The sequence below is a fragment of the Rhinopithecus roxellana genome, chromosome 1, assembly GCF_007565055.1.
Source record: "Rhinopithecus roxellana isolate Shanxi Qingling chromosome 1, ASM756505v1, whole genome shotgun sequence".
Taxonomy (NCBI): Eukaryota; Metazoa; Chordata; class Mammalia; order Primates; family Cercopithecidae; genus Rhinopithecus; species Rhinopithecus roxellana.
This window is the reverse complement of record NC_044549.1, coordinates 151676687-151748775: the sequence shown is the minus strand read 5'-3', so window position 1 is coordinate 151748775 and position 72089 is coordinate 151676687. Positions and strand designations below refer to the sequence as shown.

General features: G+C 37.6%; 1 protein-coding gene and 1 long non-coding RNA gene across 2 annotated transcripts; both read left to right on the top strand.

Annotated features, from left to right (window-relative positions):
- Positions 1–13887: 13887 nt before the first annotated feature.
- Positions 13888–14307, top strand: PYDC2 (pyrin domain containing 2). The gene has a single exon (XM_010385836.1). It carries the CDS (start codon positions 13888–13890, stop codon positions 14305–14307), a length of 420 nt encoding a protein of 139 aa, XP_010384138.1.
- A 9647-nt stretch (positions 14308–23954) lies between these two features.
- LOC115898238 lies at positions 23955–57691 on the top strand. Its single transcript, XR_004057929.1, has 4 exons — positions 23955–24084; positions 25340–25398; positions 55980–56083; positions 57601–57691. It is a non-coding gene; the product is annotated as an uncharacterized LOC115898238 (long non-coding RNA).
- Positions 57692–72089: the final 14398 nt, after the last annotated feature.

The window sequence follows — 72089 nt, the reverse complement described above, 5'->3', positions numbered from 1 at the left end:
TTAAATCATAAAGTGATGTTTGAATTTTATTGAATGCTTTTTCAGCATCTTTGAAATTATCTTTTTTTTTTTTTTTTTTTGAGACGGAGTCTTGCTCTGTCGCCCAAGCTGGAATGCAGTGGCCAGATCTCAGCTCACTGCAAGCTCCGCCTCCCGGGTTCATGCCATTCTCCTGCCTCAGCCTCCCAAGTAACTGGGACTACAGGCGCCCGCCACCTCGCCTGGCTAGTTTTTTGTATTTTTTAGTAGCCAGGATGGTCTCGATCTCCTGACCTTGTGATCTGCCCGCCTCGGCCTCCCAAAGTGCTGGGATTACAAGCTTAAGCCACCGCGCCCGGCCGAAATTATCTTTTTTTTTTGTCCTTCATTCTGTTGATGCAATGTAACTCATTGATAGATTTGCATATGTTGAACCACTCTTACATTTCTGGGAAAAATCCCACTTGACTGTGGTGAATGATATTTTTAATGTGTTGTTAAATTTTATTTACTAGTGTTTTGTTGAGGATTTTTGTATCTATGCTAATCAGGGATACTGGTCTGTTGTTTTCTTTTTTGTTATTGTGTCTTTGTCTGGTTTTGGTGTCAAGGTAATGATGGCCTCATATAATGAGTTTGGAAGTATTCTCTCTTCTACAATGTTGAGAGATAGTTTGAATGGAATTGATATTAGTTCTTCTTCAAATGTTACTAAAATTCAGCAGTGAATTTATCAGGTCCTGTGCATTTCTTTGATGGGGTCATTTTTATTACTTCTTTAATCTTGTTGTTAATTATTGGCCTGTCCAGGTTCTCTGTTTCTTCCTGGTTCAATCTTGGTAGGTTGTATGTATTCGGGAATTTGTCAATTTCTTCTAGGGTTTCCAATTTGTTGGTGTAAAGTTGTTCATAGTAGTCTGTAATGATCCTTTGCATTTCTGTGGTAACAGTTTTAATGTTTTCTTTTTCACTTTTGATTTCATTTATTTATGTTTTCTAACTGTTTTCTGGTCTAACTAAAATTTTATCAATTTTGTTTATCTTTTCAAAAAACAACCTTTTGTTTTGTTGATCTTTTGTGTATTTTTTAGCCTCTTTTATTCATTTCTTTTCTTTTCTTTTTTTTTTTTTTTTTTTTTTTTTTTGAGACGGAGTCTCACTTTGTTGCCTAAGCTGGAGTGCAGTGGCACGTTCTCAGCTCACTGCTGCCTCCCAGGTTCAAGCAATTCTCCTACCTCAGCCTCCTGAGTAGCTGGAATTACAGGCGTGTGCCACCCCACCCAGCTAATTTTTGTATTTTTCAGTAGACACGGGGTTTCACCATGTTGGCCAGGCTGGTCTTGAACTCCTGGCCTCAAGTGATCTGCCTGCCTTGGCCTCCCAAAGTGCTGAGATTACAGGCGTGAGTCACTGTGGTCAACCCTGCTCTGATCTTTATTATTGCTTTTCTTCAATGAATTTTGGGTTTGGTTTGTTCTTGCTTTTATAGTTCCTTGAAGTTTACCAATTGGTTGTTTATTTAAAATTTTTCCATTTTCTTGATCTAACCATCTATTGCTAAAAACTTCCCTGTTAGTACTACTTTTATTTTATGCCACAGGTTTTAGTATGTTGTGTTTCCATTTTCACTTTTTTCAAAAACCTTTTTTTTATTTGAAAGTAAGTTTATTAATAAGGTAAAGGAGTAAAGAATGACTACTCCATAGGCCGAGCAGCCCTGAGTGCTGCTGGCTGGCCACTTTTATGGTCATTTCTTGATTATATGCTAAAAAGGGATGGATTATTCATGAGTTTTCCGGGAAACAGGTGGGCAATTCCTGGAAGTGAGGGTTCCTTCCCTTTTTAGACCATGTAAGGTAACTTTCTGATGTTGCCATGGCATTTGTAAACTGTCATGCTGCTGGTGGGAGTGTCTTTTAACATGCTAATACATTAAAATTAGCATATGACAAGCAGTGAGGACGACCAGAGGTCATTCTTATCACCATCTTGGTTTTGGTGGGTTTTGGCCACCTTCTTTACCACAACCTGTTTTATCAGCAAGGTCTTTGTGACCTGTACCTTGTGCTGACCTCCTATGGCATCCTGCGACTTGGAATGCCTAACCTCCTGGGAATGCAGCCCAGTAGGTCTCAGCTTTATTTTACACAGCGTCTGTTCGAGACGAAGTTGCTCTGGTTCCAATGCCTCTGACATTTCCTACCTCCCTTTTACAAGGGAACCCTTAATCCTAAGAGTTGTAGAAGTGTAGCAGGACAAGCTTCAGACAGAACTCCTCAGACACCGAGTTAAAGAAGGAAGGCGTTTATTAGGCCAGGGGCATCAGCAAGACTTCTGTCTCAAGAGCTGAGCCCCCCAAGTGGACAATTCCTGTCCCTTTTAAGGGCTCACAACTCTAAGGGGGTGCATGTGAGAGGGTCGTGATTGATTGAGCAAGCAGGGAGTACGTGACTGGGGACTGCATGCACCGGTAATTAGATCAGAACAAAACAAGATAGGGATTTTCACAGTGCATTTCTATACAATGTCTGTAATCTATAGATAACAGAACCGACTAGGTCAGGGGTTGATCTTTAACTACCAGGCCCAGGGTGCAGCGCCGGGCTGGGGCTGTCTGCCTGTGGATTTCATTTCTGCCTTTTAGTTTTTACTTCTTCTTTCTTTGGAGGCAGAAATTAGGCATAAGATGATATGAGGGGTGGGCTCCTCCCTTAGAAGGACAAAGATCCCTCTTCTGTAACTTCTTCAGGGTGAATAGGGGTGATGTTCCTGCCTAACTACCAGGATCTCTTGTATTCAGGGTAGAGAGGAGCTCAGTCAGAAAGCATCAGTATGTCGAGGGCCACTCATAATTCTTGAGTTCTGACAAAAGATGATATCTAGAAGATTAATAACTGTTTAAGAAAACATTGAGGCCAGGCACGGTGGCTCACACATGTAATCCCAGCACTTTAGGAGGCCAAGGCAGGTGGATCACGAGGTCAAGAGATCCAGACCATCCTGGCCAACATGGTGAAACCCCATTTCTACTAAATATACAAATATTAGGTGGGCATGGTGGCATGTGCCTATAGTCCCAACTATTCAGGAGGCTGAGGCAGGAGAATCCTTGAACCCGGGAGGTGGAGGTTGCAGTGAGCTGAGATCGCGCCACTGCACTCCATTCTGGCCAGAGAGCAAGACTCCATCTCAAAGAAAAAAAAAAAAAAAAAAAAGAAACATTTAGTAAGCATTTCCTGCATTTGTACACAAAGAGTACAACAGCAATATATTCCACAACATTAAAGCAAAATAATTAAAATTATCCCAAGTAAACTAAATAAGAAGGTTTTCTATGAACAGGGTAATTGTTGGAACCAAGCTAATATAGAGTTGCTAGCCAATTCCAATATGTGCCCAGAATTATAATATTGATCCAGATTTTTCACATTACCCATCTCTCTTATTTCTTCTGAGCTGCAATCAGAGATCACTGGTTGATTCACAAAAATAAGTAGTGCCAGCCTAATTTATGGAAAAAAACAAAAACGACTGATGAGGCTAGAATTTAATAACAGGCATACCACAGTTTTTGAAACAATTTTTCTCTCTCCAATCTTCTGTTTTTACTGAAGACAAATTATGGTAAGACCAATTCAATTCATTATGCTTGGTCTGATTATTTTTATAAAGTACAGAAGGAATAATTATTTTTCTAATAGGTTTTTTTTTTTTTTTTTTTTTTTTGTCTCACTCTGTCACCCAGGCTACAGTGCAGTGGCATGATGACAGCTCACCATAGCCTTGACCTCCCTGCCTCAAGCTGTCTTCCCTCCTCAGCCTCCTGAGTACTATTATTTTTTTTCTCTTCCGGTTGTATGTTTTCAATAGTCCATCTTGGAGCATGTTGATTCTTTCTTCTCTTTGATCAATTCTGCTGTTGATATCTATTGCAATTTTCGTTTCATTTATTATACTTTTAAGCACCAATATTTGTTCAACTTTTAAAATTACTATTTCAATTTCTGTTAAATTCCTCTGATAGATTTCTTAATTGATTCTGTGTTTTCTTGAAGTTTACTGAGCTTCCTGAAACAGCTATTTTGAATTATTTGCCTGAATAATCACATATCTCCATCACTTTAGGGTTAGTCTCTGGTACCTTCTTTTGTCCACTTTGTACTGTTATATTTTCCTTGAATGTTCCTGACACTTGCTGATGTCTGACAATGTCTTTACATTGAAGGATTAGGTATTTATTTTAGTCTTCACAGTCTGGCTTTGTTTGTACCTGCGCTTCCTCAGAAGGCCTTCCAGTAATTCTAGGCTGACTAACTTTGTGTTCCTTCAGACCGTGATCAGTACAGTCATCGCGGCACTAGAGGACGGTCTGAGCCCAGGCTTGCTGTGAGTCTTGCAAAAAGGTCTAAGATTAATGTGGCTTTTTGATCCAGATAGACTTGGGGAAGATCTAAGGAGGCTACTAAGGCTGTCTGGGAATGTTGGCCTGGAATTTGAGTTCAGAAGATTGTCCCCAGTGGCCCAGGTGAATGTTCTTCACAGCAGGCGGATGCACAAGTGGATGAGTCCCTGATTGCAGTGAAAGTGTCTAGAGTTGAGCTTGGGCTCCTTCAGGATCTGCAGGTGGGCCTGTCTCATTGGCCTAGACAGGTGAGTGTCACTCAGCAGGTCCTTGCCCAAGTAGGGGTAGGGGTAGTTCCTTGACTGCAACAGGAGGGACCGGAGATGAGATGGGGCCCCCTCAGGATCTGCTGTGGAATGAAGGGTAATATGCATGTTACATTGACTCAGATGGGCATGCATCTCCCAGCAGATCTCTGTACAGATGACATAGTTTCCTGAATGCAACAAGAGAGACTGAAGCTTACAGTGAGTCCCCTTGGTATTTGTTGTGGGACAGATGCTGGAGAGCCTAGTCTTGGCTCAGAGGAGTGTGTGTCACTCAGCAAGTTCTTGAATAGATAGGATAGTTCATTGACTTCTGCAAGAGGTGCTGGAGCTGAGACTGGACCGCCTTGGGATCTGCTGTGGGAAGGATGCTTAAAATCGTGGTCTCACTGGCTCAGTCAGGTAAGTTTCTCCCAGGAAGTCTCAGCACAGATGGGATAGTTCCCCAACTACAGTGAGAGAGGCCAAAGCTGAGACTGGGTCCCCTTGGGACCTGCTGTGGGACAGAGGTTGGCATGCCTATCTGTGAGGCTTAGACTCCCAGGCTGGAGGATATGGGTGAGTCTCCCTCTGGGTCCTTGTGTGAGCATCTCTGAGCTGTAAGGTCAGCTGAGGAAGGATGGAGCAGCACCACAGGATAACTTTCAGGTTCACTGCTGAGACCAGTGTCAGTGGGCAGGTGAGAGCCTTTTTACCAAGGCGCTAGTGTGCGAGATTCCTTCTGGACATCTTGGCAGATCGTTTTGGTTCCAGGCTCAAGAACAAATGGAGCTTTAGCCAAACTCCTTGAGAGACTTGGCAATGAACCCAGAAACAAGCTTGGTGGGGCAGATCAGCCACCTGTGTGTTGGTCTGCATACTCAAAAATAACCCTAATAAGTCTTAGGCTTCAATAAGATTTCACAAATTCCTACTTGGCCCCTGAAGAGAGACTGTTGACTATAAATAGATACAGAATTCTTGTTGCTTGTATTTTTCAGTAGACACGGGGTTTCACCATGTTGGCCAGGCTGGTCTTGAACTTGCTGTGGAGGCATATGAGTGGGTTACCTTCTACTCTGCCATCTTGGTGACATCACCTCAACATGTCCCAATTTTAGGAATGTTAAAGCTGTGGAGAAATACATGTCTTTGACTAGATGAAACTTCCTATTTTTGGTTCCATTCAGACCCCTGACAACATTTAAAGCTCGTTTACTGTATTTTATTTTTACTCCTAATTATACTGCTTAATATACTTACCTGGTTCTTAAAGCCATAACTCATCAAAAGGAAGAACTTTAGAACTGCAAAGATTTAAAATTATTTGTGTATTGCTTTACAATTTGAAAACTGCTTTCGCATGTCCAAACTAATTCAACAACCATTTTTTATTTTACCATAAATAGTACCATTTTGGGTACTATTATTATCTCCATACCCACTTTACAGATAAGGAAACTGAGATTCTAAGTGAGGTTAAATGATAAGATGGTGAACATTAATACCTGCATAAATCTGAATTCGAATGTAGCCTTCGTGATGCCAAAATGTATGCTCTTTCTGCTCACTTTTCTACCAATGAGGAGGGAGTGAACGCAAGAGAAGGCATTGCCGGCGTTAGAGAATGATGATCAAAGCTACACAACCTCACAAAAATGCAAATGAACAGACAATATGTGTATAAAAGAGCTCAAAAGACTACTTTATTAAAAATAAAGCAGTCTAAGGTCATTAAGTGTTGAAGTAAACAATGTTAGGCCCCTGGGTATCTATAGTAGATGTTCATGATGTTGATTGAGTAATTGAGATGAAGTTAACCGGTATTTATTTTTCCTGCTATTTCTTTTTCAATAAGGAAGGAGTTCAGTTTAGAAAGTTCAGCATCCCAAGTGGTTAATTTAATAATTATTATTTAGAAAATAATTTTCTTTGAATTTTTTTTATATTCAACATATGAATAAGTTATCACACGTTACATTGCACTGCAGTAATTGTGACTTTGACAATCTAATGTCTTCATTATTATTTTTCTGATTATAAATGCTTTGTATTTATATGCTTTATAGATTATTTAAAACATGGAGAAAGGTATAAATGAAGAGAAAGTAAACGTTAAATTAAAAACTAAAACCAAAATAAAATCTAAACATCTAAAGCTCACCATTGTTAAGATTTGCCATGTCCTTCCAGATTCTTTTTTCATGCATTCAAAAATATAACTGATATCATATTAAAAGTAGTATCATGCATTTCTCTACAGACATAATCATAACCTACATAGTATTCCACTGTAAATAATAATACCTGGTAGCATTTTTAATGGAATAAATTTTATAAAATAATTGTATAGATGATGTTTGACATCTAGAAAGCAGGAGTAAAGACTATTTCCTATTGTCTTTCTTAAATGAAAATGGAAAAAGTTTCATACACACTGGGAGCTGCCTGGGTGAACAGTCCCCTGGACGTTTGTTACTTCCTTGTGAAGGCACAGGCTGGAGTATGTGAGTGCTGCCCAGGGATTGTGTCCTATGGCATGGTGTCATATACCTCCCTGGTGGACATTCTAATTAGGGAACATGATCCTCCTTTGGTAGAAGGATGCTGTGCTTGTCATACGTTTAAAGCAGGAATAAAAGACTTCCTTTAGAACCAGCTTTATGCCAGCTCAGGGTTATAATTATTCAGCACTTTGGGGGAATCTCTTCAAAAGGTTGAATTTGAACAGGCATCACTTGCCTCATCATTTTTAGAGGTTTATCTTACATTTTTGAAGTTTTATTCTGTATATTTGAAATGATTTCAGTATAATTGGATTCAGTTGAGAGATTGATGTCTGTGAGTTTGATGTTTGAGGCCATGGTAGAACAATTTAGTATTTCACTATTACTTTTTTCTATCAAATTGACTTGAAAGCTTCTAAAGATCATATTTACTGCATAATTATAACAGTTAATCTGCACTACCCATGGAGTAGAGAGCTGAGGGAAGCGTGAGCCTATTGTGAAGGATTAGAATAATGGGGAGCTTGGAGTATGCCTTTTCTGCCTGATGTCTGGTTAAAATAGTCTTTCTCAAAAGCCATTATCTCCAACTCTCTCTGCTGCTGCTTCCATCAGAAGACACTTTCCTATTTAAAAAAGTAATATTCCTAATAAAAACCTTCATACTCCTTTGTATTTCCTCTAATGCATCTGGTAGATATGTGTAAGCTTAGACAATGTCAGAAGCTCTTTAACGTCTTTTCTATGTTTGAAGATTTCCCTCAATTTTATTGTGTCCCTATTCTCAATGCAGAATCCAGAAATTTGTCCTCCCAGCCTTTTTTGGAGCAGGGATAGAGGCATGCGACCTGGATATTCCCATCCAGAAACATCCTTAGAAAGCTTTGATTCACAAGAGAGAATTTGAGGAAGTAATCACCCTCATGCAAACTAGATCAGGTAAGCCTGATGACTGACGAAGATGGCTTTTGGGGAGAGCGATGTTAGAAATTTTGGCATCCAGCGCACAGTGCAGCTTCAGTACATGTCTCCATTGGCAGAAACAGTGTGGTCTGCATGAGTTGTCCCTGAATCTTAGTCTTGGTTGCACATCTTCCAGCCCTGACTCCCAGCTCAGATATGTTTTCAGCAAAGCTGATTTTTTTCTATTAAAAAAAAATGTGTGGTTTGCAATTCTAAGTCCTGAGAAATACACCATATCCCCCTACCCACTATGCTATCCCCCTTTTCCTCTCCAGTATAAGGTTCTGCCTTATTCTTGTTTATAACTTTCTTTATCTTTATCCAGCATAGTCTTGCATAATTTCTCAGGGTTTACAAGTACATCAACACTGCAATATTTTTTAGTCAAATCAAATTAAATTATTAAGCACCTCAGGCACTTCTGTAAGGGTTGTTTACTTATTTTTTATGAACAAAAAGTTTTCTCTTGTACTCTTTATAAATAATACTTTTTGAAAATTATGTTTTTAAATTCGTGAGCAAAAGCAGCATCTCTGTATAATGTGAGCACAGATTTTTCTGGACAGGACTGGTAGAGGGAAAGTGGAACAGAAAGATGAATGTAAAAGGGGAAATCCATATGATTTCATAAACTGAAGTGAAAATGAAAAGTTACGATTTAGATTAAATGCTTCAGTTTAGCAGTCACGTTTTGTTTGTCCTTATCTAAGTCAATGTGGCATAATGGAAACACACACAAAAAATGTGACATGATTGTATTCAATTCCTTCTTTCCTTAGCTCTGTGATTTTTGATAAATTACGGTTTTTGAAACTTCGCTTTGTTCATTTTCGAAATGAAATTATAACACACTGTCCACCTGAAAAGCTTGTTATGGGGGCAAGAGGGTGAAGGTAGCATTACGGTAGTGCTTTGTAACTTGTAGGAAGGATTATAAGCATTGTTATTTCCAGTGCTTACTTTTTTTTTCGTGTAGAATACTATTCATCTCTTGAAAAACTTCTAAGTGCTTCAGAGAATTTAGGATTAAAGTAGGGAACATACCATGCTAAACATCTGCTTACTTAATATAAACTTGCAATTTTCATGGATATTATATTGGATAGAATAAAAGATACACTATATAATTGGGAGAGCATTATAGATAAGAAAATATACCAACATCTCATAATTAATAATAAATCTAACCTAAATAGCTACAAAAAGAGAACACTATTTTTTTTTTCTTAGAACTGGGAACCAGGGGATGAAATTTTAGCTATAATTAGATTCAGGGACTTACACACTGTCTTTTACAGCCTTTCTCCTGAACTTTGATATCTGTTGATTTTCATTTGGTCTCTTTGGGTGTGGGAGCAGAGTTGACTACTGGAAGCTCTAGACTTATACTCATTCAATTTAGTAAACCCAACAGAAAGTGAGGCTTTTCCTGATAGTGCCAGCAAAGTTCCATGTGTTTTCATTGTCCCAGCCTGAGTTGTGTGCCTATCTCTGATCCAAACACTTTGATTAGGGGAGTATAATATTCTCTTTGGTCACATCTGAATCACATGCCCAAATACAATAGCTGGTGGAGTCTGCAAGTAATTTTTGAAACTTGGTGACTGAGAATGGGTGGGAGGGGAGATTCGTGAAGAGAGACTAGGCATAAAAATTATGCCATTTAATACATTTTGGGAAGGATCTATGGCCAATGTATTAAGAAACTTATGTAAAAAGTACTTTAACTTGCCTGAATGAAGTCTTGTTCTCTATAGTTATCTCGGATTTAGTAATCAGTAACTTAGACACCATCCCCATTATCTCTAGAGCAATAGGCTATTTTTGCAGGGTTATCATATAAATCACATTATAGTGCTCGTGGTACCATCAAGGTGGACAGATGCATAGAGAGTATTTCTAAAGAAATGCTCATAGAAGAGAGAAAAACATTAAAGTGATTGCAAGAAGAAAACATTGCAGAATGTGGACATGTGTGGCCTACTTTTGTGAATTTTTAATAAAGGGTTTCTGGCATGTAAAACTGCCATGTCTTCGTTAGGATAATGTGGAGGCTGCTACCAAGTAGGACACATATTCCATATGACCCAGGGCACCACTGGGAAGAAAGGACTCTGAGTATATTAGTTTTAAGCATGATGCTCCCTTCCCATAATACACAGTAAAAGCCAAATGCAGGATTTCCTAACATGAAAAGCAGATATGCAGAAGTGGGCAGAGACCCGATTTTGAATTGGAGCATGTGAATGTTTATCCCAATTTTGCCAAGAACTTGCCATGTATCCTGGGGCAAATCCTCTTTCCTGACTTGACCTTTGTTTCTCAATTCAAAGATTCATTTCAAAGATTTGAACCTGGCCAAGCATGGTGGCTCACGGCTGTAATCCCAGGACTTTGGGAGGCTGAGATGGGTGGATCACCTGAGGTCAGGAGTTTGAGACCATTCTAATCAACATGGTTAAACCCTATCTCTACTAAAAATGCAAAAAAAATAGCCAGGTGAGGTGGCAGTTGCCTGTAATCCCAGATACTTGGGAGGCCAAAGCAGGAGAATCGATTGAATCTGGGAGGCGGAGTTTGCAGTGAGCTGAGATGGAGCGACTGCACTCTAGCCTGGGCAACAGAGTGAGACTTGCTCGTCCACCAATAAAAGGTTTGAACTTGATGGTACCAAGAGCCACTTCCTGCCCAATGATTTTATCTTAGTAAAAATTCTATGTTTTGATTCTTTTTGAAATATGAATTAATTAATACAAGTAATACATTTGTGTTGTTCAAAATGTGTAACTATCAAAAAAGTACTGTGAATACCTCCCTTCCATTCCCATCTGTATCTACCATGTTCTGTACTAATTTCTACTTTTCTGATTTTTTAAAATATCTTTCCAGAGTTTCCTTATGAAAATTCAAGCAAATATAATTTATATCCCACCTCCCATTTCTGTCACAGGAGTTACATGTGCCTTGTATTTTTTTTTTTTTTCTTGAGATGGAGTTTTGCTCTTGTTGCCTAGGCTGGAGTGCGATCTCGGCTCACCGCTACCTCCATCTCCTGGGTCCAAACGATTCTCCTGCCGCAGTCTCCCAATTAGCAGGGATTACAGGCATGTGCCATATGCCCAGCTAATTTTGTATTTTTAGTAGAGATGGGGTTTCTGCATGTTGGTCAGGCTGGTCTCGAACTCCCGACCTCAGGTGATGTGCCTACCTTGGCCTCCCAAAGTGCTGGATTACAGGCAAGAGCCACCATGCCTGGCCTGCATGTGCCTTTTTTTTTTTAACTGGATATATCATGGACGTTTTTACATATCACTATGTAAGCCACCCTTCATCCTCTATTTAGCCTCTTGCTAAATACAACAGATACAACAGATCCTCAAATAACATTTTTTTCAACATCATTTTGTTTAACATTGGTGAGAAAAAAAAATATTCCAAACAGTGGCCACTGTCTGTCTGGAGTTTGCATGCTGGCATGCTCTACTCATGTCTGCATGGATTTTCTCTGTACTCTACTTTCCTCCCACATCCCAAAGATGTTAGGTTAATTAGTGTGTCTAAATACTCACAGTCTGGGTGAGTGTACCCTGTGATAGGATGGCGTCCTGTCCAAGATTTGTTTCCACCTGGCACCCTGAGCTGCCATATAATAAGCTTAGGCCACTCACAACCCTGAATTGGAATAAGTGGATAAAAAATTATCTTACTTGTTTTTATTAATCTCTTAAAAATACATGTAGAGCTCACATTTATTTCTATGTTTAATATTAGAAGTGTTTGCATTTTTGTTTAGAACTTTGGTGATGTTTTTGTGACCAGTATGCCATAGGAATTTAACTCTTGCTTGTATGAGTTAGCCTATGATAAAATTATTTTTGTTATACATCATTTCATTCAAAGTTGCAGTTTCCAAGAATCTATTGAGGACATTAAGTGAGTATTTTGTTCTTAGAAATAATGCTATGCAAGCAGACATACCTGTAAGACAAATACTAGAGGTGGAAAAGCCAGGTCAAAGACCAAATGCTCTTGTAGTTTACATTTTTCAGGACTGCCTTCTCTAGGGTTCATACAAATTTATACTCAACCTGAAACATGCACTCCAAAAAATACAAGCAAATTGAATATAGTGACCTATAGAAAGAATTGTACACAGCAGTGACCAAGTGGGATTTATCTCAGGATGGCAAGGTTGGTTTGAACATATGAAAATCAATTAATATAATTCATCATATCAATAGAATAAAAACAAAAATTACATGATTATCTCAATAAATACAGAAAAAGCATTTGACAAAACCCAACTTCCTTTCATGATAAAGATACTACCAACTGGAAAATAGAAGGGAGCTTCCTCAATCAGATAAAAGTCATCTATGAAAACTCATAGCCAAAATTATATTTAATGGCAAAATGAATGCTTTGTCCTAAAATCAGGACCACCTCAATGCTATCTGCTCTTAGCATGACCATACAGCATTACATTAGTGGTGCTATCCTTAGCAACTAGACAAGACAAGAAAGGCAACTGGATTGTAATGGAAGTGAAACTATCTGTATTAGCAGATAACAAAATTTTGTATATAGGAAATCCTAAAAAATTCACTTGAAACCTGTTAGAACTACTAAATTAATTCATCCAGTTTTCAGGATACAAGATCATATATAAAAATCAATTTTACTTCTACACACTTGTAATGAACAATCCAAAACTGAAATTAAAACAATTCCTTTTAGAATCATATCAAAAAGAATGAAATACCTAGAAATAAATTTTAACAAAGAAGTAAACCTTAGATTCTGAAAATTACAAGACATTATTGAGAGAAATTAAAGATCTAAACAAGTGGAAAGCATCTCATGTTTATAGATTGGAAGACTTAATTTACATTGTTAAGATGGCACTACTCCCCAAACTGATCTACATATTCAATACAATCCCTGTCAGAATCTCAGCTTACTTTACGTAGAAATGGGCAAACTAGTTAGAAAATTCAGGTCGTGTCGCATAGACCCAGTACAGCCAAGATGATCTTGAAAACTAAGAGCAAACAATGACAATTCACCTTTCCTTATTTCATGACTTAATACAAAGCAATGGTAATTAAGATAGTGTGGTACTGGCACAAGGACAGACACATCGCTCAATAAAACAGAACTGAGAGTCCAAAAGTAAGCCTGTATATGTGTGGTCAACTGACTTTCAACAAGGGTTTCAAGACCATGCAATGGGATAAGAATAGACTTTTCAACAAGTGGTGCTTAGACAAGTAGATTTGTACATGCAGAAGAATAAATTTGGACCTTTACTTCATGCCATATACAAAAATTAACTCAAAATATATCAAAGACCCAAATGTAAGAGTTAAAGTTGTAATATTCTTACAGTAAATGCTAGGGGTAATCTTTATGACCTGAGACTTAGCAAAAGATTCTTAGACATGACATCAAAAGCATAAGCAACAAGAAAAAAGTAGATAAATTTGGTTTCATTAAAATGAAAAACATTTGTGCCTTAAAGGACACTATCATTAAACTGATAAGACAACTCACAGAATGGGAGCAAAGATTTGCATATCGCATATCTAATGAAGGACCTGTCCCTAGACTATATAAAGAACTCTTACAACTCAACAATAAAAAGACAATTAACTCAATTTTAAAATGAGAAAAAATCTGAATTGCTATTTCTCCTAAAAAGATATAAAAATATATGCTTATTAGTATATGAAAAGATGTAAGAACCAGTGGGTAGGGCCAGGCATTGGGAGAGCTCCCCACGCAGGACAAGATGGCATCTCCTGCACAGCTGGACTTCAACCTGCAGGCTCTTCTGGAGCAGCTCAGCCAGGATGAGTTGAGCAAGTTCAAGTCTCTGATCAGAACAATCTCCCTGGGAAAGGAGCTACAGACAGTCCCCCAGATGGAGGTAGACAAGGCTAATGGGAAGCAACTGGTAGAAATCTTCACCAGCCACTCCTACAGCTACTGGGCAGGGATGGCAGCCATCCAGGGCTTTGAAAAGGTGAACGAAACGCATCTGTCTGGGAGAGCTGATGAACGTCGTGTGATGCCCCCACTTTCACCCCTCAGGGATAGTGAGTTGATGGCTGAGCTAGATGTTGCTTTAGCCTTGGTTCTGCCTCCATTTTACGTGCACATGTCACTTAACCTTGTTATATATGAAATATCTATATCACCAGTATATTGAGAGAAATAAAGGTGAAATAATTCACAAACAAAAAAAGAAAAGATGCCTGACAACTTTAGTATTCAAGGAAATGCAAATCAAAACCATAATGAGATAACACTTCATATCCACTAGGCTGGCTAGAATAGAAAGTTAGATAATAACAAGTATTGGCACAGAATGTGGAGAAACTAGAGTCCTCATAGACTGCTTATGGGAATGTGAAATTGTGCAGCCACTTTGGAAAACAGGATGGCAATTTCTCAAATGATAAAAAGTTCTCATATGATCTAATATTCTACTTATAAGTACATAATCAAGAGAAATAAAAACATATAAACACAAATGTTTATAGTGTCATTGTATACAATAGCCAAAAGCTGGAAACAACCTAATGTCTATGAATGGACAAATGAATAAACAAATTGTGGTATATGCAGTTAATGAAATATTATTTGACAAAAATGAAGTATTGATCACATGCTTAAACATGAATGAACCTTGAAAACACTATGCTAAATGAAAGAAGCCTGTCATAAAAGACAAAATATTATATGATCACATCAAATATGACATGATTCCATTCATAGGAAAGTTCAGAATGGCCAAATTTATACAGTCAGAAAGTAGATAAGAGATTGCTTAGGACTGGGAAGGAGAGTTGGTGAGTAGAGGGGAATAGAGAGTAATTGCTGAAACATTTAAGATTGCTTTTCGAGGTGATGAGAATATTCTGAAACCAACTATGGTGATGATGGTGCATATCTGTGAATAAGCTAAAAACATTTAATTGTATTCTTTAAATGTCTGAGTTGTGTGATATGTGAATTATATCTCAATAAATCTATTAAAAATGCCAAAAATGAGACAATGAGTGTTTATCATCTTTTCATATGTTTAGAGACCATTATATTTCCATTCAATGAACGATTCATTCATACTCTTGACAATTTTTCTTTTTTATGGCATTTTTGTTTTGTTTTGTCTTTTTCTCATTGATTCTAGGAACTCCTTTTATGTCTGAGAGATAAGTACTATCTTGATATGAGTTGCAATTTTTTTCTTTTTGACTTTGCTTATGATTTTCCCCACAGCAGAAGACTATAATTTTATGTATGTGCATTAATCTATCACTGCTTTTATGGCTTCCAGATTAGAGTCATAGAAAGACCTTTCCTAGTCCAAGGGAATAAAATAATTCTCCTGTCTTTACTCCTGATTCATACATGGTTACATTTTAATATTTGCCTTTAAATCTTTAATCTATTTAGCCACTTTTTCCTAACAAAGGTATGAAGTACGTTTCAAGTATTCTTCTATTTAGGCAGCCAGCCAGTGATACCAGAACCTTTATTGCAATCTCATCTTTTCCCTACAGATTTGAAATGTAGATAGTAAACTGCCTAATATATCTGGCTTTCTCTCCTTCCTGCCTTTTTCTCTCTCTTTCTCTCTTTCTTCTTTCTTCTTTCTTCTTTTCTCTTTCCTCCTTCTCTTCTCTTCTCTTCTCTTCTCTTCTCTTCTCTTCTCTTCTCTTCTCTCTTCTCTTCTTCTCTTTGTTCTTTATTTTCTTGACGGAGTCTTGCTCTGTTGCCCAGGCTGGAATGCAGTGGCATGATCTTGGTTCTCTGCAAACTCCCCCACTCAGTTTCAAGTGATTCTCCTACCTCAGCTTTCCAAGTAGCTGGGATTACGGGCATGCACAACCACACCTGGCTAATTATTTCTTGACTTTCTATCATGTATCATTGGTCTGTCTCTTCATTAACCAATATCAAGATGCTTTAAATATAGAAGCTATATACAGATGTTTCCTGACTTAAATATGGTTCAACTTATGATTTATTTTACAATGGGCTTATTGAGGTATTAAACACATTTTATACTAACGGTATCTTTGACTTTTGATGGATTCATCAGGACATAACCCTATTGTAAGTTGAGGAGCATCATAATATGTTTTAATATCTGTCTGCAAAGAGGCCCTTTACTTTATTGCTTTTCTTTTTAAGAGATTTTTCTGCCTAGCCTTGCTGGTTTAGTTTTATTTATGAACTTCAAAATTAGCTTTCTAGTTTCGTTGCACAAACAAAAATACACAAACAACAAAATAAGAAACCATCATCACATAAATGCAAAAACAAAGGCATGTTAGTCTTTTTTTAAAATATCACCTTACATTATTAAAACTGGATGGAAATTGACACCCTTCTAATGTTGATTTTTTTCTATTCAATAAGAAGGGATGTCTTAATTTGTTCAGTTCTTCTTTTGAGACATCGGCAGTGTTCTAAAACTTCCATTATATAAAATGTAAACACTTAAGTTTTTCCAAAAATGTTTTATCTTATTTTTGCTGCTGTCTTAAATGTATTTTTCCCTCACTTTATCCTCTAGTTTATTTTCTGTATATATGCATTATTTTGATTTTTTTTTTTTTTTTTTTTTTGAGATGAAGTCTCACTCTGTTGCCCAGGCTGGAGTGCAGTGGCATGATCACAGCTCACTGCAACCGTCACCTCTCAGATTCAAGTGATTCTCGTGCCTCAGCCTCCTGAGTAGCTGGGACTGTGGGCATGTGCCGCCATGCCTGGCTAATTTTTGTATTTTTGGAAGAGATAGGGTTTCACTATACTGGCCAGGTTTGTCTCGAACTTCTGACCTCACGTGATCTATCCGCCTTGACTTCCCAAAGTGCTGAGATTACAGGTGTAAGCCACCTCGCCCAGCCTGATTTTTGATTTATAATTTGATACCCTGCTATATTGCTAAATCCTCTGACTTAAGTTGCTTAAATTTTCAAGGAATATCGTTATCCCATTTACAAATTTCATCAATGTCCTCATTTTCAAATTTTAGGCTTATAATTCCTTTTTCTTCTTAGTGTTGGTTAGTATAATATTAAGTAAAAATGGCTCTAGCAAGTATTTACTTTGTCCTGAGTTTAGTGCAAATTCCTAATGCGTCACTTTAAAACATTATGCTTTGTGCTGAAATATGTCTCGTGATTACGGTTGTACATTTACTTACATTATTTATATTATTATCCATCAGTTCATCTTTTATTTAGTATTTTTATGAACAGATTTTAAATTAGTTTCAATAATATTTCTCCTTAGGTTTATTAATATAATATTATAATCACTGAGAATTAAGCATCTTTGCAATTTGGGAATAAACCCTGTGTTAAGTTTTTGATATGCTGGTTGTGTTAGTCTGCTCTCATGTTGCTATAAGTACATGTTTGAGAATGGGTAATTTATAAAGGAAAGAGGTTTAATTGACTCACAGTTCCACACCTGGGGAGGCCTCAGGAAGCTTACAATCATGGAGGAAGGGGAAGCAAACATGTCCTTCTTCACAGGGAAGCAGGAGAGAGAAGTGCAGCATGAAGCAGGAGGAAAGCACTTATAAAATCATCAGATCTTGTGAGAACTCACTCACTATCATGAGAACAGCATTTGGAAACCATCCCCATTATTTAATCAGCTTCCACAAGGTCCCTCCCCCAACACGTAGAGATTATAATTCGGATTGCAATTCAAGATAAGTTTTGGGTGGGGATACAAAACCAGACCGTATCGCTGGTGTTTTAGTCCATTCTCATGCAGCTATGAAGAAATACCTGAGACTGGGTAATTTATAAGGACGAGAGGTTTAACTGACTCACAGTTCCTCATGTCTGGGGAGGCCTCAGGAAACTTACAATCATGGAAGAAGGCTCTTCTTCACAGGGCAGCAGGAGAGAGAATTAGTGCCAGCAGGGGAAATGCCACACACTTACAGAACCATCAGATCTCCTGAGAACTCACTATCATGAGAACAGCATGAAGGAAACCACCCCCATGATTCAATTACCTCCCACTGTGTCCCGCCCATGAAGGATTATGGGGATTACAATTCAAGATGAGGTTTGATTACCAAACCGTATCAGCTGATGATTTAAAGAAGAATTATTTTGTTTCTTGTTACTTTCCAGTATTATTATACTGATATTAGAAAATATGTTCTGTATTGTTTTCATTTTAGAGAATTTGTCGACTTTTTTTTTTTTTTTTTTTTTTTTGGTCTCATCAGTTTTCTTGAATCTGACCTGAAAAACTAAGGATAACTAAGGATTTATTGTTTATCATCAAGGCACAGAATTTAAGATATATCAATCAGATGTCTTTTTTATTATGTTATTTAGGTTTTCAGTATTGATGTCTTTTGTACTGAAAGAAGTAAATGAAAGTCTTCTATTTTAGTGTGTTTTGATCCAATTCTTAAAAGTTCTTAAATTTTAATAGTTCTCTAAGTCTCCACAAAGTATCTGCTAAAGTTTGTGTGGTTTCTCCTCTCACCCAATTTCAGTCAATACAATTAACTTTCTTAATATTTATCTTTATAGTGTAAAATATGCCTATTCTATTACTTTACTTGAGCCTTAGATATTATGTTTTGAGTCCCAGTTACTACTGGCCATCTTCCAGCTTTATTCTAACTTCTAGCTTCATTTCCACCTTCCTCCTCTCATTTATATTAATTGTATTTCTTCTAGATCATCAGCATTTATGTTATTTATATTCTATCTTGCCATCTAATAATATTTTCAAAATGTCTTTGTTCTACAGTCAAATACCTTCTTTAACTGCCACTCATTTTACATTGCCCTAGTTATCTATTTATTGGCTAAAGTTGGTCTTCCAGTTGCTTTGTTTGTTTTCCATCAGAAAGGCTCCTGGGATCAGCTATTAATATGTCTCCTTTATACTTGGAATTCAGGTTGGCTTGATGGAAATTCCTTAGGTTACAATTTATTTCCTTAAATAAGAGATTTTTTAATCATCTTCAGCCATTGAATGTTGCCGTGGAGGAATCTGAGGCTAACGTGTTTTTTCACTTTATTATGGCTTGAACTTTTTCCTGACTGCCCAAAAATGATAATTTGTTTAAAGTCTAGTAACTTTTTTGAAAAATAGCTCTATGTTGACTGATCTGACTTTTCCCTGCCACATGATGTTCTCTTTCAAAATGTAAATTTAAGTCTTCTTATATCAGAAAAATTTCCTTCAGTTATTTTTAAATATTTTCTCTCTTTTTATCACTTTTTTCTTCAGAAATTATGTTTATATTTGATCTGCTTTGTCAAACTTCTATAGCTGTCATTTTCACTCTACTTTGTTTCTTTATTCGATTTTCATCCCATACCATGTTTATCATTTTTCACTAATTATTTTAATTCAGTGTCTTTATTTAAATTTATTTGTATTCTGAATTTTGTTTTTACTAAATTTTACAATATCCATTCTCCTTTGTGCTTCTTGTGTCTTGTCAGCTCATATTTTACCTCCACCTGCATGTCACCTCTTTCCCTGAATTTCTGTATTTCAATTTTGTGATTTTTTTTTGGAGCCATGATTGGTTTATTAAATTTTAAACTGAATGTTACATTTTTGGTGATGATTTTCATGTATTACATGACAATATGCTATCTGGTACATCTCCTTTTTCTGACAGGAAGTTATGTTTCTCTGTTTTCACTTTCCTTTCTTATAGTTTCTTTTTTTTTCCTCTTCAAATTTCTTTTTACCATCTTATAGTTTCTTTTATCAAGGCTGTATCAGATCATCTTATGATATTTGGTTGAATGAGTTAAATATTCCTTTTGTGTTTCCTGCAAAGATCTGGGAAGGGGTAATTGAGAAGCAAGTATATTGTAGTCTTCCAGGACTTTTCTCTGAAACAGTCTCTCCTCTGCTGCAACCAATACCACCTGTTTTCTTCAAATAGAGCCCCACTATTTGTTTCTTTGTGAGGATATACCTCCTCAATTTCTCTCAACCAGTCTGGGCTTAGGAGGACTTCTTCCTGTTCCAGGTTCCCCAGCTCTCTTGTTGGTTAATTCAACAAAGGAAAACAGTTCTTGTCGAAGGGACGCAGCTGATCCTCCCACCAGCAGAAGCTGTATTTTTGTGGATCCTTCTGAATTTATAGAGGCTGCACTCACATTTTGACTTTTTCCCCCCATTTTACCACACGTGTAGGTTTTTTCCAATCTTAGGCTGTTTCATCTTATCCCTTCTCAAAACACTTAGCTTTCCAAATTTCCTTTCACAAAGGCTCTTGACCTCCAGGGAAGGCACGTTTTGTTCTGACTTGCTGCTACTTTTCATTCTTCTGGAAACTTTCCTTCTCTATAATGCACCACTGTTCCCTATGCCACTGTGTCCCATGGGGCTAAAGTCAGTTTTAGCAGCTTTAGACTATACATCTGAATTTGTGGATTTTTAAATCTCCAAGTTAAACAAAAAATGGAATTTGCTTATTGCTCACTTTCTTTCTTGTATTCTTCTTTCCTTCCTTTCTTCTTCTTCTTCTATTTTTTTTTTGGAATAGGGGTTCCAGAAAGAAAAAAAGGGGAATGTTCATATTGTACCTAGCTCCATATTCGTACTCTCATTTCCAATGTTTCCATATAAACAGAAAATTAAATCTTAAAACTTTGTCTTTTTGCTATTCAGTGCATGCAAATGTAGCCTTTCCATCAATGCAATAAATTTGTTAGTATTTTTAGTGTGGTTTCATGGGCCTGCAACCACTGCAGTTGCACAAAGCCCTATACTCAGGAGACCCTGCACTTGGGTTTAATGTCCTACACTGTTTGCTGTCTTGAAAGTCTTAATAATTTTCTATTTGAATTTGTGTTTTGTAAGTTAAGTCCTATAGGACAGCGGAGCGTGTGTGTGAGATTAGACCCTGGGCACATGTACTGTCCTGCTTCCCATGACCTCACCTCCCTGAGACAGGTTCTGGGTGCCCTGCCTTTTCCTTTAGGACCACTGCCACCTTTTGTCCAGGGAGGTAGCCTGGTTGCTTAGAAGCCCACATTCTACCATTACCCTCTGCCCATAGAGCATTGGGCAGATAACTTAGTAAGAGCTTCTCACCCTCCTCTAATCCAGATGCAAAATTCATTCCAGTGTCTTAATTCTTTTAGGATGCAGTCCTTCACCCACTCATAATGGGTTGACTGGAAAGCCTTTAGGAAGAGGGGACTGACCAGTCCTTCCTTTATTCCCGGGCCCTGTATTTGCATTTTCCACCAGCTCCGCAGATTATGTAGCCAGCTTTGACTGTGACAGTCCTTTCTGGGTACCCACAAGGGTTCCCAGGAGCCCCCACAAATACCAAAATCCACAATACTCAAGTCATTTCTATAAAATAGTATAACGTTTGTATATAACTTACACACATTCTCTGTGTACTTTAAATAGTCTGTAGATTACTTACAATATCTAATACGATATAAATACTATATAAATGATTTGTATATGGTATTGTTTGAGCAATAACAACAAGAAAAAAGTCTGTATATGTTCAGGACAGATGCAGTCCTTCTTTTTATTTCAAATATGTTTTATCTGTCACTGATTGAATCTACAAATGTGGAACCCATGAATATGGAGGGCTGACTGTATTTACATTCTGCTATTTAGAATATTGAAACTAAGATATAACTATACATCTAAGAAGGGTCTGGGTCAGAATACTGGAGTCCCTGTGCTTTATCACTACTTTTGCCAAATAATACCAGATGACACCATCATGATAGAGCAATTAAAAAGTCAACTCTGGAAGTCCATTGAATTTGATCTCTACAATTGGGGTGCTTTTTAAAACATTTAGTGATACGCCACTGTATGCTTGTTAGCGTATTAGGTAATATAAGAACTACAGAGATTAAATACACTCGGTTTTTGCCCTCAGAGAGGCTGGATATTGTGTGTGTGTTTGTAGGATTTGGAGAGGTGAAGGCGTGGCCCGGGGTTAGGGAAGAAGAGTTGGTGGTGATAGTAGAGGTGAAGTTAGCTCTATTGTTGGGGAAATAAGTCATACAAAGTGCTAATCGAAGTTCAAAGAAGGGTAAAATGAAATCCTACTATTTAGGGATGGCATCTTGAGGAGCATTTAGTCTGGCTTTTTAAGGATGGCTACGATATGAACATGCAAAGAAGGAAGGTGTGACAGCTAGCACAGAGATGAATATTTAGGTGAAAAGGACTCTGTCCACTGGGGACTGAATTTGCTTTAGAGATTGGGGACTGAAAACTAACAAGATTCAGTTGTTAATGTAATGAGTCCTTGGTTTTACTAGTAGCCTGAGACCATGGGTAGCATTTAAATATAATAATCTGTATCCACTCATGTAACGTTAACATTAATTATTACATATGAGTCCCTTGGGAAACACTGGGATGAGCACATCCCCCACTCAAAGGACTTTGATCCAAAAGGGCAGAGAAGAGTGGTAGATAAACAATAAGAGCACATGTGATAAGCGCCTTGAATGAGATATGGAAATAAGGCTAGGGGATTCCAGGGGATGGAAACATTCAAGCCTTCAAGAACGTCAAGCAATTCTGTATCAGTAGGTGGCATTTCAATAGACTTTGAAGGATGGAGAATTTGCCACTCTCGACTAGGGGAAAGGATGCCCAACGGGAGGAACAGCATGAGCAGAAGTAGGAGAGTAAAGGGCAAGACAGTGAATAGTGACAAATTCAGTTTGATAAGGGTAGCAGTAGAGATTGTAGGGAAGGATTTTGTGCAGCTAAAGGAATGACGGGAGATATCTTCACAAAGAATAGTCAGTCTAGAAGTCCTTTTAGGTAGTCCCAAATTTATAACATAAACAATGGAAGAAGGACAGTACAAAGAAGAGCACTAAATAAGAAAGCATGAAACTGCTTCAGAATTGCTGTGAGGTTTCTTTCCTCTGGAGATGAAATGTCACCGCATTTCTCAGATGACAATAGTATGATACTGCTCCAAAGGGAAAAGAAAAGGTACTGACTCTGACAACCATAATTGTATCTGGCCATTTTCTCTTTTTTTTTTTTTTTTTTTTTTTTTGAGACGGAGTCTCGCTTTGTCGCCCAGGCTGGAGTGCTGTGGCCAGATCTCAGCTCACTGCAAGTTCCGCCTCCCGGGTTCACGCCATTCTCCTGCCTCAGCCTCCCGAGTAGCTGGGACTACAGGCGCCCGCCGCCTCGCCCGGCTAATTTTTCATATTTTTTAGTAGAGACGGGGTTTCACCGTGTTAGCCAGGATGGTCTCGATCTCCTGACCTCGTGATCCGCCCGTCTCGGCCTCCCAAAGTGCTGGGATTACAGGCTTGAGCCACCGCGCCCGGCCCATTTTCTCTTTGTATCATTGGCTGTACTGCAGGCTTTCAATATAGACTTAGAGGATGACTGGTCCAAAGACTCACCTATTCATGCTCTTGTCCAGAAAAAAAAAGATAAGATGTCCATAGAGTGAATAAATAAGAAATAGCCCAACCAATTCAATCATATTAGGGTATAGCCAAATTTCTTAATTTACTATTTGGTTAGCATAAAATGATAAATATTTCAGAAAAATAGAGGCAATAGTCTTTCCCAATATATTATTGTTTTGAAATATATGAATAAATAAAACTAACATCTTAAAGTTGGTAGCTTTTTATTTTCAGAGTGGGTTCACATCTATATTCTCACAGCTTAAAAGATTATCAGAGCATGAAATTTTTGCCCTATTTTACAAATGGGGAGACTGAGAATAAGGTATTCATGACTTTCTGAGAAATAAAAGGCTTTTGAAGTGACCAAAGAGCTAGTGTTAACTTTCCTTTTACAGATGTGGGAGCAGAGGCCTATGGGAGTAGTTGACTTGTCCAAAGACTCTGAACTAGTGACTGATGAAGTTGGGACTCAAATCCTACATTCTACCTCTTAAACCAGGAAACTTCCCTCTACACCCCACTGTTTCTGAAGAGTAAGTAAGAGCTTTCCTTTTGATCATTGCCTCTATATGATTCAGCAAATACCCAATTTCTATTTCACAAGAATGTGGTCGAGTCTATTAAACATTCCGTAGACAGTGAGCATCCACACAGTTTCTTCCCTGCTGTACTCTCTCTCTTTTTTTTTTTTTTTTTTTTTTTTTGAGATGGAGTCTTGCTCTGTCGCCCAGGCTGGAGTGCGGTGGGCGGATCTCAGCTCACTGCAAGCTCTGCCTCCCAGGTTCACGCCATTCTCCTGCCTCAGCCTCCCGAGTAGCTGGGACTACAGGCGCCCGCCACCTCACCCAGCTAGTTTTTTTGTATTTTTTAGTAGAGACGGCGTTTCACCATGTTAGCCAGGTTGGTCTCGATCTCCTGACCTCGTGATCCGCCCGTCTCAGCCTCCCAAAGTGCTGGGATTACAGGCTTGAGCCACCACACCCGGCTGCACACTCTTAAATGATACATTCCTCACCTGCACAGGGGTGACATTTAAAATAAAGCTAAATAATTTTCTGTTTTTGAAAATGTCAAAGATGATCAGGGATCACGTCCAGGCTTGGAGCTACAGTACTTTTGTTTTTTTTGACTGCGGAGTTTAAACACATATGGGTAGATATAATCTCTGGGTTTCTTCTGGTGAGCTGAAGTTTTGAAATTCACTTAATCCCTTGCTATCTTAGAATCAGTATCATGCACGATATAGGCCAACCAAAATTTAGTGTTTATGGTTATATAAAAAAAATCATGGCAGGCTGTAAGTCAACGAAGGACAAGAACAGTTTGCTACTTCATAAGCTTTAGATGATGCAGATAATTTAGAAAATTCTTTCCTCAAGGAAAAATAACATTCATTACAGACTGAAAAAAACAGCTGATGACAGTATTTGTGATACACAAAATATCCTATTTTTAATAGTCATCACATATGGATTGTAATTTGGATACAGAAAAAATATTTTTATAGTTCTACCTTCAAAGAGGATGGTAAAAGTTTTATGCGCAAGTGACTCATAGCTTTTTTTTCCATCCTCATTTTGTGTGATCTTAGGAAAAAAACCCTTCATCTCTATGGTGATTCAGTTGACCATTTTTGATCATGTATTTATAGTTTCTCTGTCAACAAATGCTTTTTTTTAGGGCTTCCTAGATGTTATGATATAAAAATTGCAGTTAACAAACACTTGCCTTATAATTTTGGAAGAAAGCAAATTTTCTTTTGTATACTTTTTATTAACATGAATATAGTGGCTCCAAAGGGCTGGACTGATGCATGGCATTCCCCCAAGTGATGAAGCAGTGCATGGGTAAGTTGTCAGACGGCGCAGTCACCAGTCACCAGAAAAGGACTGAAAGCAGCACTCTTTCTTCATATGGGGATTTCCATGTTTCTTCATCAAGCTTGTGTCATGTTTCTACTTAGCTGCATTACTAAATTTTCTTTTGTGGAGAGCATGGGATTTAGCTATGCATTTTATGAAAGCATGTTTACAATTAACTGAGTAACTGTACTGCTTGGGGATCACAAGAGGCCATCACTGGACCTGCTTTTGGGCTCTGGCAAATAGCATAGGTAATGAAGCAGAGGAGGTGACGGTAGAGAAGTCAGGGTAAGATAAGGGTTTATCCTGGGCACAGTGGCTCAATGCCTGTAATCCCAGCACTTTGGGAGATAGTGGATCACCTGAGGTCAGGAGTTCAAGACCAGCCTGACCAACATGGTGAAACCCTGTCTCTACTAAAAATGCAAAAATTAGCTGGATGTGGTGGTGGGCGCCTATGATCCCAGCTACTCAGGAGGCTAAGGCAGGAAAATCGCTTGAACCTGGGAGGTGGAAGTTGCAGTGAGGTGAGATTGTGCCGCTGCACTCCAGCCTGGGCGAGAGGGTGAGACTCAGTCTCAAAAAAAAAAAAAAAAAAAAAAAAAAGAAAGGATTAGTTTCTGATCTTTAGGCATCATCATGGCAACAAGTGACTGATCTTTCTTGCTTTCTTGCCTGTCAGAGACACGGAGTGAGAGAAACTTCTGGGGATCCCTGCTGTGTGTTACAACAGGCTGTTGCGCCTTAACCTGTAGTTCAAGGGTATCACTAGAATAGGTGAATTCCATAAGAAAATGAAAACGAAGTTTATTAAAGCCTATTAAAGCAAACCCAAGGGCTTAGTCCCTAAAATATTCTCATAAGATGGCAGGCAGAGCATAAAATCAAAAGTAAGTCTCCCATTCCACCTCCTCATTGCAGATTCACTGCCAGAAGTGACTTACTTTACCTTCTCTGATGTGCGTTTTTCTGGTGGGTACCTACAACTACTCACTCCATTGCCCATAAGTGTGAGAAATAAACATCATTTTCTCAATTTCTTGATCCATCAGTGTTCAGCAGTAGTAGGTGATTCCAAAAGCAAAAGATGTAGTGTTTGCTCTTGCATAATACAACCTTACTCCCATCTCTACTTCTCTCCTGTCTCCTAGTTCATAAGAGTTTTATCATTTTAAACATTTTAACATTTCCATGGTTTATAGATTTGAGACCTTTTTTTTGAAAGGTAGAGTCTCGCTCTGTTGCTTAGGCTGGAGTGCAATGGCGTGATCTAGGCTCACTGCCATCTCTGCCTCCTGGGTTCAGGCGATTCTCCTGCCTCAGCTTCCCAAGTAGCTGGGACTACAAGCATGTGCCACCATGCCCAGCTAATTTTTGTACCTTTTGGTAGAGACGGGGTTTCACTATGTGTTTGCCAGGCTGGTCCCAAACTCCTGACCTCAGGTGATCCACCCGCCTCGGCCTCCTAAAATGCTGGGATTACAGGCATGAGCCACTGTGCCCGGCCCAGATTTGATACTTTTGTGCTTTGCTTACAACTTGAAAAAATAAACTTCAGCAGTGTTTACATTATTAGGATAAGGCAAATATTATTCACTGCAGAACCAAGTAGTGAAATTTGATCTGTAGAAAAAAGGAAATGTAATCTTAAAACATTATGTTTGAGTCACATTAAAGAGAATTTTCTGCAAGTCAAGAACAAGTGAATTCTCTTTTATTACAGCTCGTTAATTGTTCATTGTAATGCCATATTTTATATCAATTCATATGTAAACCATGGGGGGTAGGGCTTTCAGATATCTGCCTGGGAAACTGAGGAGTTTGGAGAAAATATCTAAGAGAAGAGATAAGGAATGAGTAAGGACTGTTTGATCAATGAGGTTTTAATTGTCACAGCAAAGAGGTCTTTCATAAACCTGTTCCTGGCTCCAAGAGAGGAAGCAAACAAGTAATAAATAAGACAATTAGACAATTATTTTCAGTGAAACTTCTGTAGGTTAGTTAAGGCATATGGTATTATTGCTTTGATAATTTGATATACTGCTAACTGAATAAAATATAAAAAGGGTAAGAGAAATAATTACGTAACTCTATCCAGTGAATTTTCCAGGACTTGAACATTCAATGATACTGGCTTACAGGGCCTAGTGGAGATGGTGGAGTTAGTGAACATAGTGTACAAGGGTGGCTGGAACATGGCAGAATGTAGTAGAAACAGCTACTTTATGCAATGGACATGGGGATCTCAAGAAGCAGATGTGGACCAAGCAAAAGTGGCAGTGCCTAGAAAGAGCTATAACTCTCACTGAAAGCAATTCACACCTCGAAGAAAGTATAACCCACTGTACGTTGTTGTGCCCAACAGATTTTATTGTCCCCAGAAAAAGAAAATTGGTTTAGAAGATGGGAAGAAGGGGTGGATGTCATATGAAAGATGAGATGGGAAGAAGGGGTGAATGTTACATGAAAAAGATGAGCAGCTTTTTCATGAGATTTCCCTGAGGACATAATTAGGAGAGAGAGAGTAGAGGAAAAAAACTACTAGTCAAAATTTTGTGTGTAAATATATATATATAGAGAGAGAGAGAGAGAGAGAGAGTATTTTGTGTAGATCCTTGATAAATGTAAACACTTTAATTTGCAGTTGTATGAAGACATTTTTCTAGAGCAATATGACATTGTGGGAAAAAGTGTGAGATTTTGGTCAGAGGAAGAACTGTGTTTGAAAAGCTCTTGCACAAGTCTCTCTAAGATGATCTGAGCCTCATTTTTTCTGATCTGTAAATTGGGAGTAAGAAACCCCATCTTTCTTGCTAGGTGTAAGAATGAATTGGAGAGCTGTGAAAATCACATGTGAAACCTAATGGGTTATAGGACTGTTGGCTTTTCTTCTACAGAATAATCTAATTTTAGAAATACTCTTCTTTGGATACCTGCTCCCCAAAATCTGGAGCTCAGACAAGCCATTTTATCCCTTGTTTACTCAGCAACAGTGATAAATGTAATATTTACTCACCCCATTAATACAGTTATCTGGCTTGGTCTACTCTAGGGTCAAATGTATCTTTGGTGTTTTGACTTCTTTCAAGAACACTCAGAGAAGGGTATAGGTTATGGTCCTGAAAAATAATAACCTTATTGCGCAGACTGTCCTAGGCAGAATTTTCTCCTGAGATGACAGTTCAAATTCCCTATTCCTGACTACCAGGTGAATCAACACAACTTATGGAAGCAAATAAGTAATAAATATATGACAGTTCAAATTCCCTTTTCCTGACTACCAGGTGAATCAACACAACTTATGGATTTATTAACAAACCTATTGGTATTGTTGAGGATTTTAAAAATAAATTAATTTTTGTTATTATAAGTCGTTATCTAGATTTTTTCAATACTTATTGATTGTACTTATGTGAGGGTGGTAATCAGTATGGTAGAAGAGGAAGAGCACTAGAATAAAATTTCAAAAAATGGGGAACTTAAAGTGGGTTTATTCTCTTTCTTCCTTTCTCTTATTTCCTTGTTTTCTTTTTCTTTTTTTTTCTTTTTGAGACAGAGTCTCTCTCTGTTGCCCAGGCTGGAGTGCGATGGTGCGATCTTGGCTCACTGCAACCTCCACCTCCTGGGTTCAAGTGAATCTCCTGCCTCAGCCTCCTGAGAAGCTGGAATTTCAGGCGCCCACCACCATGCCTGGCTAATTTTTGTATTTTTAGTAGAGACGAGGTTTTGCCATGTTGGCCAGGCTGGGTGATTCACCCGCCTTGGCCTCCCAAAGTGTTGGGATTACAGGCATGAGCCACTGCCCCCAGCGCCTCTTATTTCTAGTTAATAAATAATATTTATATTTATTTACAGGGTATAAAAAAGGCCATCAGGAAAACATTCACTGAAGTCTTACTTGTAGATCTTAAACTTGAAAAGTGAGTAGAATTTGGACATGTGGAGATAGACCTAGATTGTGAGACTTAGAAACTACACACTGCAAAGGTTCTGAGGTCAAAAATCATGGCCCGTATACAAGAAATGGTGAAAGAGTACTATCTGGGTTGAGTTTGAGCATGAGAAATGGAATGTTAAGCTGCCATTTCACACTGTAATGACTATGAGGCAGAATTAAAAAGTGTTTCCTAATATGCAGTGTAGAAAAGCCAAATGTAAAATTACATCTCTATGCTGACTTCAGCTTCATAAATTACGTCTGCTCATGAGCAAAGGCTGAAAGGAAATGCTACCCACAACAAAATTCATAAACAGATGGTATTAGACTAGAGAAATTTCCATTTTTAATTTTTTTATTGTTGTGACACAGTTAAATAGTTGGAAATGGATGAAAGTAGTTTCTGGATGGGTACATTTTATGAATGTGAGACTTTCAGACATTTATACATACCTTAAAAATATAAATAAATTGCACATGAAACTCAGTGGCCATTATTCACACTCTAATTTCTAGGAATCCAGCATGATGAAAATTCTAGAAATTCTCCTTTCCTTTTTCATTTGAAAGGCGGCATAAAGTATACATGCAAGGTGTTCCTGTTTATAGCAAAGACACATCTAATATGTAACCATCTGAGAGGAAGGGCTGATTTTTTAGCAGGGCATTATGATGACAAAGCTTGGCTATCTGTAAAAAAAGTAAAATATGGAGAATTATTTAAATTAAAGTGATAAAATTCAAAGATTACATAACATTTCATAGAGGCTGAGTTATGCTCAAGGGACTCACTTATTAGGCAGTCTTATGACAGGAGGTGAACTATATCCATCTATTCAAAAAGCAATTTATTGCTCACCTCATTGTCGTGCTAACCTCAGCATTCTCTCAAGGTAGCTGGAAGCAGAATTAGTTGCAACAGTGTTCATAGGTCTATCCACATCCATCTTATTGCCAAGATGAACTAGATTTGTTTGCAGGAAAAAAGGGAGAAGATGTCACTGATTGCTATAACTTATTATAAAGCTGCATACTTATTTGGTGCTTTTATTAAATTAGTTTTTTCTAATCATCAAAATATATACGTATGTATTGTTATCTTCTGCAATGCGTTTGACTTCTCAGAAGCTATAGTCAGACATTAAGCAGAATAACTTACTTGACTAAATCACTAAATTTTATGCTGTTAAGACTGGAAAAAATTACACATCAAACCACCTCGTTTTATGCAATGGGAAACTGAGGATCAGAGAGAGCAATATTTCCATGCAATTTCGCAGTAAAATTCAGTGGTAATGAAAGGCTAAAAAAGAAAAATCTCTTCCTTCCCCATTTAGTACTCTCTTTCTAAGTAACATACCACGTTTTTATTGGAAATACAGAGTAGGTTAAAGGAAAACAATTATAAGCATGTCTTAGAACATTAAAGTAGGAAATTAAATTTGATTTATGGAAGAAAAAAGAAATTAAATTTACCTCCCTTTTAGAAGAGTAGTAATTATCACATTACTCAATGATGGAAATGGGCATTGTTAGAGAGTGACTCGGGGCTGATATGTGGCATCTTTATCTTTCTTATGTGTCCTTCACTATGATTACTCACTAATATAAACTAAAATGATGCTCTTTGAAAACAGCAATAGAAGGAAATAGTCAATAGTTAATACTGAAATATTTATTTACTTTCTAACTACAGTGAGCCCAGTAAAAGGCTCTAGAGGGCTACTACAGCATGACAGGTTATTATTCTTGAGGAAATTAAAATCTAGTTAGAAAAGGAAGTATAAAATATACAATAAATCAATAAATAATACCAAAAGAATGCACTTATTTGCAAATTTATTGCATATAATCACTAAGAAGACATACAAGTGACCAACAGAAAGAGTGCTCAACATCACTAATCATCAGAGAAATGCAAGTTCAAACCTCAATGAAGTACCATGTCACACCAGTCAGAATGGCTATTATTAAAAAGTCAAAAAACAAAAAACAGCTGTTGGTGAGGATATGGAGAAAAGGAAATGCTTATACACTGTTGGTGGGAATGTAAATTGGTACAACCTCTATGGAAAACAGGATGGAGACTTCTCAAAGAACTAAAATAGAACTATCATGAAATCATCAATCCCACTATTGGGTACCCACCCAATGGAAAATAAATCATCATATAAAAAAGACACCTGCGGAAAGAGGAGGCAGAGCAAGATGTCCAAATAGAAGCCTTCACTAATCATCCTGACTGCAGGAATATTAAATTGAACAACTATTCTCTCTCTTTCACACACACACACACACACACACACACACACACACACACACACACACACACACACAATCACCTTCACAAGAACCATAAATCAGGTGAGTAATCACAGTACCTGGTTTTAATGTGATATCACTGAAGGAGACACTAAAGATAGGAGAGACAATCTTGAGTTGCCAGTGTCACCCCTCTTCCATCCCCCAGCAGCAGCCACGTGTCACAGAGAGAGAATCTGTGCACTTGGGGAAGGAAGAGCACAGTGATGAAGGGATTCCGCTCTAGAAATCAGTGCTGTCATGTCACAGTGGAAAGCGACACCAGGCAGAACTCAGCTGGAGTCCAGGAAGGGATGGTTTAGACCTAACCAGAAGGGAAGCACCCATCCTCCCGTCAGAACCTGAATTCTGGCAAGCCTCACCACTGTTGCCCAAAGTGCTCTGGGATTCTAAATACACTTTAAAAGCAGTCTAGGGCACAAGGACTGCATTTCCTGGGCATGTCCTGGTGCTGTGCTGGGCTCAGAACCGGCAGACTTGGGGGACAAGTGACCTGGTGAGATACCAGCTTTGTCTGCCAAGTGACTGCTTGCACCACACCTCCCAAACTCCAGGCAGCACAACTTGCAGCTCCAGGAAAGACTCCTTCCCTCCTCATGAGAAGAGGAGGGGGAAGAGTAAAGAGGTCTTTGTTTTACAACTTGGATACTGGCCTAGCCAGAGTAGGACAGAACACCAGCAGAGTTGTGAGGGTCTGATTTCAGGACCCCACTCCTAGACGACATTTCTAGACATACACTAGGCCAGAAGGGAACCTGCTGCCTTGAAGGGAAGGACTGACTCCTGGCAGGAGTCATCATCTGCTGACTAAAGAGCCTTTGGGCCCTGAGTAATCAGCAGTGGTAGCCAGGCAGTGCTCACTGTGGGCCTTGGGTGAGCCTCGGTAGCCAGTTTACCATGGGCCTTGGGTGAGACTCAGAGACGTGCTGGCTTCAGGGGTGACCTAGTGCATTCCCAGCTATGCTGGCTATGGGAAGAGACTCCTTCTGCTTGAGAAAATGTGATAGAAGAGTAAAAGGGACTTTATCTTGCAGCTTAGGTATCAGCTTGGCCACAGTGGGATAGAGCACCAAATGAGCTCTTGGGGTTCACAATTCTATACATTGCCTCTTGGATGGCATTTCTGAACCTGTGTTATGTCACAGGGGAGCCCACTGCCCTGTAGATAAAATCCCAGGCCTGGCATTTACAAGAAGTTGACTGAAGACCACTTGGGCCTTGAGTGAATGTTGGTGGTAGACTGGCTGATATGGTTCAGCTCTGTGTCCTCACCAAAATCTCATCTTGAGTTGTATTCCCATAATTCTCACGTGTTATAGGAAGGACCCGGTGGGAGAGAACTTGAATCTTGGGGGTGGTTTCCTCCATCCTGTTCTCACGGGAGTGAGTAAGTCTCACGTGATCTGATGGGTTTGTCAGGGGTTTCCACTTTTGCATCTTGATTTTCTCTTTCCGCTGCAATGTAAGAAATGCCTTTTGCCTCCTGCCATGATTCTGAGGTCTCCCCAGCCATGTGGAACTGTAAGTCCAATTAAACCTCTTTCTCCTCAGTCTCAGGTTTGTCTTTATCAGCAGCTTGAAAACAGACTAATACAGTAAATTGGTACAGTAGAGTGGGGCATTGCTGAAAAGATACCTGAATACATGGAAGCCACTTTGGAACTGGGTATTAGACAGAGGTTGAAGCAGTTTGGAGGGCTCAGAAGACAGAAGAATGTGGGAAAGTTTGGAACCTCCTAGAGACTTGTTGAATGGCTTTGACAAAGATTCTGAGAGTGATAAGAACAATAAGGTCCAGGCTGAGGTGGTCTCAGATGGAGATGAGGAACTTTTTGGGAATCAGAACAAAGGTGACTCTTGTTATGTTTCAGCAAAGAGACTGGTTGCATTGTGCCCCCACCCTAGAGATTTGTGGAACTTTGAACTTGAGAGAGATAATTTAGGGTATCTGGCAGAAGAAATTTCTAAGTGGCAAAGCATTCAAAAGGTGATTTGGGTGATGTTAAAAGCATTACATTTTAAAAGGGAAACAGAGCATAAAAGTTTGGAAATTTTGTAGCCTGACAATATGATAGAAGAGAAAATCCCACTTTCTGAGGAGAAATTCAAGTCAGCTGCAGAAATTTGCTTAAGTAACAAGGAGCTGAATGTTAATACCCAAAGCAATTGGAAAAATGTCTCCAGGGCATGTCATAGGTCTTCATGACAGCCCCTCACATCACAGACCTGGAAGCTTAGGAGGAAAAAATGATTTTGTGGGCTTGGCCCAGGGTCCCTATGCTGTGTGTAGCCTAGGGACTCTGTGCCCTGCATCCCAGCGCCCTAGCCATTGCTAAAAGGGGCCAAGGTACAGCTCCACCCATGGTTTCCGGGGGTGCAAGCTCCAAACCTTGGCAGCTTCCACATGGTGTTGAGCCTGAGGGTGCACAGAAGTCAAGAATTGAGGTTTGGGAGCTTCCACCTAGATTTCGGACAATATATGGAAACAGCTGGATGCCCAGGCAGAAGTTTGCTGCAGGGGCGGGGCTTTCATGGAGTACTTCTGCTAGGGCAGTTTGGGAGGGAAATGTGGGGTTAGAGCCCCCACACAGAGTCCCTACTGAGGCACTGCCTAGTGGAGCTGTAAGAAGAGGGCCACTGGCCTCCAGAGACCAGAATGGTATATCCACTGACAGCTTGCACTGTGTGCCTGGAAAAGCCACAGACACTCAATGCCAGCTTGTGAAAGCAGCCAAGAGGGAGGCTATACCCTGCAAAGCCACAGGGGTGGACCTGCCCAAGATTATGGGAACCTACCTTTCTTGCATCAGTGTGATCTGGATATGAGACATGGAGTCAAAGGAGATCATGTAGTAGCTTTAGAATTTAACTACCCTGCTGGATTTCAGACTTGCATGGGCCCTGTAACCTCTGTTTCGGCCAATTTCTCCTATTTGGAATGACTGTATTTACCCAATACCTGTAACCCCATTGTATCTAGGAAGTAACTAGCATGCTTTTGATTTTACAGGCTTGTGGGTGGAAGGGACCTGCCTTGTCTCAGATGACACTTTGGACTTTTGGGTTAATGCTGAAATGAGTTAAGACTTTGGGGGACTGTTGGGAAGGCATGATTTGTTTTGAAATGTGAGGACATGAGATTTGGAGGGGCCAGGGGCGGAATGATATGGTTTGGCTCAGTGTTCCTACCCAAATCTCATCTTGAACTGTACTCCTATAATTCCCACATGTTGTGGGAGGGACCTGGTGGGAGACAATTTGAATCATGGGGGCAGTTTCCCCCATACTGTTCTTATGGTAGTGAATCAGTCTCATAAGATCTGATGGTTTTATCAGGCGTTTCTGCTTTTGCCTCTTCCTCATTTTCTCTTGCCCCTGCCATGTAAGAAGTGCCTTTCACCTCCCGCCATGATGATGAGGCCTCCCCAGCCATGTGGAACTGTAAGTCCAATGAAACCTCTTTCTCTTCCTGGTCTCGGATATGTCTTTGTCAGCAGTGTGAAAATGGACTGATACACTGGTGGTATTTGCTGTGGGCCTGAGGCAGGGTTGACCATGGGGAGAGACTCCTCAGCTTGTGGAAAGGGGAAAGGAGAATAAGAAGGACTTTGTTTTGTTGCTTATGTGCCAGATCAGCCAGAGTAGAAGAGAGCACCAGGTAGATTCCTAAAGTTTCTGACTCCAGCCTTGGATCCCAAGTGGACTCTCTGGACTTACCCAGGGCTGGAGAAAACTTTCTGTCCCAAAGGAAAGAACACAAATAGCAGAAGTAAGTCCTTAAGTGTAAATAACAGCATTTAATGTCAATAGACTAAACTATCTATTCAGAAGACATAGAGTGGCTGAATGGATTTTAAAAAATCACCAACACTCTGTAGCCTAAAAGAAACACACCTCACCTATCAAGACAGACTGAAAATAAAGGGAAGACACAAAGAAGTTATTATATAATAATGAAGGGTTCAATTCAGCAAGAGGGTATAAGAATTGTAAATACAAATGCACATAACCCTGGAGCACCCTGATTTATAAAGCAACTATTATTAGAGCTAAAGGGAGAGCATGATCCCAATACAATGATAGCTGGAGAGTTCAACATCAAACTTTCAGGACTGAAGAGATAATTCAGACAAAATAAAGATGCATTGGACTGAAAAGGCACTGTAGACCAAACGTCCCTAATAGAACATTTCAGTGGCTGCAGAATACACATTTTACTCCTAAGCACATGAATCATTCTCAAGAATAGACCATATAGGCCACAAAGCAAGTCTTCAAAAACTCAAAAAAAATTGAAATTATATCAAGTATCTTCTCTCTAGAATGGAATAAAATGAAAATTAATTACAAGAGGGATTTTTGGAAACCATAAAAAAACAGAAATTGTACAATATACTCCTCCTCAATGACCAGTGGATAAATGAAGAAATTAAGAAGGAAATTAAATATTTCTTGAAACAAGTGATAACGAAAACACAACATACCAAAACCTATGGGATACAGTAGAAGCAGTACTAGGGAGAAAGTTTATAGCTATAAGCACTTACATCAATAAGGCAGAGAAAGTGCAGCAAATAAAAAACTAATAATATATCTTAAAGAACTAGAAAAACAAGAAAAAAAAAACCAAAATTGGTAGAAGAAAAGAAATAATAAAATCCCAAGGATATATAAATAAAATTGAAACAAAATTCAAAAAATCAGAAAAATGAAAAGTTGTTTTTTTCTGAAAAGACAAATAAAAGTTACAAACCTTTAGTCAGACTAAGAAAAAAAAGAGATAAGACCCAAATAAATAATATCAGAGATGAGAAAGGAGACATTACAACTGATACCACAGACATTCAAAGAATTGTTAGAGGCTACTCTGAACAAGTATATGCCAATAACCTGCAAAATCTAGAAGAAATGGATAAAGTTCTAGACACATATACCCTACCAAGATTAAATAATAAAGACATAAAAAAAATCAACAGAGAAATAACTAGTAATGAGAATTAAGCAGTAATAAAAAGTATTCCAGCAAAGAAAAGTCAAAGGCCTGATAGCTTCACAGCTGAATTTTACCAAACACTTAATGAAGATTTAATACCAATCCTACTGAAACTATTCAAAAAACTAGAGGAGAAATAAATGCCTCCAAACTCATTCTACCAGGCCATTATTACCCTGATACCAAACCATGCAAAGACACATTACAATAACAGTAATGACAACAAATAAACAAACAAACAATTTCAGGCCAATATCCCAATGAATATTTATGCAAAAATTCTCAGCAAAATATTAGCAAACTGAATTGAACATCACATTAAAAAGGTCATTTGTTATAACCAAGTGGGATTTATCCTAGGGAAGCAGCACATACAAATCAATCAATGTGATACATCATGTCAACAGAATAAAGGATAAAAACATTATAGTTATTTCAATTGATGCTGGAAAAGCATTTAAAAAAAATTCACAATCCCTTCATGATAAAAACACTCTAAAAACTGTGTGTAAAAGGACCGTTACTCAACAAATAAAAGCCATATACAACAGACTCACAGATACTATCATACTGAATGTGGAAAAACTGCAAACCTTTCCTCTGAGATTTGGAACATGAGGTGGAACAGTGGTAAAAGGATGTCCACTTTTACCACTGTTATTCAACATATTATTGGAAGCCCTAGCTAGAGCAATCAGACAGGAGAAAGAAATAAAAGGCATCAAAATTGGAAAAGAAGAAGTCAAGTTATCCTTGCTTGCAGGTGCCATAATCTTTTATATTTGAAAAAAACCTAAAGACCCCACCGAAAAACCATTGGAACTGATAAACAGTAAAGTTTCAGGATACAAAATAACATAAGAAAATCAGTAGTATTTATATATGCCAGCAGCAAACAATCTAAAATAGAAATCGAGAAAATAACCCCATTTATAATACCTATCAAAGAAATAAAATACCTAGGAATTAACATAACCAAAGGAGTGAAAGATCTCTGCAATTAAAACTATAAAATGTTGATGAAAAACATTGAAGAGGAAACAAAAATGGAAGGATATTCAATGTTCATGGATTGGAAGAATCAATATTTTTAAATGTCCACACTTCTAAAGGAATCTACAGATTCAATGCAATCCTTATCAAAATAACAAAGACATTCTTCACAGAAGTAGAAAAAACAATCCTAAAATATACATGGAACTAGAAAAGATGCTGAATAACCAAAGCTCTCCTGAACACAAAGAGCAAAACTGGAGGAATCACATTACCTGACTTCAAATTATACTACAGAACTATAGTAACCCAAACAGCATGGTACTGGCATAAAAACAGACACACATAGACCAGTGGAACAGAACAGAGAAACCAAAAACAAATACAAACACCTACAGTGAACTCATTTTTGACAAAAGTATGAAGAATATAAACTGGGGAAAAGACAGTCTCTTCAATAAATGGTGTTAGGAAAACTGAATATCCATATGCTGAAGAATGAAACTAGACCCCTATCTCTCGCCATATACAAAAATCAAATTAAAATGTTCATATACTTAAATCTAAGACTTCAAACTATGAAACTACTACAAGAAAACATTGGGGAAAACTCTCTAGGACATTGATCTGAGCAAAAATTTCTTGAGTCATATCCCACAAGCACAGGCAACCAAAGCAAAAATGGACAAATAGGAAAACCTTAAGTTAAAAAATTTCTGCACAGTAAAGGAAACAAAAAGGAAAGCGAAGAGGGAACTCACAGAATGGGAGAAAATATCTACAAACTATTCATCTTACAAGGAATTAATAAACAGAATATATATGAGGAGCTTAAACAACTCTATGGGAAGAAATCTAATAATCTGATTTTAAAATGTGCAAAAGATCTGAATAGACATTGTTCAAAAGAAGACATACAAATAACAAACTGGTATATTAAAAAGTGCTCAGCATCATCGATCATCAGAGACATGCATATTAAAACTACAATGAGATAGTGTCTCACCGCAGTTAAAACAGCTTTTATCTAAAAGACAGGCAATAACAAATGCTGGCAAAGATGTAGAGGAAAGGGAACCCTTGTACACTGCTGGTGGGAATGTAAACTAGTACAGCCACTGTGGAATACAGTTTGGAGGTTCCTCAAGAAAATGAAAATAGAACTACCATATGATCCAGCAATTCCACTCCTAGGTATATACCGGAAAAAAAAAAAAAAAAAGAGAGAGAGAGAGAAGTCAGTGTATTGAAGAAATAGCTGCACTCCCATGTTTATTGTAGCACTATTCACAGTAGTCAAGATTTGCAATCAACCTAAGTATCCATCAACAGACAGATGGATAAAGAAAATGTGCTAATATAGACAATGGAGTACTATTCAGCCATTAAAAAGCATGAGATCCTCTCATTTGCACATGAGATGTTATCTATTTACAACATTGATAACTGGAGGTTATTATGTTAAGTGAAATAAGCCAGGCACTGAAAGAAAATCTTCACATGTTCTCACTTATTTGGGAGCTAAAAATTAAAAACAATTGAACTCATGGAGATTCAGAGTAGAACAACAGTTATCAGGGGCTGAGAACAGTAGTGAGGTGTTGGGTAATAATTAGAGATGGTTAATGCATACCAAAATGTAGTTAGGTATAATGAATAAGATCTAGTATTTGATAGCACAGCATGGTGACTGCAATCAACAATAATTTATTGCCTATTTAAAAATAAAAGAGTATAATTGGATTATTTGTAACACAAAGGAAGGATAAATGCTTGAGGTGATTGCTATGGCATTTATCCTGATGTGATTATTACACATTGAATGCCTGTATCAAAATACCTCATGTACCTCATAAATATATATGCCTACTATGTACTGACAAAAGTTAAAAGTAGAAATTAAAAAGATACCTGCAATCTTATATTTATTGCAGTACTATTCACAATCACAAAGTCATGGAATCAACCTGCATCCATCAGTGGGTGGTTGGATGAAGAAAATGTGGTATACATACACCACGGAATACTATGTAGCCATACAAAAGAATGAAATCATGTCATTTGCAACAACATGAATGGAGCTAGTAAGTGAAACGACTTGGAAACAGAAAACAAAATGCTGGACTGTCTCACTTATAAGTGGGAGCTAAATAATGGGTTCACATGGACATATAGAGCAAAGTAATACATTCTGGGGCCTCCAAAAGAGGAGAAGGTGGGAATGGGGGTGAGGGCTTAAATAGTGTACAATGTTCATTCTTTGGGCTATGGGCAAACTACAATGACAAACATCATCATTATGCAATATATTCATGTAAAAAATCTGCACATATACACCCGAATCTATAAAAATAGAAAAATAAAGATAAGCATCAGAAGACGCTATACCAACTGAATTTATATGATACTTTCTGAATCTTGACAATAAAAAAAATGCTTCCATTTGCCTTTTATTGTTGAATTTCTCTACTTGACCTTGTGAGGCCCAATAGGGAAGGAAACATGTTCTAATAACATATTGTTAATATGTGCTTGCAAAGATGTTTTTCTGGCCGGGCGCGGTGGCTCAAGCCTGTAATCCCAGCACTTTGGGAGGCCGAGACGGGTGGATCACAAGGTCAGGAGATCGAGACCATCCTGGCTAACACCGTGAAACCCCGTCTCTACTTAAAAAATACAAAAAACTAGCCAGGCGAGGTGGCGGGCGCCTGTAGTCCCAGCTACTCGGGAGGCTGAGGCAGGAGAATGGCGTAAACCCGGGAGGTGGAGCTTGCAGTGAGCTGAGATCCGGCCACTGCACTCCAGCCTGGGCAATAGAGCGAGACTCCGTCTCAAAAAAAATAAAAATAAAAATAAAAAAATTAAAAAAAAGGTGTTTTTCTATCAAACTCTTCCATTCACTGAAATAAAGCAGCTTATTATGAGTTTTTAAGAAAGCCTCCTTACATTTGTCTTTTATAAGTGCATATGTAAACCCATGTAATATGAACCAATAGAGAAAAAAATATTGTAATGACATATTCTCCATGTTTACTAACAAAGGTGTTTTTCTATCAAATTCTTCCATTCACTGAAAGAAAACAGTTTATGATGCATCTTAGAGAAAGTATGCTTGGCCAGCCGCGGTGGCTCATGCCTGTAATCCCAGCACTTTGGGAGGTCAAAAAGAGCAGATTGCCTAAGGTTAGAATTTCGAGACCAGCCTGGCCAACGTGGTGAAACCCCGTCTCTACTAAAAATACAAAAATTAGCCAGGCATGGTGGTGCACGCCTGTAATCCTAGCTACTGGGGAAGCTGGGGCAAGAGAATTGCCTGAACCTGGGAGGTGGAGGTTGCAGTGTTGCAGTGAGCTGAGATCACACCATTGCACCCTAGCCTGGGCGACAAAAGCAAAACTCTATCTCAAAAAAAAAAAAAAAAAGAAAGAAAAAAGAATGTATTGTTACATTTTATTGACTTTTCTTGCTGGATTTCTTTTGGCCTTATAGGGCCCAATGGAAAAATAAACATGTTTTAAAAACGTATTCTCAATCTGCACTTACAAAAATGCATGTGTCTAACTTTCATTCATTCAAAGAAAATTTCTTATGATGAATCTTTGAGAAAACATGCTTATATTTACCTCTTATAGCTGCATATGTAAACCCATGTGATATGAATAAATAGATTCTAATAAAAAATTACAAAGCAGCAACAAATGATATTAAAAGAATACACTTCATTGCAAGTTTATCTGGCATAATCTCTAAGAAAAGGAACCAGAGACAGGAATGCTAGTAATGGCTGAAGACTTAGTAATGATTTTAAAGGAAACAAGAGTGTTGAACTGAGTCTTAGAAGACTAGCAGGCTCAGGGTAAGAGTAGGGTAGAGAAAATAAAGAATTTCTTGTCTTTTGTTACACTATTTTTTTCAGGGCTTCTGTCTCCCTTTAATGACAGTCCTTTCATCTTCATGGGCTCGAAACTTTTTTTTTTCTTTTTAAATGTTACTCAGGATCTCGTTTCTTGAGGTCCAATAAATTATCTTATTTCTTTACTTTCAGTTGGGTAACTCTTATTTATAATAGAAAGAGTCCTACCTTATCCACTCATTTCAGATCCTTAATTTTTTTCTACTTTGCACATGTTTCCTGGGAGATATTCACCCTTATTTAGACACCATTAAAGAGGCTTTAACAATTACTAAAATACATGATTTCCAAAACTGTTTCTTGAGTTCATAACTTCTTTCTGTACTGTTGATTGGGTGATTCTAAACCTGGAGCAATTTTGTGCCCTAGGAAATGTTTGGCAATGTTGAAAATCACCTTTGATGGGCCCACTGGGGTTGGGGGTGGCTACTGACTTCAAGCGGGTAGGGACCAGTGATAGGCTAAGAATCCTACAGGCACAGGCTGCTCTCTTCCTCCTAATCTCTCTCTCTCTCTCACACACACACACACGCACGCACACACACACATGCACATCTCAAAGAATCAAAGCGTGATCCCATCCCAAATGTCAAAAGTGCTGAGATTAGAAATCCTACTGCAACCCTATATGTCAAACTGCTAATCGATTTTTGTAATTTTAATATATCTGAAATGTCTCAAATTATACTTAATCAAAATGGAATATTTCATTTTTATCACCCAAGCTGTAAAGAATGTTCTGACAGGGCTTAATATGGTTTAGCCTTCATAATATTTTTTTCACTATTAGCAGTTTCTTTAAGAAGTTAGATCATACAAGTAAGAATTGACTCAACATTTTGTTTTTCACAAAGCCACAGCAACAAGTTGACACAGAAGAACTTAAAGCAGCCGGCCAGTGGGAGTGAAAGCTCTTGTTACCAGGTTGAAGGTTCTTTGGGAATCTGTTCCCTTTATTTTACTTTTCCTTTGGATTCTTACCACCTCCCACCCTATTCATGCTCTTCTCCAGGTTATGCCTATTATTTTTTTGATCCGGTTAACTAATCATCATATCCTTGTAAGACTACCATAAAAATAACTCTGCTTTTGCGAAATAGCTATGCCTATTTCTAATTTGGTAAGGACAAGTTCCTGTACTGTGGACTGACATTCTCTATCAGACTTACATATAAATTTCACATATGTTCACATCTTTAGAAATAAAGAATATTATTTCTAAGTTTTTCCCAAATGAGTACAATATACCATTTTTCTAGAAATGCTAAGTATAAACTTAAAAATACCAACATTCCAATCTTTAGTATAAAGTTTATTTTTACGTGAAACTGGCAACTACTATATATAATTGCAACTTGAGGGCTGGGACCAGTGGTGTGTTGGGAAAACAAATCTCCAAAGAAAAAAAAAGGGAGAAAAGAAGAAAGAAAGAAAGGAATAAAGAAAGAAAATCCATATGTGAAGTATTTGCCTATTTCTGTGGAATAAATACTCCCACTGTTGCCAATTTCAGGTTGCCAGTGGTTTAATACCTGACTCATAGCCTTCCTGAATATTTAAAAATTGGCTCCCATGAGCCAGGATGAGTCTGCTCCAGCACACCACTAACTACTGTGTTTTGTTCTATAGGTAAAGCAGCAATGAAGTGGGAATTTCATGGTATGGAATTATTGTCCTGGTTAGCTAGTTCATGTTTCAGCTTCTCAATTGCAAAATACAATGGTTGCACTGATGATCCCCAAGATCTATTTTGGTTGCAGCAGTCAGAGGTACAAAGTGTTCTGTCAGCAATTACAATGACTCTTATCATGAAAACATCAAGTGTCACAAAAATTGGAAAGGAAATTGCTATAAATGGGGTTTAGTTTTCTTTTTTTTGTTCATTTTGTTTATTATAGATTAAATTCTGAATAGGCATCCTACTTCTCTAAAATAACTATATATGCACTGAAATAATTATTTGTATTATTGAAATATTTTTGTTAGTTTATATATTCCTTCATTAATGATGCTTTCTACACTAAGTAAAACATCCCTGGACCATTAACTTTGGTGTCATTATTTTTATCTAAAAGTAGCCAATTTTTAAAATTGGGTATCTTTTTATGGAATTTTGGCAGTGCAACATGAGTTTGATGATGTCACATCTGAGAGATTTCATGAAGAGGCAATCAGTAGTAGGAAGCAGAGACTGTACTTTTTATGTGCTTTATCTAAATAGACATATGCTTCTATTCTTCTATGCTATAAATAATTGCTGGCATCTGTGACATACAGATATTATTATGCTAAGAGTCTGTTTTTGTGAAGTGTAACCAAGCCAAAGGAATAAGCCAAGTTTTTATTCCCTCTTTCTGGTCAAATGCAAATTTTCTATTTAAAAGGCAAAGTTTTCATTGTCAAAAGATGAATGAGATGTCACTAAATTTCATTTGGTTCCTTTATTTTTTATGTAGACAATAATGTGTCATAGAAAAATATGCAATAGGCAATTTTCCTTGACTATGAATTTGACACTTACGAAAGTAAAAAGGAACTAATTTAACTAAAACTTTCTGCTTCTTTGTTAATCTGCCAGTTAGCCCATGCTAAAACCGTATTGATGGCATCATAGAAGGCCAGAACTGAATGACCCTGTTGAAGTAATAATTCAATTTATTTACGAAGTGTATGGGAAAACAACCCAAAGCTAGCAAATGACTTGACCTAAATAATACAGAAAGGATCATTCTGCTTTTTTCTACTCTATCCCAGAGCTTCTTGGCATTTAGCAGTATCTACGTTTTCTATTACAAGAACATAAACTTAAAAAGTATTCTTTTATCCACCTTCTTACACTACCACTCACAAACAACCTACTTCTTTTTACCTATTTAGATTCAAGGGCCATCGATCTCTTTTATCTCTTTTCTACAAATTTCATACCAGAATTTGATCATAATCTTCTCTGCATACTAAAGTGAAGTGACGGATAAGAGATAAAAGAAAGCTCCTTCTAGTAAGCATTTGCATTTTCACAGATATTCAAGAGAACCTTAGATTGTCTCTCATAACCTTATTATTTTAGAAAATGTAAGATTTACAGAAACATTGTAAGATACTACAGAGAGCTCCCATATATCCCACATCCACTGCCCTCTATTGCTAACATCACATTGATATTGTGCATTTGTCATAATTAATTAACCAACATTGGTATTTTATTATTAACTAAAATGTAGACTTTATTCAGATTTTCTTAGTTTTTACCTAGTTTATTTTTTGTGCAGCAGAACCTCATCCAGAATGACATACTACATTTTTTTGGTCTTAATTTCTTAGGTCCCTCTTAGCTAAGAGAATATCTCTGACTCTCTTTGTTTTTATGGCTTTGACACTTTTGAGAATTAGTGGTCAGGTATTTTATAAAATGTTTCTCAATTGGTATTTGTCTGATGTTTATCTTATGATTAGACTGGAGTTATATGTTGTTGGGAGGAAGACCGCAGAGTTCAAATGCTGCAGAGTTCAAATGCTTTTCCGATAACATTATATCAAGGATATATACTATCACTGGCTTATCACCATTGATGTCGAGCTTCAATACCTAGTCAAAGTAGTGTTTGTCAGGTTTCCCCACTGTGTAGTTACTCTGGGTTTGCATACACTCTTTGGAAGGAAGTCACTATGTGCAACCCATATTTAAGAAATGGGGGTTATGCTCCATCTTCAAATCAAAGTATTTACATAAATTGTTTGGAATTCTTCTGCACAAACGATTTGTCCATTATCTTCGATTTATTTATTTTTTCAATCACTTATTTATGTCACTATGAACTTATAGATATCTGGGTATAATTTAATAGTACATTATGTTGTTGTTCTAATTGTTGCAGCAGTAATCATTGGGCGCTCTTTTAATTAGTTACTGTATCTGTATGACATATCCCCATTATCATGTGGTTTTGTTGATCACTTTTTTATTTTATAGCAATACCAGAGGGTCCAAGCCCATCTTGTATATTTCTTTTCCTAGTCCTAGAATCAACCATTTCTCAAAAAGTCTTGGTGTCACTTAAAATGGTACCAGAAACCAAGATCTAGGTGCTAGTTTTACTAACTGCTACTGGGATGTCATTGATTTCAGGCCCTCTCACCTGACAGAGCAAATAAATACATGTATACTAACACGTACATGCTTATAAATATTACTATTTGTAATCATCTGTGCATATATTAAGTTAAACATGAGTTTATACTGATGTCTCCAATTCTAATCCATCACCACATGAATTGGCCTCCTAATCTTGGTTATCCCACTACAAAAATGAGACACCTTGCTCCCACCATCTGTCATCCATTTATTCAATTGTTCCATTGCAGTACATAAGTATAGTAGTTTCAGAATTGTTAACCTAACCCATGTGGAAAATAACTTTTTTTTTTTTTTTTTTTTTTTTTTGAGACAGAGTCTTGCTCTGTTGCCCAGGCTGGAGTGCAGTGGCGCGATCTCGGCTCACTGCAAGCTCCGCCTCCCGGGTTCACGCCATTCTCCTGCCTCAGCCTCCCGAGTAGCTGGGACTACAGGCGCCCGCCACCACACCTGGCTACTTTTTTGTACTTAGTTTTGTTTGTTTGTTTAGTAGAGATGGGGTTTCACCGTGTTAGCCAGGATGGTCTCGATCTCCTGACCTCGTGATCCGCCTGCCTCGGCCTCCCAAAGTGCTGGGATTACAGGCGTGAGCCACCACACTCGGCTGGAAAATAACTTTTGAATTACAGTATAGTACTTATATACAGTTCCTTTTGACTTCAGTCTTAATTTTACTCATTCCAAAGTTAGTTAGGTCAGTACTTTTTCCCCCATCCCCACCAGTGAGGTTATTTCATAAATTTGTAACACAGTTAGTTTTTAGTCATACTCTATACTCTATCCCGGGACTCTTCAACCTCATAAATGTTTTTCTTCATTGCAAACATGAAGGTTCACTCTTTGTACTGTAAATTTCTATGAGTTATCACAAATGCATAGTGCCATGAAACCACCGTGTAACCAACTTTATAGTCTCATGCAGAATATTTTTACCACCTTAGAATTTCTTGCTCTTCACCTATCAGTTCTTCCATGCCACCCAAACACCTGCCAACCATCATTATAGTTTAATCAAGAAGAGTTTCACCACTTCAAAAAAACTCTCCTGTCCTTTGCATATTCAATCCTCTAACTGCCCCCTGAGTCCCTGCCAACCACTGATCTTTTTATCTCTTCAGCTTTGCCTTTCCCAGTATGTCACATAATTAAAATCATACAGAATGTAGTCTTTTCTGACTGGCTTCGTTCACTTAGAAATATAGACTAAGATTCATCTATGTTTATGTATGGCTTGATAGGTCCTTTCTTTTTAACACTGAATAATATTCCATTATATGAATATACCACATCTTGTTTATCTTGTCACCTTTTGAAGGACACCTTTTTTGCTTCCAGTTTTGGGATATGATGAATAAAGCTACTATGGGTATAAGGCTTCAAATCAGTTAGGTAAATATATAGGTGTGCAATTGCTGACTGATATGGTAAGAGTATATCAGTCATAAATAAATATATATTTAGCTTTGTAAGAAACTGCCAAGCCGTCTTCCAATGTGGCCGTACCACTTTGAATTTCTATGAGCAATGAATGAGAGTTCCTGTTACTTTGCATCCTTTCCAGCAATTGCAGCAGTAATCACTGGGTGCTCTTTTAATTAGTTCTTATGTATTCTTATGTTTTAGGTATTAGTTATTCTAATAGGATTGTGGTGAAATCTATTTACTGTTTTAATTTGTATTTCCCTGAGGACAAATGATTTGTGCATCTTTTCATGTTCTTATTTAACGTGTATATCTTCTTTGATGGATGAATAGAGGAACTAAAAATAGACCCACATGTATATAGCCAACGGATTTCAAAAAAGGCACAACTGCAATTCAGTAAAGAAAAAATAGTTCTTTCAGCAAATAATGGTGGAACAATTGGATATATACAAATGCAAAGAGAGAGACAGACCTAGACTCAGAGCTGTGTATATCTTCTTTGGTGAGGTGTCTGTTCAGAGCTTCTGCTTATTTCTTTGCGTTGTTTGCTATCTCACTGTTGAGTTCTAAGAGTTCTTTGTATGTTCTGGATACGAGGCCTTTATCAGATATGTGTTTTGTAAATATTTCGTCCAAGTCTGTGGCGTATATTTTCGGTCTCAACAATATCTTTCACAAAGCAGAGTTGTTACATTGTAATAAAATTCAAATTGATATGTTTTTCTTTTATGGATCACAATGTTTAGTTGGTATTGTACCTAAAATCTCATCATTAAACTCAAAGTCATCTACATTTTTCCTATTAAAAGATCTATTGTGTTACATTTTGCATTTTGGCCTGTGATCTATATTGAGTTAATTTTAGTGTGATGTATTAGCTCTGTGTCTACGTTGTCTCGCTCTCTCTCTTTGCATATGTATATATCCAACTTTTCCACCACTGTTTGTTGAAAGGACTATTTTTTTCTTTATTGAATTTCATTTGTACCTTTTTCAAAATCAGTTGATTATATATGCGTGGGTCTATTTTTAGTTCCTCTATTCAGTTCCATCAAACTAAATGTCTATTCTTTTGCCAGCATACCATGTTGGCTTCACTACTGTAGCTTTGTAGGAAGTCTTTAAATCAATTGTTCACTCTCTCTGATAAGTCCAAGCAAAGTAAATGTTTAGGTTTGTCCAGCTTTTTCTCATTGATGACTTCTAAGCTCTTAACATATCAAAGCTGATTCCAGAAGTTTTTCTTCAGGTAGTTTTTTGAACTTTTGGGCGCAGGTTGGTGGAGTTGCTGTTTGGTGGTGGGTATGGACTTCAGGTTGTACTGATGATTCAGGCTACTGGCTTATTCATGTTTAAACTGTCATCAGAGGGAAAACAACCTCTCTGTGTCTCAATTTTCCCAAGTTAAAATGAAAGAATTCCAGTATACTGTCTTTAAGGTCCATAAAGTAATGTAATAATCCACCATTTCTCTCTGGTGTCTGGTTCCACCCAGAACTTTTGAGTCTGGGAATGTCCTATTCTGGTGCCTTACCATATTTCCATCAGGCTTTCTTCTGGCCTGAAATAGTCTCTAACTCATGTTGCATTTTCTATCTTTCTATAGTTTTGGAGACAAACTATGGTATTATATCATGTCAAAGACAAGAAAGCATGAATAATCTGCCAGTCTGCATACCTGTGGAACAGATAGTTGCTTTATTCCAACCTATACTTCTTGTAAATGTTTTGTGGCTTTACTGCTGCCACAATTACTAGCTATTATATCTTGAGCTCTATGTGCAAAACAGCATTATATACCTGATACACATTATCTCATTTATTCTATATATCATTATGCTAAGTTAGCTATTTCTCCATTTGATTTATTTATATGCCAATTGTCATTTTGAGTTTATAAATTATCCCATGTATTCTGTGTACCATTTTTTCTAAGTTAGATATTTCTCCATTTAATTTATATGCCAATTGTCATTTTGAGAGAAGAAGTGGTTGACCTGTGCACTGTTTAGATGTGAATGACCTGGAATTTGAACTCAGCTCTATAAGGCTTGAGCTCAGTTTCTGGTTGGCTTAAATGTGTATGTTCAATTATCAGCTACCTTTAATCAGAGAATGTCTTTTTATGTGATTTACACTTACATTTTATATCTCTAAATGTTTGTAGGGTAGAAATGCCATCCTTCATAACTAAGTAAATAGAATGCTCTTCTACCAGGTATTGCTTCATGATCCTGAACTAAAATGTTAAAAGATATGAATGGTGATACTGAACTAAAATGTTAAAAAATATAAATTGCCCAGATCTCTAAATAGCTATGTGACCATAAGTAAGTCATATTTCTGTATTCTCACTTTCCAGATACTATTCTAAGAGCTTTATTTATATTAGCTCATTTCCCTCCCTCCCAGCAACCTATAAGACATAATACTATCAGTAATGCAATTTTATAGTTGAGAAAACTGAGGTGCAGAGCAGCTAAATCACTTGCCCAAGGCACACAATTTGTTGATGTCAGTGTCAGGATGTGAACCTCGGGAGAATGGCTCCAAGGTCCACGTTTCCAGCCACAGTGCAATGCTGCCTCGTAGGTGTACTAAGTAATTATTTGACAAACTTTTATTAAATACCTACTGGATTGATGTTGTCAGGTGCAAGGAACACAGTAAAAAATAACTGGCTTCGCCTCAGTGGGGCTTATGATTTTCTAGCTACTTGATACTAAAAGTATGCTTCGTGGAATGCCACCGTCAGTAGGACTTGGGAGCCTCTTAGAAATGAACACTCTACAGGGTCTCACCTGAGACCTACTGAATCTTAAGCACATTGAAAATGGAGAGGAGCCGATTTAGAATACTAGGATCCTAGACTGTAGACTGCAGCTCTTTGTTTCTTTCTCTGGATTTTAGTTTCTTCACCTGTGAAAAGAAGGGGGCGTGCCTAGATAATATCTGAAGTTAAGTTCACCTCTAATACTCCTTAAGGGTATCCTCTAGGTCACATTGCAGAAAATGGCACCGAGAAGATGGATGCCCATAGACTTTTGCCCAGGTGTGTGGGCTCTTGCGTGCGTGATAGAGTGAGTGCCTTTTGCAATAAAGATCAAACACATTGGTGCTGGGTTTCTTTGTTTTTCCTTGTTTCTGTAGGCGGCTGAAAAGATTAGATGGTGTCCCAGCAAGCTAGATACTGCCTCCAGACAATTTAGACGGCTTTTCTATTTATTTAGAGAGCAGGAAGCCTAGCCCAGCTTCTGCTGTATGAGGCAGTGACAGGAGAATTTACAAGGGCTGTTTCATTAATTTTGGAGGGAATGTATTGCTGACAAAAGACTGCATTATTGATGGTTGGAAGGCAGCACTTGTCTTCTCTCTGAGGAGCTGCGTGGGAGTGCCGCCCCCGCTTGCCTGCAGCCTCCTTGGAGCTGCTGCCGCGGCCGAGGGAAACCCTTCCCAGACAGGAGGGAGTCATTCTGGCACAGCGCCCGCCTGCCTGCCTGCCCAGGGTGCCGGGCTGTGATGGCAGAGCCTCTTTCTGACTGTACCACTGCAAGCTCTGTACAGGAAGGATACTTAGAGGTCACACAGCCCCATCTCGGCACTTCACAGATGGGGTCCTGGACATCCACAAAGGGCAAGAGATTTACTCACAGATGATGTCAGAAATCAGGTAGAAATCAGGTACAGCAGCATAGCTTCATCGCTCCTGTTTATTTATGTATTTTTTTTGGGAATTAAAACTCTTTTCTAAATGACAGTGGCAGGATGTGCGTGGGCAGTTTTCTATGTGTTCTTTGCACAGCACTGAACTTTGTTTCTCAAATAACGACAATAACATTATAGTTTTAGAGACTTTAAATGATGTAAAAAGGAATTAATCTCTCACACGTTCCTTGGAAATATGAGGCGTTAATGGTTTCCAGTCATTTGCAACGAGCCGGGTCTGGGACAGTCTTTGCACCTCATCATCTTCGATGCCAACACAAATTTCCTGAGGTGGGTGTTGTAATCCTCAACTGTAGAGGCCCAATACAATTAAAAAACTTGTTCAAGTTCTCAGAGAATGTAAATAGCAGAGCTGAACTTTTTTTAGCCATCTCACTAACTTTTGAAAGTTCAGTTCTAGGTTTACACAATATGCTTTTGTGAAAGATTCCAAGCTGGGTTTTTGAAGGTGGGAGAAAGGACCTTTCTGTTAGGAATGGAGGAGAGAGTGGTGACTACTGTGAAACCAAGAGATGACAATAATGTCTATGAACTAGATTAGCTTTGGAAACACAGAAGTTCAGTGACCTTGAAACTCAGGCTAGAATGAAGAGTGTGGGAGATGAAAGGAATAGGCTTAGCCATTGTGAGTATTAAGATAAGTAATTGCCTTAGTTCCCACTTTCCTGTGCCAGAACAGAAGCTGTCAATGCAGACTAGAAATGGGCTGAAAGTGGAATTATGGTACAATCTCTCCTATGTACAGATCACTTTCTAGCTTTAAAACGGTGTCTATTTGATCATTTAGAAAGCGAACAACTTGACTCCTCTGTGACCTTACAATTCCCATGACACTTGATCTGGAAGGAATCTTAGACCCCTCTAAACTGTGAAATTCAAACCCATTTGGAATATGAGGACTGAGCCTAAATAAGGAAAGGAATGTTGCAAAAGCTAATGGCAGAATCAAGGTGTTGCTCAACTGCCGCTGTAAAGAGTTCTCTCTACCACACCATGTGGCTTTCTATTATTTATATGCATATGTGTGTTATAGGTTTACATACATTTATAATGTGTACACTATATATACAATGTATACATATATATTTTGTGTTTGTGTATATGTGTGTGTATGCATATATATATATATAATGCTTTTTCCCTACCTATTTTTTCTTCAAATTGTGGAGGCTAATGACCTACCTTCAGTATGGTGAAAACAAAATTACTGCAAATACTCTATAAATGCCTAACTGTAGAAACTTTAATTAGAAAAGTTAAAACAATTGCAGTAAATAGAGCTATGCTTAGAGTACAGCTGTTCCTGTTCTTTCTGCTTAAGGATTTTACTCAGGCAGATTTTGAAGTTGGAGATAATTAGATTTAGGAGGCTGGAGGTCACAGAATAGAACTGGAGAGGTATCAGCACTCAGAAATCCTAAGTGTTTTAGGAAAGTCAGCCTGAACAGAATTGCACATTAGTTAAAAACAACAAGTAAATTGCCGTAAGGTTATTTAGTTTTAAAACACCTAGATTGTCTGCTATACAGTGGAGGGAACATTACTATGGAGTATAATATAGATTTATTTTTCAGTGTGTGACTGAAAAAGAAATTCAGAAGATTGAGTAATATAAAAATAGAATAGAAATAGATCCAAGGACAAAATATTACATGGAAAACATGGTAGAAGAGGAAAATTGACTAATTAAATGGGGGAGGGAGAAGGTACACACAAATTAGGAATCCCACAAGAGGCCAACAAATTCAAATGGCAAAATGAGATCATTTCCAATCAGAACATTATTCCTCAAAGTGTGGCCATGGGTCACCCACTTTAGAAGGATCTGCAAACTGGTTGAAATGCAGGTTGGAGGGCTCCCACTTCAGTTGTCTGGAATCAAAGCCTGGGAATAGGGTTTGGTAACGAGTGACAAATACTCTAGTTACTTCTTATGTACACGAAAATCTGGGACCACCGGGCTACTTAATTTTACACATTGCAAATAAACAGAAAAAGAAAACATCTAGAAAACCAATTTAATAATAAGCAGCACAATATCCATGTGTTTTCCATTTTTAATTTGTAGAACAAATATTGATTGGAATACTAGATAATACACACACTATTTATGTTGCTCTGATTTATACCCTGCTGTGATAAACTGTTAGACATGAATTCCCTGGCCTTTATTTTTTCCGTTTATTAAAAAAAGGAGCGTCTGGGTATCTATGGCATTATAAGAAAAGAGGTTCAAGGGTGAGAAGAGGGGGATGCAGAAAAAGAATATAATAAGTATTTTGCTTGAGTATAAAACCATATTTATTTGTTTAGGCACAATACTTACAGCCTTTATTTTATGTGGCTGTGATGATTAATAGTGAAATAATTGTACTGAGAGAAAAATATTGAAAATAAGTAGAAAAATTTTCTAAACTGAGTTGTCCATGTACATACGCATATATAGTGAAATGACTAATAGATAATGAAAAAGAAGTTAAGCATTTGAAAAATTTCCTTTAATGAGTTTAGAAAGGTTCGCTTTTTGCTCCTTACCTTGGCAAGCCTGTTCCTTATTCTTTTACAAGGTGGTGCTGTAAATGTGACTTCCCTTGACTGACTGAAAATAACCTTTGTGACTTTTGGAATGATTGGAAGTTTAGCTTGCCGGACCCTCTGTGTTATGGTTTCTTGCCAGGTAACAGGAAAGCATTTGTTAGTGACTGTCTGATCACTTGTTATTGGCCATGAGAAAATAGAGAATGAATAGGAAGTCATCTGGAGAAAAACATGGCATCTACTTTGATCTGAAGGTGGAGAGGAAAACCCTTACCATAGTTGCTTATGTATCCCAAAGAGACAAATCTCCAGTTACAATTCTCACAAAAATAATAATGGGACCAAAACGCAAGAGCAGAAAATTCTCATTGTGTTTGATTTATAGGAACTAAGACTAGTTTCTTTTTTTCCTTGCTTCTCTTTCTTTTTAACTTTATTTTTAAATTTGGAATTTTATAATTTGTGCTTTGGTGATTAGGTAAATTGCTGTAAGTAGCTTATCATTACTTATATTTTTGTTCACAAATATGGATATATATATATATATATATATATATATATATATATATATATATATATTTGATGTTTAACTTCACTGTCCTACCTGATTTTAAGCAATCCTCTCAGAAAGTAGTTTATTTACTTGAACAGCTGTGGAAAAAACATTTGCTATTATGTACAGTCTAAGATATGATGAAATCTAGAAGGAAGTCAGAATTAATGAGATTATTGCGTTAAGTTATTTTCTTCCTCCATCTCTCAAATTGTTATTTTTGTTTGTATATCTCTTTCTTTCTTCTTAATCTTGGGAAATTTTATTAGCATTGAGAATCTTTTCCTTTTGTGATGGTGGTAAGGAATGAAGAGCTAACCATTTTTATCCTACTATTGTGTTAAGATTAATATAATCCACATACATCTATACCCATGTGGTTTTGTGCTCAATAGTACAGAACTGACTTTAGGAACTGGAGTATAAATAAAAATTAACCAATGGCAGAATATTTAGAACTGGAAGAAACATTAGAAATAACCTAATTGATTGTCATTTGTGGTATAATAAAAGTGTATCTTTGTCCCTGGTTCCTGACACAAACCACCTATAACCCTTGGAATTTTTTAATTCATAATGAGCCCCTTTTGACCATTCCTGATTTTACGCTAATGTGGTAACACTTGTTGGGCACCTAGATAGCTTCAGGATGCAGGCTAGTTGCTAGAAGGAAAACCATCCACATGGTTAAAGAATGAGAACTATTAGCCCTATCTCCAACCTCGTGGAGGGGAGAAGAGCTGGAGAGTTTAATAACTCATGCTTTAATTGATTATGTCTATGTAACAAAACTTTTATAAAAACTTTGAAACATAGCCAGGTGCAGTGGCACGTTCCTATAGTCACAGCTACTCGAGAGGCTGAGGAGGAAAAATTGAGCACAGAAATTTGAGTTTGTAGTGCATCATGATCATACTTGTAAATAGTCACTGCATTCCAGCCTGGGCACATAGCAAGACCTTGTCTCTACACACACACACACACACATACACACACACACACACACACACACACACACACTCTTTGCCAAGGGAGCTTCCGTGTTGCTGAACATGTCCATGTGCTGGGAGAGTGGTGTACCCAGAGAAGGCACGGAAGCTCTGTATGCTCCCTCTGCCCCACACACCTCTTGCATTTGACTGTTCCTGAATTGTTTCCTTTATAATAAAACAGTAATTGTAAGTATCGTGATTTCCTGAGTTCTATAAGTCATTCTAGTAAATTATGGAGCCTGAAGGGGGATTGTGAAGAACCTCCAAATTTATAGTTGTTAGGCAGAAGTGCAGGGAGCCTGAAGACCTCATTGTGACTGGCATCTGAAGTGGGGGCAGGCTTGCAGGACTGAACCCTTAACCTGTGGGATCTGTGTTAATTCTGGGTAGTTGGTATCAGACTTGAATTGATGTTAATTCTGGGTAGTTGGTATCGGAATTGAATTGAACTGTCGGGCACCAATTAATGTTGAAGAACAAGAGAATTGGATGTTGTGGGAAATCCAAGCACCCTTTTTCTAGTCTCCTCAATATGATAAAAAGTTTAGACACACAACATGGTAAGTCATCTGCCTAATTCATGCTGCAAACTACATTAGAAGGTGATAAAACCAAAAAGAGATTTCAGGCCTCTGACTGTAAGTGCTGTGGACTTTTCTCTACACCACACTGCCTTTATTCCATACATTTATTTATGTGTCAGCTTTTGATTGATGAATAGAACCCAATCTTCTGCATAAGAGAAGAATTAGGATGGTTGGAAAATTTATAAGGAGTTGGAATTATCTGTGATTTCTAAACCACCGACAACAACAGGAGGTTGGGAGGATTAAAGGATCATTCTGCACTACCAAATCGCCAGGACATTTCCTAAGATTTTCAGAGAGACATCTGGTGAGTTCTAATTTGAAGAAAAAAAAATCTTTGTTTCTAATATAAAAAGCTAGTATTTAAGAAGAGGAAACAGAACTGATAATAATGCTTTGCAATCAATGGGACTTTGCGATGTAGTTTTACGAGGCCCTTTCTCATTCATTTCTAGTTTCCTTTTAATAGGACCATGAACTTGACTGGTGAATAAACTGAGGCTACGAGAATGTTGTGGTCAGTCTATCCAAGATGAAGAGCTATAAGTCGTGGACTAAGGTTGGTATCATAGGTTCTTGACTTATATATCATTGGTACTTTTCAGGATCACGGGAAAATACCTTTCTACTATGATCTATGCTACAAACATTTATTAAGGGTCAACTCTGCATTGCACCCTGAATGATAGGGGCTAGGAAGGTGAATAAAATACAGCCTAAATCTTCAAGTTGTTCATTGTCCGGTACAGGTGGCAGACACATATAAATTAGAATATCCTTCAGTGTGATAATTCTATAGTATAGGTTCACTCAGTACTAGAGGAGGATAATGAAGGTAACATTGCTTCTGTTCTGACTCAAAGCCACCAGCAGCTCACACCTGAACTATTACACTTTCCATCTTCTTTCTCTGCTTTGGTCTTGCTTTACACTGTCCGTTTACCTCACAGAAGTAGGACTCGTCCTTTTAAAATGCAGATCAGAACATGTCAATCCTCTGTGTAAAGTCTTCAAAAGTAATCCTTTCTATTACTGAACTTAGAATCAAATTCAGTCCCCCTTTCAGGACCAAAATACCTTTCAACCGCTGACCTCTGCCGACTATTCCACCTTTCCATATTCAGCACTTTCCACTTTGTTCACTGTGCTCCAACCACCATGGCTTTCTTTGTAGTTGGCAAATAACGCAAGCTTATTCCAATTAATTTCCACTTTAGGGCCTGTATTAGTCTGTTCTCCCGCTGCTAATAAAGACATACCTGAGACTGGACAATTTATAAAGGAAAAAGGTTTAATTGGCTCACAGTTCCACATGGCTGGGGAGGCCTCACAATCATGGTGGAAAACAAAGGAAGAGGAAAGGGACTTCTCATATGGTGGTGTACAAGAGAGAGTGCTTGTGCAGGGAAACTCCCATTTATATAACCATCAGATCTTTTGAGACTTATTCAATACTACGAGAACAGCACGGGAAAGAACCACCCCCATGATTCAATTAGCTCCCACTGGGTCCCTCCCATGATGTGTGGGAATTATGGGAGCTAAAATTCATGATGAGATTTGCGTGGGGTCACAGCCAAACCATATTAGGGCCTCTGTACCTTAGTACACTTGGACCAGAAATATTCTAACATTATGGACCATTCACTTAGAATGCTCTGGGTTCAAAGTTTCTCTCTTCTCTTCCTCTCTTTTCCCCTTATCTCTCTCCCTCTTATTTGACTAGTTTTGCCTTTAGATCACAATTCAAGTATCTCTTTTTCAGAGAATCCTTCCCTGATGACCTTAATTACAGCACCCCATCCACAGCTGGCAGTTCTTCTCTATCACATCACTTTATACTCTTTAGGTCTTTTCACATTCTCCAAGACATCGGGCTTATTTATGTTTATCTATGTATTCCTTTCCTCTCCTCATTTTATTCACTGGCCCCTGCTCCCGTTACTAAAATACATGTTCGATGATGTCACAGACTGTGCATCTTTCATTGACAGCTGTATCCACAGTGTTTAAAATATTGCCTGGTATATAGTAAGCTCTTGATGTTTATTTTATAAATAAATACATTTTTCCTAGGAGGACTGGGTGACGGTGTTAAGTAGGAGGTTACATTTTGAAGAATGAAGCTCCAGCTACAGAAATTTTCAAGAACACAGAAAGTCCAGGTTTGTATATTAACCTAGAATTACACATAAATAATTATTCACCCAATCCCCAAATCTGGTACAGAAACCCTTTGTTTTTCTGGTGAATATGCTACATACATATAAAATATATTCTGCATTAAATGTCTCATTATTTTACTTTCTCCTGATTGAAATGCAAACTATAACATCTACTCAAATAGGACATCTACTAAATTTTGAAGGAGTTTTGCCCATTTTACAAATAAGACTCGTTTGCAGAGGAGTGAGCCTGTGGTGTTCCATTTCACCACTGAGTTGCTCTGTCTTATATTTCTGACTTCATCCTTTCATCCCAGTCTTTGTATTTTTTTTTCTTCCTGTCTATGCTCAGGCTGGCCAGCGACACCTATAGGCCATCACTGTCAGCAGCTCTCAAGGACTGTGCCTTTGTTGCTGTTATTCAAGGAGGCCGCACACTGCAATTGTACCTGCCAGGTCACCTAAGTTAAAGCTAAATAGAGGATAGAAGCAATTCGAGGCAATTCAAGTGAAATAAAGCATTTTAATATTGGGCAATTTTGCTTCTTTCACTGCTTTGTTCTGGCCGTGGGGACAGTTTGAACTGAGCTTCTGAGAGCCAAAGGTACCTTTGTGAAACTCCCAGCTGTTCTTCCATTTTCTCTTTTATGCCATCTGTGACTTGGAAAAAAAACAAAGTTCCCTCGGTGTATGGTGGAGTGGGAATGATGATTATGTGAAAGTACTTATCACACCAAGCTCGCCTCTATTTCTGACCTCACATTAAATGAAGTCAGGCAGTTTTATGATTATAGGAAAGTACTGTAGTACTCACTTCTAAGTATATTGGTGTGCAAACATTGGGACATCTTTTCAATCTCTTACAAAGGGTGCTTTATGTTACTTTATTTCAAGCAACACTTACAAGGTACTTGTTGTTATTAAAACCCCATACTATGAATGAAAGATGAGTAATTGAATCTAGAAGGGATATGCAGGGCAAGTCTGTGTGTGTGTGTGTGTGTGTGTGTGTGTGTGTGTGTGTGAAAGAGAGAGAGAGATATATATACTATAATAAGAATATTTTAAGTGACATCTTAGAAGGAACTTAAAGATGGTCAAAATCTCAATATGGTGATATAGCAAAACAAGAACAGGCTTTAGGACTGCAGATTCATTGGTGGTCGGTCTTCAATGATCAGCTGAAGTAAAATAGGATAACCTTGTATTAGGAAAGTCATCATCTTAAGGTAATAGTCTAGAGCTAAGAAAATTCAGTGTATGTTTGGAAAATCAAATAGGTCAGTTTGGCTGCCATGTGTGGTATAAATGTGGGATTATGTGAAGTGAAACTAGAAAAATAGAAATGAGAAATACTGTACAGCTCTTTAAATGACAAGCAAATGACTATCTTATAGGTAATGGGGGTATACAGAAGCTTAGGCGTAGGTAATAGACATGTTTGGAGGCACATTCTAAACAGATTAACTTAGTAAACTAGGCAGCATATCCCGGAAATGGAGCATCCAGAAAAGACAGAGTGACACCAGATGGAATGTTTTCTTGGGTAATACCATGGAGCTGAATGAGGCATGTGAAGGAGAGTGGCTCAGGTGGAGCAATGGCCATTCGAAGGCCATGAATCCAGGCTTCTCGATTTTTCATATTTAGAATGCAAGGGGAAGGAAGGTGATATCCACAGAAATAGAGAACTTATAAGACGATGCTAATTTGAGGGTAAAATAATAGGTCCACAAAAATAAAGTCCCCTGGTAACTTCCTGGTGTCCCATTCTGTCCTGAAACACTCTGCTCAGTGAATAATGTAGAATAGGCTTTGATCAATCTTTATGATATGTCTTCATGCCCCAGATTACAGGGCTAGTTATTACCTTAACTCAAATGGTAAATAGAATGAGAAAATTCCTTGGCTGGCAGTAGAATTCATTGCCTTTTCTCCCTTTTCGGGAGGTCTTGGTATTAAGGAAGCTGGGTATAGTGAAAAGTGCACAGGCTTTAAAGCCACAGCCTGGAGTTTGAATCTTGAGTGTTCCTCAGTTAGGGTGTGATCATGAGAAGATTTATAGAAATAGTGATATAAACCAAGGCTCTTAGGAGGGTTCACAACATATTGTGTCTCCTTCATCACTATAGGCCTGACAGTTTACAGTTTTTAAGTACCATTGCTTTTCAGTAAGGATTTTTTTTTTTTTTTTTTTTTAGATAGACTTCTATTTCATGTGGCATGGTTTTTTTTCTCCTGAATTTTATCTCAAAAGGACACTTTCTTGAAATGTCAAGATGGTATTGCCATAAGACTGTCTCCCCATGAGCAGTCTTTTAGCTGATAATTAGTTTTCCACCAAAAGTTGACCATGTCAGAAAGCATTGCCTAATCCTTAAAAGAAATCAGAGTTAATAAAAGTCAGACTGATGGTTTGATAAGATATTTACCAAAATGCCAAACCATTTAATCTTAGTTCCTATTCTTGGAATTTGGGGAGAATAAGTGTGTGGGAGGGTCTGGGATATAGTGCAAAGTTATGAAACTATAGGCTGCTTCTACCATATATGAACACTAGATTCCTAATTTAAGGAAGAAATTTAAGAAAGAAACTGACACATAGAGGCAGTCAGTTTAGAAGGGTGTGCAATAATATGAATATTATTCAAGTACCTAGGATTGACTTGTCAACAAAAGAATGGTTTTGGCTGGGTGCAGTGGCTCATGCCTGTAATCCCAGCACTTTGTGAGGCCAAGGTGGGTGGATCACGAGGTCAGGAGATCAAGACCATCCTGGCCAACTTGGTGAAACCCTGTCTCTACTACAAATACAAAAGTTAGCTGGGCATGATGGCATGCACCTGTAGTCCCAGCTACTCAGGGGGCTGAGGCAGGAGAATCGCTTGAACCCAGGAGGCTGAGGTTGCAGTGAGCCAACATCTTGCCACTGTACTCCAGTCTGGAGGCAGAGCAAGACTCCATTTGAAAAAGCAAACAAACAAACAAACAAACAAACAAACAGTTTTATGAGGGACCTGAGAGCTGTCTTCAATGCTTAAAGATCTAGCATATAGACCTTTAGGTCAGGTTTGCGTTGGCCCACATTGCGTCAAGGTGGCTGAGTACAACCATTTACTGGTTTGGCTGTAGAGGAAAGTTCCACATTTATTGGAAGGACTAAAAGAGCTGTAAGCTTTAGAGCTTAGAAAAGCTTATGAAACAGTAAAGCTGCTATAAATTGCTTAAGGAAATTGGGATATTTGTAACTTTAATTGTAGGAAAGAGCCAGTCCTTGAATCATCTTAATCTGGTAATGCTTCCATTTACCTTTAACTTCAACTAGAAAAGGGGTTTAGTGATGATGGTTTAACTTCAGAAGGTGATCATACTATTACCTACTGGTAGATTAATAAACATCAGTATATCTATTTTAAGTTAATCAATTCACATTAACTTTACCTTCTCCTGTCTCATTAAATATAAATTAAATGCATAGTTCGGAAGCTTAACTGAAAACATTTTCCAGAATTTACACAGAACATGAATACAAAGAATTTCCTTGTGGTATGCCTACCATTATTCTCCTTTTCTTCCTTCACTGTGTTTTTTTCAGGATTCCCAAAGGAGGAGGATCAAATTGATAGCAGTGGGTCCCTCCTGCTTTCCTCATAGACATGCACATTATCTACAGACAGAAAAGGAACCCTTTCTCAAAAATGTTGAGACTTCTTGATTTAAAGAATTGAAACAAATACACAGGATTAGATTCACTGTTGACCTCCATGTTGAACACATTATTCAGTAGGTTTTAGAAACATGTGCTGATGGAACAGGTGCTGTAGACTGAGTATTTGTCCCCCATGCCAGTTAATGGCAGCTGGAAGCAGAGGAACTCCAATACTATAACGTTTAACAAAACGCATGTTACTACACTGGTGAGCAAAACCCAGAATGAAAGACAATCAGACACACCTATTAAATGCATATTTTATCATTCCATGAAAAAACATCAAAGGCATCATGGCACTGTCATGGCAACGATGCAATATTTCCATCTATAATCACTGCATGCAGATTTAGTAACATTGATTTCATTTCAACTATTTCTGGGGCTACAGTTCAGTGTATTTCTGCCTGGTTAGTTTGAAAATTGTTAATATAGTATAAATGGAAATAAATTGAAGATGCAATATAGAGAATTGAACCGTAGCTTAAAACATGTTGCGCCTAAAAATAATAGGAGGGATAATATTCAGAAAAGGGATGAACAGTCAACACAGTTATTCAAATTATTTCTAAAGCTTGAAGTTTAAATGAGAGGTTCTGTTTTGGATATGGCGTTTAGTGATCATAAATAAGTATAATCTGTTAGAAATTATTAGGATTCTAATTTTATACTAAGGACCCAGTGTCAGCCTAATAGTCAAATATTAACTTCTCTAAGATATACAAATATTTTCTTATAGGAAGAAATAATTTGGGGACGCAGTCTCACACTGATTTCTCTGTACATCTTACACAGAATTTCCTTGTGCTATCCCTACCGTTATTCTCCTTTCTTCCTTCACTGTGTGTTTTTTTCAGGATTCCCAAAGGAGGTGGATCAAATTGATAGCAGTGGGTCCCTCCTGCTTTCCTCATAGACATGCACATTATCTACAGACAGAAAAGAAACCCTTTCTCAAAAATGTTGAGACTTCTTGATTTAAAGAATTGAAAAAAAAAATACACAGGACCTCCATGTTGAACACATTATTCAGTAGGTTTTAGAAACGTGCTGATGGGACAGGTGCTATAGACTGAACGTTTGTCCCCATAAAATTCCTATGTTGAAACCTAACCCCCAGTGTGATGGAATTTGGAGGTGGGCCCTTTGGGAGGTGATTAGGTCGTGAGGGTGGCGCCCTCAAGGATGGAATCAATGCCCTTAAAAAGAGTCCTCAGAGAGTTCCCTGGCCCCATTTCCCCATGTAGGAACACCCAGAGAAGATGGGCATGCATGACGCAGCGAATGATTGGCCCTCACCAGAGGCTGAATCTGCCAGTGCCCTGACCTGGGACTTTCCGGTTTCCAGAACTGTGAGTAATTAATTTCTATTGTTGATAAGCACCCAACTTATGGTACTTAGTTATTGCAGCCTGAATGAACTAAGAAAACAGTTGACAACAGCATAATTTTTACATTGAGGGAATATAGTTTTATTTTGCGTTGTTACAATATTGAGAATATTATAGTCATGCATAGGCTGCAGAGTCATCAGGAGGTAATCGAATCTCGGGGATTAAAAATAGATGTCCCAATCTATTTTCCTTAGCATATAAATATTACAAGCATTCTGCATTTTAGATCAACTAGAATTGTCAGGTGATAATGACCACACTAGCGTTTCAACGATTAAATGACATGCCCTTGGTCTATGGCATGAGAGGATTGTTCCACATTTATTTTCTAAATTAAAGTTAAGACCTGAATATCAAAAGAATAACCAAACAAGGAAACAGGAAAGAATAGTAATATAGTTCAGAAACAGGACTTATCTTCTGAAGGTGCAGTCATGTTTTTATAATTTTATTTTTCTGTAGATAGAATTACTGTGGATATTGGTGTTAACTTTTTGAATAATTGAAGAGGTAATAGATAAGAAATGGCTGTATTCTGCAACATTAAAATCATATTTTCCTCCACTTTTTTCTTATCTAGCTATTCCATTTTAGAAGTTATTTGAAAGTACAGAGGAAGATGAACAAACATTAGTAAGTGACCACAATGAAGGTTAAAATAGGCAACTTGAAAAAGGAGTATTTTGTCAGTAAGTTAGGAATTTGATTTTATCTAAGGTAGAACATTTTTACAAGAGGAAAGACAGAAAAGATTATCTTTTAGCATCAACCTCTCTAACAGTAAGAATGAGGAAATACAGAACAAAACCAGTCACATGGATGATACAAGAACCATCTCCAAAACTCCTATGTAGAAATCCAAACATCTTGAGTTTTTGTTCCAAGTCCGTTCAAGTTGAGTTGTGTGACCTTGGATAAATCCTTTTCTATTGTGATTCTTGGGGTCCATATGTGTCAGATAACTTGGTTGGAAATAAAGAACTTAAATTCCTTGAATCTCTGGCATTCTATAGCCTGACTTTTCAGTCTGGAAACACAAGTGATGATGCAGTTTTTGATATGTTTTTGTTTTCTTTCCTTTCGTTTTGTGGGAATTCATTATTTTACTGTAGATCTTTTGAGAAGCACTATTTTAGGAGATGGTACCAATGGACGAAAGTCATTTTGAGTTTATGTAAATTGAAGCAAAAGTCATTTCTTCTTATTAAAGTCATTTAGGGTTTCTAGAGTCTTGAAGGTTATATGGAATTTGCCATGTTCAACTTTTGTAATTTGGTCTTTGATGTACCCATTAACCTCTCTTACTGGATTTAAGGGTAAGATAATCTTTGAATGCCCCCACCACCTTTTATCAATGGGTATTTCATCGTCAAAGATAACAAACTTGGTACAATTGTCTTTTGTGATGGATTATTAGACATTCCCCTTACCTAGAAAAGGGGAGAAATGATGGAGTGGAAATATGTCGTGCTAGACTATTAGGCAAAGACAATGAGTCTTTTAAATTCCCTTGTGGAGAGAGAGCAACACAGTTTCATATCCAGTTAACAGATGCTCAATTGCTCTCCTTTGCACTCTGATTTTGATGAGAGCTGTATGACATCTCAATTTAGACTTCCAATGCGTCAATTATTTAACTTTCAAGGTAGAGGTATGATGCCCATCACAGATGTGTTTTGAGGATCAGCTCTTAGAGTGCAAGGCTCTAAAATATTTTGCATGAAGATGCTATTTTTAATATTTTCCTGCTTATTGTTTACTCAGCAGGTCGGTACTTTTCTCTCCATTTTTCTGATAAGAGGAGAAGAGATAAATAAGAGGGAACGGAAAGGGACAATAGCGCAGATGAAGGTGAGAAGGCTCAGAGAAAGCAACTAAGGCGCCTGAAGTCACACACAGTTAGTAAAAGGACTGACACTGAGGATGAGGTGTCCTCATCCCAGTTGCTGTCCTGTTAGCCTTTGGGTAGCTCAAATCGGTTTGAAGGCTCTCCTTGGAATCCGGTGTCTAGTGCTCACATTCTTCTTTCCTTAGAAATACGCAGATCGACATTGACAATTGAAAAATAATTTCGTCTATTAGCGAAACTGGAGAGGTTTGTTTTGATCCAGGGTCTGAGGTGCACCATAGAGCTGACATCACTGCCACACACTGTAAACAAACAGCATTGTTATTGAAAATGTGCTTTAAAAATAATTATTTCCATTTCTAAAGTGCTCACTTTATGCCAGCATTATTTTAATTACTTTACTTATTTTAACTTATTGAATCCTCATGTCAGCCTTGTGTAAGGTAGTTACTCTTACTGTCATCATCTCTGCTTTGTGAATGAAAAACCTGCTGCCCACTGAGGATAAATCACTTGCCTAAGGTCACGCGGCTAGTAAGTGCTTACATGGAAAAATTAGAACTAGGTGGTCTGGCTCCGCTGTCTGCACTCCTCCCCACTACGTCCATCAAAATAATGATTGTCTCATCTCTTTTTTTGTTCTAGAGAACTTTAAAATACAAAAAAAAAAAAAATGTACAAAGAGGAAAATGAAGTTTATCTGTGTTCCTACCGCGTAGAGATAATCACTGTTGACAATACAGAGTTGTGTTGTTAGTTGTAAATCAAATTACACAAAAACTATCCATGCATTTTAGCAGCCATGTAATTCAGTGAAGTTTCTTTCATTGGATGTCATTGGATGTTACAACATATCCAAGGTGGAGATTTCTCAGAATATTTTGGGCCTTGTAAAATAAAAGGCTACTGTTGGAAAGCTTACTCCCTATTTTTTTTTTTTTTTTTTTTTTTTAAGAAAGAAGGGTTTTATTGAAAATGAAAGTACACTCCACAGTGGTGTGGGAGCAGGCCTGAGCATAGGGGCTTAAAGGCCCTGTTAGAATTTTTGGGAGTTTTCCCCCAGAGGATTCCATCAGTTACTTGGGGTACACCCTGTGTAAATGGAGAGGATGTTCACACATCCCTCTCCAAAGGGCCAGTGTGCTGCCGGCCCTTTGAATATGCTGACAAAGTATCGATTAAAATGGGCTTTCTTAAATGAAGTGATCACCTGTGGACTGACTGAAGTTTCCTGTGTACCTGGCCCACTTCCAACCATTATGGAGGATAGAGGGAGGAGAGTTGCTGCCTCGAGAACTTATGACATTTCCAGACGAATGTGTCTTATGTTTATAATCATACAGTTATTTAGAATTCTGGATAAAAGTAGCTTTCTGTATGTAAGCAATAATTCTGTGGTTACCAATAACATGAAGATAGAGTACATCCAAAGGCAAACATTTAAAAAAAAGGACAGCCTTCTAGATACACACAAAACAAGCAGCTTAAACACCTTGGGCTCACTCTTCTGACTTTAGTTCAATAAAGAAACTGTTCATAGGAATTTGCTACTTAAGACATTGTCTTGGGTTGTCCATGATTAATTTCTTCAAAGGAGGCCAGTTAGGTATGCAGGGCATGGATGTCTTCTGGGATCTGACTTGAGTGTCTGAGCGCTAAGCAGGGGCTTCATTATATATTCAGCAGCATGCTTTCACTAGGGAAATAGTTGTAGGGCACACAAATGACGGGAATTCGTATATTCTTTAATTTCCTTTTTTTTAACTTAAACACAATTTAATGCAACCATGCATAATCTCATAAGCAGGTGAAAAGAGAGAAGTGGTGACTTCACGTGCCAAAATCCTTTGCTGTCCTGGAAAACACACATGGCCTAAACATTACACATCCATTTTATTTGCTGTTCTTGTAATATTTCAGGTTAACTCATTGCCTTTCACTGGTTTATTATACAACCTGTTTTCAAGGAGACAGATGTTATTTAATTGTAAGGAATAAATTGCTTATGTGTGTGTGTGTGTGTGTGTGTGTGTGTGTGTAGAGTCCTAATATAATTATTTTCACTTTAGATTCTAGTGAATTTCTAAATAATCTTGGGAATGCAATCTTTTGTTTATGAATTATTTGCAAGCAGACAAAATTTCTGACATTTATTCTATAATTAAATCACGATTCTTATGGCCAAGTAATGATGCAATCATTGTGAATTACATAAAAAAAGAAAATGCATATAAAATACAAGTTTAATAAAAGCTTTCTAAATGGCAATTCTGGCAAGATAAAATGCAAAAAAAAAAGTAATTTATTAATTGTTTTTAGAGAGGCGAGACCAAAACTTATGTGGAAAGCTGGGAGGAGACAGGCTTCTGTGAGCTATGGATTCACCCTCATGGAATTTAGATTCCAGTTAGGTAACAAAAAGTAAGCAAAGAGTGAGAATTAAACCCATGAAATGTGATTCACATAAAATGGCAGAATTTTATATGTATAAATTATAGTTTGTTGCTATACAACTTTTATTTTTGTTACTGCCTTAAGGTATGGAAGCATCTCAAAGAATTTTATAATATGAAACTAGCCTTTCCATTTTGGGGACTGGGAAAACTCATGCACTAATAAATTGAATACTTGCCCTACCATTGTAAAAAGAAGAAAATTTCTTGAGATTTAGGCCTCAAGTTCTCGTTCACTCTTCCTATCTAATACCACTCCAAATAACGTGCTCTATTTGTCACAGAATCACAAGGTTGCCATCCATCCTTCTTGACATCCTTGGTGTCACTTGACATTTCTTGGTAGAGGGAAGCACTAATGCATGACTCCAAATTGGGGCAATAGGAGCATTTTCATACTTGAAAACAAAGAAACATATGACCTAGAGATGCTTTCAATACTTTCTTCCTCTGGAGATATATAAGAATAGATTAGGTAGTCATTTAATTCAGACATAGAAAGAATTCCTGGAAGATGAGGAAAAGGAACTTGCTGGAAGACATTCAAAGTACCTTTCTACCTCAAATGTCTATGATTCTTGAACTCTCCCCTATTTTTATAAGTCTGTGGGTCTAAGAGAAAATACAGTACATGGATGAGAGTAGAATCTTTTTTCCTTGTTAGTAATTCAGAAAACAATACAATTTCTGACAACATGCTTTGTCAATGGACATGACACATAATTCTTGGACAAAGATAACATCTGAATTCTGGATATGGTACAATTAGAATTAGAAATTCAGCTGACACTGTTTAGTATTTCTGCCTGAAGAAAAATGATCACCAGTAAAGTTCTGCATAGGGGAAGGGGGAGAAAAATAAAAGCTGGATGTCCTAGCTACCTTTGTAAAGCCTTACCATCCACTAACTTTGGTGCAGACGCGGTGTCCTTGACCTATTACTTCTACACTTTTGCCTGACTGTGACTTATGCCATCTTCATTCCTCACCCTCATAATATTTCTTCGAATCAAAATATTACTATCTTCTTATCAAGATCTTATCTGTCATCAAGACTCTTCTCAAATGTCATCCTCTCTGTGGAGTCTCTTGTGGTAAGACTGTTGTCTGTCCTTCAATTGAATCTTCAAAGCGCTTAGTGCTTTATTCACAGCCCTTAATCTCTCTGACTTGTAATAAGGTTATTTGTGTTCAATCTTATATTTTCTTCTAAATTCTGAACTATATATGCAGAAATTGTCTTCTACTTCTTTCTGTGCCTTCTGAATTGCGGAGCAAAATAGCTGTCTTCTGGCAGGTGCTCAAAATTATTTTTTATATTAAATTGAATGAAATTCTAATGAGATCTATACCCATTTCAATGTAAATGATAGTACACTTAATAGGCTAATAAGTATAAGTAACTATATCCTAACTACTACAAAATACTATGAAATATAGTGTTGTAGGCTTTAGACTCAGGCAAAATAAGAATTTTTTCTCTATCACTTAAGTTACTTGAATAAATTATTCAGCCTCTCTTGTTTTTGATTATCTCATCTCTTAAGTTGGGATAATATTTGTATCTTTCATAAAAGGTGGTTGTTAGATAATCCTAATAATATTTACAATGCCATCTTAAATAAGATAATACATGTAAGCAGCTCAGGATCATGCCACAAAACTAGTATTTTTTTATTATATCAGGTATAGGGATATATAGAGAGAGCAATTACTATCTTCAGGAACCTTTCAGTCTACTTGAGACGTCAGAGAAAAAAACAGATAATTAGAATTCATTGTGATAGAGGTGTGCTTAAGTGGTTTCTCTATAACAGGCATTTTCCTTTTAGTCACCAGTTTCGCGTATTCTTGCCAATATCAACTGATCATTAGTATCAGAAAACGTCTGCTTTTATGCCCACTAGTTTAATAGCAGCTTAAACTTTCAAGCTGGGGAGCTATGTAGAGGTTCTGAATTTATATTAGCATCAAATGAGTGTGACATATAATCCCATGGTCAGAGAAAGCCATTTCTCCCAGCAGTTTAATATCCTTTATGGGCATGAAAAATCATAAAAGTGTTTCAGTCAGCAGTTCAAGAGTCAGACTTCTGTTACATACATATATATGTATGAGTGTATTTCTATCACTTTCCTTCAGTTATATATATATATATATATACACACACACATTAAGAATTTTAAAGCTTAGGCATCATTTTATCCATATCTCATTTTACAGATGATGAAACTGTAGCCCTTACAGGGAAAGTGGCTTACCCAGAGTCCTCCAGCTTTTAGGTGGGAAAGCTGAGGCGCTGAGGATACGTTATATAGCTTTATAAAATGTCTTACTATAACACTTACATCTTTAGACCATTCACCTTAAGAATTGAAGTAGCCTTGTCACACTTAGTACACAAAAAGAAATTGCTTCAGTCGCCCATAGTAGATAATCCTCTATTCTGTGATTTGCCACGTATAGTAATGGGAACTCATTACTATTCTAGATTTGTTTCACTATTAGACAGCTTTCAATGTTAAAAAGTTATCTTTCACTTATTTAACGCCTTTCCACCTCTGGCTACTTATGAGCAATACAAATCAAATGTGATGCTTCTGTTCAAAATAACACTGTGAGCCAAGAAAGGAAGGGAAGTTTTCAAGTGTCGAAGATGAATGCATAGCTCCATAGTGAGTAGGAGTAGTAATCTTATTTCAGATATAATAGAAGAACAAAGCCATCATGGCTCCTAGCATGTTGAAGTCCACGGAGAGATCAGGATCATTACTGGCTTTCTAAGTAGGCTTCCTTCATAAACTAGGAATCTGCAGGATCATCATCATCATCATCATCATCATCATCCTAGAAGAACTTAGCCAAATGGCTAAGGATATAGTTACCTGCCCCGTCTTTGGGTATAAAAATAATTATTTGGGGTGAGAAGCATGTTCAAAACCTTCAGTTTTTGCTGAATGAACATATAGAGTATAAATTTCACTCACTAATCAATGTTGATAACAAAGAAACATAAACATTGAAAACTTAAAATGGCTATGCAACCAGTGAGCCCCATAGTCATGAGTAAATACCACTAGAAAACTATGTTTCAGGGTGGAAGAGAATGATTACTAAAAATATTATTAAAGTCACAAATTCCACCACGTACACAGTTGTGAGAAACAGCCAGTGGATATAACAGATAGGTAAACTTCTCTCTAGGTAGCAGAGAATATGGACTTATCTGATAGAAACTTTAAGTATGTTTAAATGTTGTCAAAGAAGAGAATTTAAAAAAAAAGATAATCTAGAAATTAAGATTAAGATTTCAAAGAGAATAGACTTAAGAAATACATCTGTGGATGGGCCAAATAGAAATCTTAGGAGTGATACATAGAATTGTCAAAATGAAAACTGTATGGAGCAAAATAAACACTGTATTTGCTGATAGCTTTGGAAACAAAGTTACCAAAAAGTATCCATGGACAAACAAGAAAACTCCTTCCTAAATAATTTCTGGATTGTGTAAAAATCATGGTATATTTGGGTCAAAAGGTACAGTAAGTTCATACATTGCAAGCCCCCTTGGTTCCAAATATTTAACAACCAATTTTTATATACCAGATGGATAGATCAAGATAAAGCAAATAAGGCAATAAGACAGCCAGAGTAATAAAAACAACGTGAATATCTCAGTGGGTGAGACACAGAGAGGCATACAAAGTGGTTCGCAGCAAAATAGCTATAATGGATTCTGTGGTCTGGGTTGAAAAGCAAATAGTAACTGAAGGCTTGGCTCTTGCAGGGTTGCAAGTAATAAGAGAGTTCCATGTAAGTTGGGTGCTTGGAGCTAGTCTTGTTATTTGGTATCAGAAATAGATTGTGACATTCTTTTTTATCTGAGGAGGCTGAATGTAACAGTTATATATTGCAGCCAGGGCCACAGTTTCTGTGGAGTCTTGAACTTGAGAGGTGAAAGAATAATAAGAGACAGTCTTGAGAATAAGAACTGAATCAAATCACTTGCTGGCTGAATGACTGAATCTGCAGGGTTGCTATATTGTTGCATGGTTAGACTTGAGGAGTCTTATTATAAATGTGGTTCTAGATTGATGGGTTAGAAGATGTCAGTGGACACTCCTAGACAGTGAGAGAGGTGAGGACAAATGGAAAGTAGAAACTTCTCCCTTAAAAGGAACCTGACATTCCTAATTCTCATGGCATGAAGGTATTTAATGGTAAGAAATACAGCCAAGAAAATGAACAATTAGATCATTAATTCACTCCACAAGGTATTCGTTTTGTTTAGCAGTTTTAAAAAGGCTTTCTTTTTCTTTTTTGAGACAGGGTCTCACTCTGTCACCCAGACTGGTGCAATAATGGCTCACTACAGCCCCAACTTTCTGTGCTCATGGCATCCTGCCACCTCAGCCTCCCGAGTAGCTGAGACTATAGGCATGTGCCACCACACCCAGCTAATTTTTTATTTTTTGTAGAGATGAGTTTTCACCATGTTGCCCAGGTTGGTCTTGAACTGCTGGGCTAAAGAGATCCTGTAGCCTTGACCTCCCAAAGTGCTGGGACTACAGGCATGAGCCACCACACTTGGCCAATTTTACAAAGACTTTGAAATAAGCATATTATTTAGTTCTAATTATTTATTATGACACTAATAAGTTCATTCAAAATAAAACGGAACCTGGGAGGCGGAGCTTGCAGTGAGCAGAGATCGCGCCACTGCACTCCAGCCTGGGCAACAGAGCGAGACTCCGTCTCAAAAAGAATAAATAAATAAATAAATAAATAAATAAATAAATAAATAAATAAATAAAACTAAATACAAATAAATAAAAAGACGTTAAAAAAAGTGACAGATGATAGATTGAGAGGATTCAGTTTATGTCTAATAAAAGTTCTGGAAGAAGAAAATAGAAGGAATGCCAATGAAGCAATATTTGAAGAGAGAGTGTGATATTGGCGGATAATTATTTAGAATTGAAGAAAGGCACAAGT

What these genes read in the sequence shown, in the direction of transcription:
- PYDC2 (XM_010385836.1), top strand. Translation starts at nt 13,888, where the DNA reads ATGGCATCTCCTGCACAGCTGGACTTCAACCTGCAGGCTCTTCTGGAG.